Source organism: Cnephaeus nilssonii, assembly GCF_951640355.1.
Source record: "Cnephaeus nilssonii genome assembly, chromosome: 16".
NCBI classification, from domain to species: domain Eukaryota; kingdom Metazoa; phylum Chordata; class Mammalia; order Chiroptera; family Vespertilionidae; genus Cnephaeus; species Cnephaeus nilssonii.
Genome location: NC_137087.1, coordinates 21,586,703 through 21,649,209, shown reverse-complemented (window position 1 = coordinate 21,649,209; position 62,507 = coordinate 21,586,703). Strand labels below are relative to the sequence as shown.

General features: G+C 42.7%; 1 protein-coding gene and 1 pseudogene across 2 annotated transcripts; both read left to right on the top strand.

Annotated features, from left to right (window-relative positions):
• Positions 1-1,814: 1,814 nt before the first annotated feature.
• KIFBP (kinesin family binding protein) lies at positions 1,815-39,476 on the top strand. Its single transcript, XM_079793308.1, has 7 exons — positions 1,815-2,277; positions 6,114-6,212; positions 12,236-12,315; positions 12,621-12,804; positions 15,537-15,621; positions 29,065-29,180; positions 37,602-39,476. Exons 1-7 carry the CDS (start codon positions 1,852-1,854, stop codon positions 38,475-38,477), a joined length of 1,866 nt encoding a protein of 621 aa, XP_079649434.1. The 5' UTR covers positions 1,815-1,851; the 3' UTR covers positions 38,478-39,476.
• Positions 9,947-11,070, top strand: LOC307112386 (prothymosin alpha-like; annotated as a pseudogene). Its single transcript has one exon. The product of its transcript is annotated as a prothymosin alpha-like (transcript).
• Positions 39,477-62,507: the final 23,031 nt, after the last annotated feature.

Genomic DNA, 62,507 nt, shown 5'->3' with positions numbered 1-62,507 from the left:
ATCAGAACAAGTGGTCATCTTAAGGAGCAAGGTCTGGTGAATACAGCGGGTGGGTTAATACTTCTCAGGCAAGATCTTTCAACGTGTCTTTAACTGGTTTTGAAGTGTGTGATGGTGCGTCGTCATGAAGAAGAATTACTTTGCCATGTCTTCTGGCCCATTCTGGTCGTTTCATGATCAAAGCGTGGTTCAAATTTGATTATTTGTTGTCGGTAGTGATCAGTATTAACGGTTTCACCTGGTTTTAGGAGCTCATAGTACACCACACCTTCCTGGTCCCACCAAACACAGAGCATTGTCTTCTTTCCAAAGCGATTTGGCCTTGCAGTCGATTTTGATTGACCTGGATCAACCCTTGATTTTATGCATTTGGGATACTCAAAATAAATCCACTTTTCATCGCCAGTCACAATTTGATGCAAAAAAGACTTTTTTTCGTGCCGTTGAAGCAACATTTTACTGATGACTTTTTGGTTTTCCATTTGTCTTTCGTTCAGTTGATGTGGCACCCATTTTCCTTCTTTTAAAATCTTTCCCATTGCTTGTAAACGATCGGAAATTGTTTGCTGAACAATGTTTAATCTTCAAGTTGTTTTTTAGTTTGACATGCATCTTCATCCAATAATGCTTGTAATTGTTGGTCTTCAAACTTTTTCGGTTGACCTGGATGTTCTTTTCTTTCACATCGAAATCATCACGTTTAAACCAGCGTTCACAAGTATCTTGAGATGGAGCATGCTCATCATAAGCTTCCCGAAGTATTCAGCAGCACTTTTCTTCAAAATAAAGTAATGAATTATAACTTCCCGCAAATGCTCTTTTTCTGGGCACGACATTCGACGTTTTTAAGTATAAAAATATGTTAACACCTTCAGCAAATTTGACATGAAGTTTTGAAGCTTGTTGTCAATACAAAATAGCATACATATCAAATCGCATATATATCAACATATGTGTAACTCCATCCATTGAAAAAAATCCGCATGACTAACCGGTACACCTAGTAACTTTCCTAGTCTGATGTCTGTTTATTAGGTGTGTGTCTGTGTAAGGATTTTTCAGAAATCTCTGTTTTAGTTTTCACCTGGCTGTTCTACCAGCTAGATCTTTAGAGGTCAGCACCGTGTGTCATGGTGGTTTATTTATTGAGCTCCTACTAGGAGACAGTATAGCATAATAATTAAAAGTGCTCTCCCCGCTTCTCCTCAGGGCGCCCTGAATTTGGCTAGTTTACGAAGGTGTGTAGTGGGAAAGGTGCCTGAGGTGCCTTGCCACAGCTCTGGATTTAACTGTTACTTGGGAAGTTGTGCACATCCCTACAGCCTGCATTTCAGGGTTGAAGTGATCACGGAGTGCTTCTTACATTCATAGCTCTCACTCACCAGGCTAGATAGTAATAATAATCGGATCCTTGTTACATTTTTATCGTGATGGACTAAGTTACACACTAATGCCAAAAGAATTATGCCTTTCAGCTTATATCAATAGCAAGAGTAATTAGTAGATATGTTTGTCAACAGTATTTCCATATAAAGTCAGCCGGTAGTTTTATATAGATAGAACTCTACCGGGCCAAGCGAAAGAGGAATTCACCATTACAGAGGGCGGGGCTGGGAGGTGGGGCCATCCTCCTTGGCAGCTTCATTTCCATGACAACGGTTGCTACGGTAATCACTACGCCTTCCCATTGGTCACTGCTGAGCATATTGCGGTTCCCTTGGCGGACCTCATTGGCTATAATGATGTAGTGCCCGGACCTATCGGGGGCCGTAAGTGAAGTGTCGTAAAGCAGAAAGGAAGGCGGGAGTCCGGACTGGAAACATTAGGGAAACCTGAGCAGCGGAGGCCGCTATGGCGAGTGGCTCGTGGGCCGAGATTCGTGAGAAGTTCCAGGCCGCGCTGGCTCTGTCGCGGGTGGAACTGCATAAAAACCCCGAGAAGGAACCGTACAAGTCCAAATACGGCGCCCGAGTTCTGCTGGAAGAGGTCAAAGCGCTGCTGGGCCCCGCGCCCGAGGACGAGGACGAGCGGCCTCAGGCCGAGGACGACGTGGGCGCGGGGGACTCCGCCCTGGGGCTGCTGGCTGAGCCGGTGGAGGTCGAGGGGCCCGTCGCCCAGGGCGCGGTGAGGCTGGCGGTCATTGAGTTCCACCTCGGGCTGAACCACATCGACACGGAGGAGCTGTCGGCGGGGGAGGAGCATCTGATGAAATGCCTGAGGCTGGTGCGCCGGTACCGGTTGTCGCCCGACTGCGTCTCGCTGTACATCCAGGCGCAGGTGAGAGCCGGCCTGCTGCCGGCGGCCGAGGCGGGGGGCGGGGAGGGCCCCAGCTCCCGCCAGGGCCAGAGGCAGATGTTGGAAGGCACAATTTGTCCCACGCGATTGAAGCTTTGGGATAAACGGCTCGGAAACTCCTCCACCCTCATCGCCCACTTCAACCTCCCTTGCTGCTTCGCTTAGTCGTGGTCAGTGCATTGGTTTCGCCCTCTTATAATCGTAAAATACCTTTTCAGCTCTTTCTCCACCAGTTCTAATCCTAAGAAAAAAAATCTAAACTAATTTTAATCTTAATTTAAGATTGACCAATTTGTACCCAATTTGCTAAAATTTTGTTAATATGTTTTGTATCTATGTTCATGAAGGATATCAGTCTGTAGTTTTCTTGTTATGTCTTTGATTTAGTGTGAGATGGGAGGTGTTCTTTCCTTATTTTTCTAGAAGAGTTTGGTATTATTTCTTCCTTATATGTTTGGTGGAATTCACCAGTAGTAGTACTTTTTTAGCTGTTTTTATTTTCAACTTTTCCCCCTACCTGGTCTAATGCTCTGTGAATGATACAATAGTTTCTGTTGTATTGTAGGATTTATGTTATACTTAAAAAACAATTCATGTAGAATGTCAATAGCAGTTATCTCTGTGGAGTTAAAAATAAATCAATTCTAGATCCCTTGCTCAAGTCACCATTAAACTCTAGGGTTTCTAAACATTTTTTGTGCCATATACCCCTTTTGCAGTCTAGTGAAGCCTCTCCTATATAATAAAAGGCTAATAGGCAAATGGTCCCCTCCACCAGGAGTTGACAGGGAACAGTTGACCAGGGGGCGGATCGGCTGGCCAACCGCATGTGGCTCCTCCTCTCCCCCAGCCAGTCCCAATCGGCCCAGATGGGGCAGGCTGGCTGGACCCCACCCGTGCACGAATTCGTGCACCAGGCCTCTAGTATTGCATAAAACAGACTAATGATTTTAATAAAATATAAAAGAATATTAAAGGAACCAGTAATATAAACATTATCAACACATATATTTTAATTCTCACCTAAGGATATGTTTTCATTGATTTTAGAGAAAGGGGAGAGAGAGAGAGAGAGAGAGAGAGAGAGAGAGAGAGAGAGAGAGAGAGAGAAACATTCATATGAGAGAGAAACATCAATTGTTATGCACCAAAACCAGGAATCAAACCCACAACCTAAGTATGTGCCCTGACCAGGAATTGAACTCATAACCTTTTGGTGTATGGAACAACACTCCAACCAACTGAGCAGTCCAGCTAGGACTCAAAATATTTTTTAAAAGATGTTAAACAATAACTAATGATGTGTCTAATGTCCATAATTTTATTTTATTTTTTAATATATTTTTATTTATTTCAGAGAGGAAGGGAAAGGGAGAGAGAGAAACATCAGTGATGAGAGAATAGAAACATCAGTGATGAGAGAGAATCATTGATTGGCTGCCTCCTGCACACCCCATCCTGGGATTTGAACCATGACATCCAGGTTCATAGGTTGACGCCGTGCCAGCTGGGCAATGTTCATAATTTTAAAGTAGTAATGAATATAAATATTTTGAGATCAGCAAATTGTAACATTAAGATTTTTTTTCACTTTTATTGGTCACAAAATCTCAGGTACTATAATATTGCTTTTGTTGTTGTTGTTAATCTTCACCCAAGGACATTTTTCCATTGATTTTTAGAGAAAGCGGAAGGCAGGGAGGAAAGGAAGGGGGAGGGGAGAGAACCAGAGAGAGACAAAGAGAGACAGAGAAAGAGAGATACCAATTGGTTACCTCCTGCACATGCCCTGACCCGGGCAGGGATGAACCTGCAACCCAGGTATGTGCCCTTGAGCAGGAATCGAACCCACTACCCTAAGGTCCTCAGGCTGATGCTCTGACCATAGAGCCACACCAGCCAGGGAATATTGCTGCATTTTGTTTCCTGCTTTCATAATTTAAAAAAATGCTAAATTTTAGTAGAACATAGTAAAAATAAGTTGAAATGATTTTTCCATCCATATTCGTAGACGCTGAATTCTATTAATGGGTACCTTGTGGTTCTGTGGACCACAGGTTAATCTTTATTAAAAACTCTTTGTGCCTGGCAGCAGCTGAGCATCGAACCAGGAACCAAGAGGCCACCAGTTTGATTCCCAGTCAGGGCACATGCCCGGGTTGTGGATTCGCTCCCCTTTGGGGGGCATGCAGAAGGCAGCTGATTGATAATGTTTCTTTTTCATGGATATTTCTATCCCTCTTCCTTCCTCTCTCTCTAAAAAATCAGTAAAATGTATTTTTAGAAAAATACACCGAAAACCTCTTTGTTTCCTTATCCTGTGCCCTTCCCTAGGGAAGTAAGCAAGAGGTGGTAGAAACCCAGCCTCTGAAGTTTCCTTGTGCCTGAAGGACTATCCCAAGGGGTGGGAGGCAGTCTAACCCTGTTTTCTAAAGGTTAGCTAGGCATCCAGTCTTGAGTTTTGACCATCTAGACAGTCCTGATTTGCTCTGTAAAGTGCCTGATAGAGAGTCACATGCCAGGGGACAAACTGGCTTAGTTTTAAAAATGTTATTTAGCATATTACCCCAAATCTAATCAATTTCTTAGCACCTTCATGGTAGCAGAAGGAAGTTTGTGCTATGGAAATCAAAGGGAAGTGATCGATACAAGAAAAGACACTACAAATGAAGAATTTTTAGTTGACTGGATATAATTACAAAGCTATATAATTTAAGAACTCTGGAAATTACAAACATGTTTTATTTTTTGAAATGATAAACATTAGGAATCTGACTTAACTGATGAGTAAAGGCATATAGCATCTCCAGTTTTCATAACATAATTTGAATAATTGGAATTTGAGAGCTCACCTCCCTTTCTTCAGGCTTGAACCAAACAGTAACTGTTAAGAGGCCTCTGGAGATTGTAGATATTTGAAAACATGTTTCTGGCTCATTTTTGTCTTGGTGTGTACTATCTATTGATACAGTGATACAATTTTACCCCCAAAGTTAGGATCTTGAAGAAAGAACTTTTATTTCAGGAATCTAGGTATGGCTTAGCTGGTTGCTCTGGTTCAAGGTCTCTCATCCCATTGTTGGCCTGTTGAGGCTGCACTTGAAGGGTCAACTGAAGGAGGGTCTTCCAAACTCTCATGGGATTGTTGGCAGGATTCAGTTCCTTACAGGCTGTTGGTCTGAGGGCTTCAGTTGACCTCCCTCAGTTCCTTGCCATGTGAGTCTATGCACAGCCACCACATGGCAGTTGACGTCCCTCAGAGAGAGTGGGAGAGGAGCACCTCAAGTGGAACAGTGTTCTGTAACTTAATCTTGGAAGAGACCTTCTATCACTTTTGCCGTGTTCTGTTTGTTAGAAGCAAGCTACTAAATCCAGCCCATACTTAAGGGGAAAAGATTATACAACAAGGCATGAATACCAGGAGGCAGGGATCATTAGGGATCCATCAGTAGCTGTTTACACTACATAAGGACAATATTGGGAATAATTCATTGTTTTTTTAAAAAATATATTTTTATTTATTTCAGAGAGGAAGGGAGAGGGAAAGAGATAGAAACATCAATGATGAGAGAGAATCCTGCATGCCCCCTAATAGGGATCGAGCCCGCCACCCGGGCATGTGCCCCTGACTAGAATCGAACCCAGGACTCCTTAGTCCACAGGCCAGTGCTCTATCCACTGAGCAAAACCAGCCAGGGCGGGAATAATTCATTGTTAATCAGACTCCAGTACTGTTTGGTAGGAAAATATTGACTTTGAAACTAAAAGTTACTTTTACTAGGAGATTTATATTGTCATTATTTCTCTTTATTTTCCAGAATAATCTGGGTATCTTGTGGTCTGAAAGAGAAGAAATTGAAACAGCACAAGCTTACCTAGACTCATCAGAAGCACTGTATCTTCAGTATATGAAAGAGGTATGTTGCATGTCAAGATAAATTTTAAGATTTGATTGAAACTAATCAAGAACTGATGTTAAGAATTCCTTACTCATAATATTTGTGTATGACTCCTCAGTATACTTAGGGACCTCTCTATAGAGCTGTCTAGGTAGTCAGTCACCTAATAGCTGTACTTGCAGACACTGTTATAAGTGATTTACAAATTTTAACTCATTTAATCCTCATGGCATCTTCTGAGGTGGATATTTTTATTATTCTTATTTTAGAGATGAGAAAACAGACCACAAGGGATTAAGTTACTTGTCTCCACACACTAGTAAATTGTGAAGTTGGGATTCTAATCCGCACAATCTGATTCCAGAACCCGTACTTTTAACCTAGACTCTGCTGTCTCACTTAGTAGTTGGACTTAGTGTAGAACACAAGTGCTCAGTGCTCCTTGAAGGACAGTGTAGTGTCAAAATGATGAGAGCAGATAGAAGGAATGCACTGTAAGCAGAATCTACAGATTGAGCATTCCTATTTGCTTTGTCAGTTTATAATTTTATTATTATTATTTTCATGGGGTAGGGAGAGCAAAGACTTTGTATACATATCTGAGTTTGAATCCTGAACCTATTAACCATATAGCCTTCCAATAAGTCATTCTACTTCTCTGGGCCTCAGAGTCCTCATGTGTGAAATGGAAATAATGATACTTGCACCCTTGAAGCATTGGTCAAAGAATGAACTAACATAGGTATAAGATGGTACTTGGCACATAGTAGGTGCTCAACTAAAACTGGTTTTACTCTCCTTCCTGCTCTCTTTTTAAAAAAATGTATCTTTATTGTTGAAAGTATTACAGATGTCCCCCCTTCGCCATTAACTCCCTCTACCCTACTCCTGTTCCTTCCACAGTCCTTCACTGCACTATTGTTTGTATCCATGGGTTATGCATATCTATCTATATATAAAAGCCTAAGCGACTGTTTGACTAGTAGCTATGATGCGCACTGACCACCAGGGGGCAGATGCTCAACGCAGAGGCATGGAAACATGAAACAGACTGATGAATCTCAGAGGGAAGGGAGGAGGGGGGAGGGCGGGAAGAGAGTAACCAAAGATCTTATATGCATACTAGAGGCCTGGTGCACAGATTCGTGCACCAGTGGGGTCTCTCAGCCTGGCCTATGGGGACCTGTGGGGACCAGGTCGAAACTGGCAGCCCAACATCCCCCGAGGGGTCCCAGATTGCAAGAGGGCACAGGCCAGGCCGAGGGACCCCACTGGTGCATGAATCCATGCACCGGGCCTGTAGTCTATATAGAAAAGGCTAAGTGTCCCTCTGACCATCCGACTGGTAGCTATCATGCGCACTGACCACCAGGGGGCAGATGCTCAACGTAGGAGCTGCCATGACACGCACTGGCCTGCACCATGGACCTGGTGCCGACAAACCAACACTCGACTTCCCCCAAGTGGGACACAGGCTCCGCCACCACCCTGGAGTGACACCCCACCAAATCGCAGTCAATGCTGCCAAGACCCCATGGTGCAAAATGTGGACCCCAGCCCAGCCCAGCCCGGAAACTGTTGCTGTGGGCGCCAGGTAATGATGTCACATAGCAATACCCGGCTTCCTCTCCCTAATGACTAGCCTCCTTGGAGTTTCTTCAGCCCAAGAATACGACTTGCTTTATTTATAGCCAGGTGCAAACATTTTACACTTTAACCAAATGTTTGTGAAATGTTTTCCCGTGCCTTATTTCATTTGATCCTCACAGAAGTCCTGGAGTAGGTGTATAGGAGACTCAGTAGAAACCTATTTCTTTTCATTAGCCGAAAAATGGAGATTTAGAAAGTTTAGAAACTTGACTCTATTGAAAAAAAGAAATGGTGGACCTTGAAAATGACTTCAGGTTTTCTCACTGTGTGATCTACAATAATAATATAGTCAAACTCTGCTGCAGTTAAATATTTTACTCTTTTTTCTCCCTGTGTGATCTACAATAATAATCTGCTTCATGTTGATATTTACTGCTGTGTTGCTGACAATTACTTGAAAGAGAAGTTGGGGTGCTTCACTGAGCTGGAAAAAGTTTAGTTAAATCAGAAAGCAGGTCTAACTAAGCAAGTTTATATATATACATAAAAGGCTAAGTTGACTCGTGCATGCATGATACATATAAAGCCCTCGCTGGCGCCAAGCGCATGCATGTGTTTCCATCTGTCATTGTTGATCATGAATTTGGTTGACATTTCTATTATAGAGAAAGGGTGAATAGCAATATTAAAATATTCTAATTAATTTCCTTTCAAAGTGCACGAATCCATGCACCAGGCCTCTAGTATGCTTATAAGTTCTTTGATTAATTTCTTCCACCCCTTCTTTTCCCTCTGAAATACATCAGTCTTTTGCATGCTTCAGTGTCTCTGGGTCTGTTTTGTTCATCAGTTTATTTTGTTCATTAGATTCCATGTAAATGAGATCATATGATACTTGTGTTTCTCTGACTGGCTTATTTCACTTAACATAATACTCTCCAGGTCCCTCCATGCTCTTAAAGGGTAAGAGATCCTTCTTTTTTTACAGCTGCATAGTATTCCTTTGTGTAAATGTACCACAGCATTTTTATCCATTCATCTACTGAGGGGCACTTGGGCTCTTTCCAGATCTTAGCTATTGTAAATTGTGCTGCTATGAACATAGGGGTACATATATTCTTTCTGATTGGTATATCAGGCTTCTTAGGGTATATTCCTAGAAGTGGGGGTCACTAGGTCAAATGGCATTTTTAATTTTTTGCGTAAACTCCACACTTTTCCATAGTGGTTGTACTGCTTTGTCAGTTTAATTTAGAATATATGTTTAAAGGCAATTAAAGCTTTTTTCCCTGATGTATATATTCCCAAATTGGAAAATTTTAAAAGTCATGGGTCTTCTACCTTGGTGTTATAACTTTCCTCCTTAAGTTCTAAGAAGAGCAGAGAACCACAAAGCCAAATTGAGATGTTAGTCTCTGTTTATGATTTTAAGGCTCTCACTCTTAATACATGAATTTGTTAAATTAAAATGTAAAGATACCAAAAACCTGTAATATTTCATTCAAAACTAGTATTAATAAGGAAACATAAAACATGTAGCAAAATACTGTGTACTTTTAAAAAAATGTTTTTATTGATTTAAGAGAGAGAGGAGGGGTAAGGGGGAGAGAGAGAGAAATATCAATCACTTGCCTTCTGTATACCCCCTACTGGGGATCGAGCCTGCAACCCAGGCATGTGCCCTGACTGAGAATGGAACCAGTGACCTTTTTGGTGCATGGGATGACACCCCACCAACTGAGCCACACAGTTCAGGCCACTCTGTATTTTTATACCTCTGTTTTAGTTAAGAGACTGATTTAACTGCCAGTGTTACACGTAAAGTGTGATAGTCAGAACAGTGAAGTACGTACATAAAACAATTGACTAATTCCCCTCATTAAGACAGGGGTAAGCATACTAAGCAGCCCTTAAAATTGTTGAGATAGTTTTTGCAGAATTAAAAATCTATTGTGTTTGCCTTTGGCCTTGCTTCCTATCTTAGTAATTTTCACTTTCTGTGAATTCTAGGACCCCAAGTCATGATGCTTTTATTGTCTGCATACAAAATATAAGATCACTTTTTTTTAAAACGGGAAGTATTGTTTCTATTGGGAGTTTAGTGAATTCAGTTTAAAGTATGGGTGGGCTTGTAGTTGGGACTATTCTCAAACAAGTAGAATTAGGCAGAGGTTAAGTAACTGTTCTTTTGGAAGATTTAAGATGGGGTTGTATTGAATCCTCCTAGCATCCTTATGAGGAAGGTACACTATTTTACAGAGGAGGAAGCAGAAGCTGAAGGCAATAAACAGTGGAATCACTGTTTTGTTGCTTTTTAAAATATATATTTTATTGATTTCAGAGAGGAAGGGAGAGGGAGAGAGAGAGAGACATCAATGATGAGAATCATTGATTGGCTGCCTCCTGCACACCCACACTAGAAATCGAGCCCATAGCCCAGACACCTGCCCTGACCGGGAGTCGAACTGTCACCTCCTTGTTCATAGGTGTAAGCTCAACCACTGAGCCACGCAGGCCTGGCAAGAATAACTGTTTTTAATGTCCCTGTATTGAAAGAGGGTAATCAGCCCTGGCCTGCTAGCTCAGCTGGTCAGAGCGTCGTCCCAATACCTCAAGGTTGGGGATTCCATCCCCAGTCAGGGCACATACAAGAATCAACCAATGAAACTGGCTGCTCTGAAAAGCCATCTTTGCATTCTTCTGTGGCTGCCTCTCCGCTGGCTACAGCCACCTCCACCGCGGGCCTCCTCTGCCACCTGGGACTCCAGTAGCTTCTTCGCCAGAGTCCTCCAACTCTCACTTTAAAAAAAAAATCCGCTGCATCCGATTACTGGCGTGCCCCACTGTTCCAGACATGGCTGTGGACACCAGCTCCAAGATCACCACCAAGGACTTAAAGAAGGAAGTTGAAGAGGAGGCAGAAAATGGAAGAGATGCACCTGCGAATGGGAACGCTGATGAGGAAGATGGAGAGTAGGAGGCTGACAATGAGATAGAAAAAGGAGGGGAGGAGAAAGAGGAAGGTGATGGTGAGGAAGAGGATGGAGATGAAGATAAGGAAGCATCTACGGGCAAATGGGCAGCTGAAGATGATAAGGATGACTAGATAGCAAAAAAGGAAAAGTTAAACTAAAAATAAAAGGCCTCTGTGACCTATTCACCCTCCACTTCCCATAATCTAAACATGGTCACCTTCAAGTAGAGACTCTCACCCCTGCCTGACCAACCACCCACCCACCAATCACCCACCCAACTTGGGCAGCGCCACCTGCAGGTGACATGCACTCTTTACCACCCAACCAAAACCACAACGTGAATTTGCAACGGGAGGAAAAAAAGAACCAAAACTTACAAGGCCCTGCTTTTTTTTTTTTTTTTTAAGAACTTTAAAAAGGAAAATTTGTATTTTTTATTTACATTTTATATTTCTGTACATATTGTTAGGGGTCAGCCATTTTTAATGATGTTGGGATGACCAAACCAGCCTTTGGGTCATTCACTGTCCTACTTCTGACTTTACTCGTGGTGTGAAAAAAACCTTGTAAAAAAAAGCAAAAACAACAACAACCAAAACAGTCTTATTCCGAGTATTCCAGTAACTTTTTGTGTATGTACTTAGCTGTACTATAAGTAGTTGGTTTATATGAGATTGTTAAAAAGGTTTTTTCCCCCCTTTTTTTGTCTATGCAGTTGCTATTTTTTTGGCATGTTTTGATGTATGTGTGAAACAATGTTGTCCATCAATAAACGGGAATTTTATTTTGCTGAGTTGTTCTAACAACAAAAATCAACCAATGAATGCAAAAATAAGTGGAACAACAAATTGATGTTTCTCTTTCTCTCTAAATCAATAAAAAAAATTTAAAAAAAGGGTAATCTATCTAGTTATTTCCTTGAGAAAAAATATTAGAAAAATTATTTAAAACTTTGATTTTTCATTAGTGGTCAGTTTAGAACAATATTATTTTAAGGATGTATACATTTTTTCTAATTGTCATGCTTATGTAGGTTTTAAAAGACTATCAGACAGAATTAAGACAAAATACCTGGAGGGGCACGGTAGAGGGATTCAATGGGGGAAAAAAGGGCACATCTGTAATACTTGCAACAATAAAGTTAAATTAAAAATAAAGACTTAAAATACCTAAAAATTATTTCTCTAAAAAGCAGGGTGTGTTTTTTTTTAGTTTTTTTTTTTTTTTTTTTAGTTTATTTGAAGTTCACTGGAAACAGCCATTAAAATTTTGTCAAGTGTGAGTTTGTAGGAAATCTTTTAATTCTTTGACTCTTTTAGATTTTATGGGTTAAGAAAATTACTTCTTGGGTAAAATGAAAGTGAATTAGTGAAAAATGAAGTATATTGGGCTTTTAAATTTTGATTTCTCCAGTTCTTCCAGAAGAGGGCGCTTGGTGTTTACAGTAAAATTTTAGAGTTTTGTTTTTCTTTGTAGATTGGGAGTCCTCCTCTTGATCCTACTGAGCATTTTCTTCCTGAAGAAGAGAAACTTACTGAACAAGAGAGATCAAAAAGGTGAGTAGGTATAGAAATCAGCCCTCACAGATATTTTCACATAGTGTAGATGATTGTTTAAAAACATGTTTTCTCTTTTAAGGCACTCATAAAAGTTCTAGAATGTGGATTCTGAAACCGATTAAAACCTTCATTCGCCACTTACTTAGATATGTGACTCTTTCATATCTAAGGATCAGTTTCCTTATCTGTCAAATAGCCATACCCAATTTAAAGGGTTGGTGAGAGGATTAAGATACATATATATGAAAGTTCTGTATAAATTGTAAACCATTATGCAAATATTGTGTTTTTTTTCTTCATAGATTTGAGAAGGTTTATACTCATAACCTATATTACCTGGCTCAAGTCTACCAACATAAGGAAGTGTTTGAGAAGGCTGCTCATTATTGCCACAGTACCCTAAAACGCCAGCTTGAGCACAATGCCTACCATCCTATAGAGTGGGCTATTAATGCTGCTACCTTGTCACAATTTTACATCAATAAGGTAAGCTTTTTGAAGTTGTTATCTAACAAAGTTACTGTAGAGTATATGAAATATAGACCAAATAGTACCTTGAAAATATAATCTTTTAAAACTTGGTAGCTTAGGGACATCTGTAATAGAATTCAACAATGACAACAACAAAAGCATACCCACACAGCTGGCATCCAGCTAGTATGGCATGGGCCTTTGTGATCGTTTTAACCAGAAAATGGCATATAAAGTAGCCAACCAGTAGCCCGTATTCTCAACAGCAATAACAAGAACTTATAATTAAACCTTGAAAAAAATAGGTAGCTTATATTTTATGATGTAAACTAGACAGAAAAATAGAGCCCCAGTTTGCCAGTGTGCTAAAATTTTGTAGCTTTTGTTGCATTAATCTATTGAATCTTAAAATACTGAGTTTTATCATTATTATGTTTCTAGCCTCTAAAATTACATGTTACCCAAGACCAATTCTTTTTTGTTAGAATCATGCTATCTCAATTCATTTTAGTGAGATGTTACCTTAAATTGCAGATTTTATTTTGTAGATAACTTTATCTTTAGGCAGTTGTAATCTTCTGGCTATAAGAATTTGTCTGAGGAAGTTGACTGTTAAATGTGGGCTTTGATAAAAGCATGTGATGCATTTCAGTTATTCTTTAGAATTAATTCCTTTATAATAGTTTTTCTATATTGGAAATATCTCTGCTCAGTTCCAGAGTTCCAGGTCTTTATGATATACTTGTCTGTAGTATTACACAGGGACTTTGGATTTTCAGTTGTTTATCGAAATTATTAAGAATCATGTTGGTATACTTTTGACTTATTTGTTCCTCTATTCAAGATCTTGCTAAAATACTTTTAAGCCACCTTTCCCAGCTAGATATTTTGTTAATCCTCAATCAGATACCTCAGTAATAGAAATTACTTTTTTTATTTCTGATTCACAAGCCTCTCTGAAGTTTTGGTAATTTTTGCTTATCAGAGTTCCTTCTTAGATCTCTGGTTGCCTGCTGCGATATCCTTACTGGGCCCTTATCCTAAGATTTTTGTTAGTGCTGATTCTGTAAATGCACCCTGTGTTTAAAGTATTGTCCCACAGAATTTCATTCAGAAAAGCTATTAGCAGGAGAGAAAGGGCTGTGGTGTCTGCAGCACCACTTCTAGGAGTTTGGTCTAAGTCAGTAATGCTGCTGCATATATCAGAGCATTCAGTTAAATCTGACTCACGCATCCATTTTATTGTGGCCATCACCAAAAAGGGTTATCTTGTGCCTCTGCTTGTGGCACCATTTTTATAGCTTCTGGGGGCCTCTTACTTGTTTTAAAGTTACATATTCACTGTGATTTTAATGATCACTTTAAACGATGTTGGTATTGATAATACTTAGATATCTAGATATTAAAGTGTAATTTAAAATATAAAGTTAAACATTGCTTATATGGAGCATGCAATAATTTTCATGAGTACCTCCACTACCTTGTGCTTTTATTTTTTTACAGAGATGGTTTATAAGTTTTTGTGACAGCTGGCTGTTGTATTGCAAAGAGAGAGATTTGAACCATGTTTTTAAAAAAGCAGTTGTCATTTATACCATCCTCATCTTCATCAGGTTCCAGAGATGAGGTTTTGCTACTTGTTGAGTCCCTACTTGGCAGGTGCTAACCCACATTTACCAGCCACCTAGAGGGCACAAAGCAAGGCACTCATTGTTCTAGCAGTGGTTACTCACGGGAACCAATCTGGAGAAAGCTGAAGTGGTAATGAAGGCGAAGGGATTGTGGAGGGACAATTAAAGCTGCTTATGTAAATGAACTTTTGGGGTTTTTTTAGGTTTAACACTAACACTTTGATCTGTAGATGTTGTTGGGCTAATACTACACATGGTCCCCAGATATTCTCAAGATGGCTTCTGAATTTGCTATTTGGGAGGGCTACATTCAATGTTGAGATTTTAAAGTCATAGCTAACTATTAAAAATCTTCTTAGCAAAATCAGGTAGGTATATCTAACATGAAGTAGACATATTTATGAGGATAGCTTCCAACTAAAAGTTGGACTTGAACTTTGTACTTTTGCTGGGTGGCCCTGTGACTTACATGATAAATGCAAAGTGTTCACATTAACAAGGAGATCTTATCCAAGTATTTGAGAAGTTTACTGTGCTCAGATTTGAATTATGAAGTTTTCAAGTGTGTTGGTAAAGCAGTTTCGAAAAGTTTGTCTGTGGAAAGTCGTTGACGTCAAAACTTGGTGGGAATTCTCATACATTCGAGGATTTTTAGAAGACAGGAATCTCTTCCTCTCATTTATTATTTTTGCCTTTGAATGGTAGGATATAAAAGGGATCTCTAAACCTAAAAAAATCAAATCTTTAATTCCTCCGACAGAATGTAAATGATCTAAGAAGTTATCGTGCACATAACTTTGACTATTTGGGCAGAACCTAAAGATGATCTGAGGTACTTGGGAGTCTATGATGTAGCTATTGTATACTTACCGATTACCTGAGGCGAGCCAACTCAGTCAGCAGCTGTCTTCCAATCAGTTTGGATTATTAAGAGTTTGGGGGCATTGCACTTGTTTGAGACAGCCTTTTAACTCGATAATACCATAACATGTCTTATATACCTTCTTAATGTTCGGCGACTTAGTGGTTTTTACCTGATTTTAATAGCTTTTCCCATATCGATTGCAAATAAGGCTGTGGGACAGTTGCATTCACTCTTGTTTATTTCCTTAACAGCAATGCTTTATGGAGGCCAGGCATTGTTTATCAGCTGCTAATGTCATTTTTGGTCAAACTGGAAAGAATCCAACCACAGAAGACAGTAAGTTTATGTGTACATGTTTTATTATATATAGCTTTTTAAAACTTTATTTTAAATAAACTTTAGAAAATTCAAGAACAAAACAAAAAACTACCTACTATATGACCTTCTAAATTCACCTGTTTTTAATATTTGCCTCATTTGCAGTCACATTTTTCTTTCTGAACTATTTGAGAGAAGATTACATACATTAACCTCCTTTACCCCTTAATACTTGAATGTGTATTTAGTAAGAATAAGGATGTTTTATGTAATCATAGAAAAATGATACAATCCTTTTATCTGTAATGCATATTTCTATTTCATTAATTGTCTTCATAATGTCCTTTATAGCAGTTCTTTTCTAGTACCCGAATATCCAGTTCAAGATTGCATATTGCGTTTAGTTTTCACACCTCTTTAATATTTTTTTGATTTTTTTACAGTGAGGTAGGGAGAGGGATAGTGAGAGACATCGATGAGAGAGAAACATCGATCAGCTGCCTCCTGCACACCTCCTACTGGGGATGTGCCTGCAACCAAGGTACATGCTCTTGACCTGAATCGAACCCGGGACCCTTCAGTCCACAGGCTGATGCTCTATCCACTGAGCCAAACCAGTTAGGGCAGTTTTCACACCTCTTTAGTCTTTTTAAATCTGGAACGTTCCTCAACCTCTGTCCTTCATCATGTAGACATTTTTGAAAAATACAGGCCAGTCATTTCATAGAATTTTCATCAGTTGGTATGTTGATGTTTTCTTACACTAAGATTCAGATTACAATAGTACCCCCTTACCTACAGGGGATACGTTCCAAGATCCCCATTGGATGCCTGAAACTGTGTTTAGTATTGAACTCTATATCTACTATGTTTTTTTCTTGTTTATACATACCTACTATAAAGTTTAAACCACTCTTGTGCTTTGGGCCATTATTAAGTAAAATGAGGGTTACTTGCACACAAGCACTGTGATACCAGCAGCAATCTAGGTGACTACTAAGTGACTAACAGCAGGTAGTGTTTACATAGCGTGGATACACTGGACAAAGGGATGGAATAGGACAGTATGAGATGTCATTACACTACTAAGAATGGCATGCAATTTTAAAACTTATGAGTTATTTCTGGAATTTTCCATTTAATATTTCCAGACCATTGTTGAACTCGGGGAACTGAAACCATGGAAAGCAAGACCACAGAAAAGGGGGCACTGCTATATACATTTTTGGTTGGAATACTACATAAGTGATGTGTCCAAATATCTAATTTTTTAATTATAGTGTTTTATTTAGTCTTAAAAACCACAGTTAACATTTATATTTGAGCAAATCAATGAGATATCACTTCACACTGTTAGATCAAAAAGTCATGAAATAGGTGTTGGTGAGAATGTGGAGAAAGGGGACCCTTGTGTACTTTTGTGTAAATTGGTGCAGCCACTATGGAAAAACAGTATGGAGGTTCCTCAAAAAAATAAAAATAGAGCTACCTGATGAACCAGCAATTCCACTTCTGGTTATACACTGAGTGGCCATATATAATAATCTGGCCACTGTGTGTGTGTGTGTGTGTGTGTGTGTGTGTGTGTGTGTGTGTGTGTATTTTAGAGGCCCGGTGTATGAATTCATGCATGGGTGGGGTCCAGCCAGCCTGGCCGGGGGTAGGGGACATGGGCGGTTGGCCGGCCTGCCTGCTGGTCAAACTCCTGGTTGAGGGGACAATTTGCCTATTAGCCTTTTATTATATAGGATATACACTGAGTGGCCAGATTATTATGCGTTCAGAGATCATAATAATCTGGCCACTCAGTGTATATTCGAAGGAAAGGAAAACACTAACCTGAAGAGTATCTGCACTGCAGCAATATTTATAATAGCCAAGATTGGAAGCAACCTAAGTATCTGTCTGTGGGTGAATGGATAATGAAAATGTAGCATACATGTACAATGGAATATTAGTTAGAAGGAAATATATTTTTTAGAGAAAGGTACAAACTTCCAGTTTTAAAATAATTAAATCATGGGGTTGTAATATATAGCATGGTTAACTGTATTGCATATTTGGAAGTTGCTAAGAGTAAATCTTAAAAGTTCTCGTCACAAGAAAAAAAAATTTTGTGGCTGTGTGGTGATGGATGTTAACTAGACTTGTGATTATTTTGCAGTATGCAAATATCAAATCACGTACATCTGAAGCTAATATAATAATATATGTCAGTAATACCTTAATTAAAAAATACTTGCCATTATAAAATCTGTAACATGCTTGCACAGGTCCCTGAACACATTTTAGTAAGGTATCAATCCAGTTAGTAAGGTATCAATCCAGTATTCTAGAACCCATTTCTGTAAAGGAAAGATTAAGGACTTCATATCTAAGTGCAGGTTCCAAAGTATAGTCAATCCTCATTATTTGTGGATTTCATATTTGGGAATTCACCTACTTGCTACAATTTACTTGTAACCTCCAAATCAGTGCTCGAGGCACTTCTGAGGTCATTTGCAGACATGTGCCGAATAGCAAAGAATTTGAATTGTCCAAGGTGCACATTCCCCAGTTGAGGTTTCAGCTCTCATACTGTAAAACAAGTGTCCTTTTTGTGGTCTATTTAGTGTGACATTTTTGAGCTCTTTGTTGGTGATTTCATTATTTATAATGGCCCCCAAATATAGTGCTGAAGTGCTGTCTAGTTTCCTCAGCACATGAAGGCTGTGATGTGCCTTATGGAGAAAATACAGTGTGACATAAGCTTCATTCAGGATTATAGTGCTGTTGGCCATGAATTCAGTGTTAATGTATATTAAATAAGGTGTCTTTAAATAAACACTGGTCTGATAAGGTTATATATTGGTCAGTTGACAAAAATGGGACCAGAAGCTCATAGTAACCTAACCCTGTATTTCCTGTAGGAGCTATGTTTCAGTATTTGCTCATTTATTGTTCACAGTGACTTTATAGAACATAACTACATGAACAGTGAGAATCAACTGTTTCCTTATAAGAGTATTCAGGTAGAAAGTTTTACGGTTTAAAAATCCCTTTTTCTACTGAAACAAATGTTCATCTGAAGGAGGCAATCCAAGCCACTGGTAACTTACATCAGTGTTGTCCTGTGTCGCTTAGAGGTGAGTTGATTCTCTCCCTATAGAACTGGTCAGTGCTACAGTTGTACTGGGCACTGGTGGTGTTGGTGGCACACCCTTATTGAGGAAAGTATGTGGATTAATAACTATACTGTTATTTCATGTTATAAAGGATTTTTTAAAATACTGGTGAAAACCAAAATAATTTAAATCAAATTTATTTATAATTTTAAAATTTTTCTTGCAAAAGGGAACACCTTCCACAAATGTAACAATATTTTGGTAAAGCTGGACATGGGACTCGTTATAAAATTTAATAATTGGCCCTTTACTAAACCACCAGCATCATTCTGAACATTATTTTGGAGGATGCCTTCCACTAAGGACTACTTTTAATTAATTAGAAATCTATTTCAATTTGGATTCCACTAATTTGGAATTTTTGATAAGTTGGTTAGGAGCTATGCTAATCTTCACTTGTTTAGCACTATTTCTTTATTAACAGAGACCACAGCATAGGGAAGGTGGTAAAAACAAATGTTTAAATGATTAGAGGAAACTGCTTTTCAACTACCTCATAAGGATTCATTTATAGACATGAAATATAGAATTCATATTTTTATTAAAGTAGGTATTCTAAAAACCTGTATGAGTGATGCTTTTCTTAGTCCAGTTTGATTAATAATGATGTTGAGCACCTACATGTACCATATCCTGTCCTGAATTCTTCGTGGGTATCATTTCATTAATCCTCATAGCAATACTATTTGACAGTCACTGTTACATTCTGTACTTTACAGATAGGGAACTGGAGCACAGAGAGCTCCAACAGCTGCCCAGTGTCACACATAGTGAGGGGCAGAGGTGGCATTCAGACCCAAGCAGGATGGTTCCAAGCCCAGAACTCCATTGCTTGAGCCAAAAGACCACTAACTTGACCCTTCCCTACCTCATGCCCCTCCAACCTCCTCCACTGGCTGGAGATGAAAAACCTCCTGCTCCTCTCTGGAGGGTGGGGGACTCTGCAACCTTGGGAAGGCTTGGAAATAAGGCTCAGCTGAAATTAAACTTAGGCCCTGGCCAGTGTGGCTCAGTTGGTAGGAGCATCATCCTGTACACCAAAAGGTCTTGGGTTCGATTCCTGGTCAGAGCACATACCTGGGTTGCTGTTTCAATCCCTGGCCCCAGTCCAGGCACTTATGGAAGGCAACCAATCAATGTTTCTCACATCGATGCCGCCCCCCGCCCCCCTCTTCTCCTCTCCTAAAAATCAATGAAAATGTCCTCGGGTGAAGGTTTAAGAAAAACTTATACTCAGTATGAAGTTTGGGAACAAGTCTGTGATCATGATAGTAAACATTCGTTTCTAATAAGATGCAGAAATATCTAAGACATGCATTCTGAATAGGGTAAAAATTGTTTTGTAGAGCTTTAGCCAGTTTGGCTCAGTGGATAGAGCGTCAGCCTGCGGACTGAAGGGTCCCAGGTTTGATTCCAGGTCAAGGGCACCTACCTAGGTTGTAGTCTTGATCCCTGGCCCCAGTCTCTCTCACATAAACGTTTCTCCTTCTGTGTCTCCCCCTCCTTTTACACTCTAAAAATCAATGGAATCATATCCTAGGGTGAGGATTAACAGTAACAACAACAACAAAAAATGTTTCTTGGGAAGTGGAAAAAAAATTGTTTTTAAATCTTTACCTGAGGATATGCCCATTGATTATTTATTTATTTACAAATATATTTTTATTAGATTTCAGAGAGGAAGGGAGAGGGACAAAAACATCAGTGATGAGAGAGAATCATTGATTGGCTGCCTCCTGCACGTCCCCTACTGGGGATTAAGTCTGCAGCTGCAAATTAGACTTTGACCTCCTGGTTCATAGGTCCATGCTCAACCACTGAGCTACAAAGAGTGGAAGGAGGAGGGAAGGATAGAGAGAGTTGGGGAAGAGAGAAAGAGAGGTGAGAGAGAACATCAATTGGTTGCCTTCCGTACATGCCCCGCCCAGGGATTGAACCCACAACATAGGTATGTGCCCTGACTGGGAGTTGAACCTGCAACCTTTCATATATGGGGACAATTCTCCAGCCAACTGAGCCACACTGGCTAGGGCAAAAATATCTTGCCATTATAATGGTGGTAAAAAAAGGGGGGGCGGGGCACCCTGGCTGGTTTGGCTCAGTGGGTATAGCGTCGCCCTGCAGACTAAGGGGTCCTGGGTTCGATTCCAGTCAGGGCACATGCCCCGTTTGCAGGCTCGATCCCCATTACGAGGCATGGAGGAGGCAGCCAATCAATGATTCTCATTATTGATGTTTCTCGCTCTCTCCCTCTCCCTTCCTCTCTGAAATAAATAAAAATATATTAAAAATAAAAAGGGGGTGGTAATTTTTGTGATAATATAGGTGGACATTGAAGGCATTACGCTAAGTGAAATAAGTCAGAAAAGACAAATCCTGTATGATCTCACTTACATGTAGAATCTAAAAAAAAAGTTGAACTCATAGATACAGAGAACAGTTTGATAGTTGCCAGAGGCAGGGGTTAGGTGAGATGTATAGAGGGTGTCTAAAGGTACAGACTTCAGTCATAAAATACATGTTATGGGGATGTAACATATAGCATGGTGACTATCCTATATAATAAAAGGCTAACATGCAAATCGATCAAACGGTGGAACGAACGGTTGCTATGACGTACACTGACCACCAGCAGGCAGATGTTCAATGCAGGAGCTGCCCCCTGGTGGTCAGTGCACTCCCCTGGGGGAGCGCTGCGCAACCAGAAGCCCTGAGCTGGGCTCACGGCTGGTGAGTGCAGCGGCGGTGGCGGTAGCCTCTCCCTCCTCTGCAGCAGAGCTAAAGATGTCTGACTGCTGGCTTAGGCCCAGACTGCAAGAGGGATGTCTGACTGCTGCCCCGGGGATCGGGCCTAAGCCGTCAGTCGGACATCCCACGAGGGCTCCTGGACTGTGAGAGGGTGCTGGCCGGGCTGAGGGGACCTCCCTCCCCCGAGTGCACCAATTTCATGCATCGGGCCTCTAGTCCTATATAAAAGGCTAATATGCAAATCGACCGAAACAGCAGAACAACTGGTTGCTATGACGTGCACTGACCACCAGGGGGCAGACACTCAACGCAGGAGCTGCCCCCTGGTGGTCAGTGCGCTCCCACAGGGGGAGCACAGCTCAGCCAGAAGCCGGGCTCATGGCTGGCAAGCGCAGCGGTGGTGGCGGAGCCTCTCCCGCCTCCGCGGCAGTGCTAAGGATGTCCGACAGTCGGACATCCCCCGACAACTGCTGGCGCAGGCCATGCTGAGGGACTCCTGTGCACCAGGCCTCTAATAGTTAATAATGTATTGCATACTTGAAATTTGCTAAGAGAGTGGATCTTAAAAGTTCTCATCTCAAGAAAAATAATGTAACTGTGTGGTGACATGTTAACTAGAGTTACTGTGATCATTTTACAATATATACAAACTAGAGGCCCTCTCGCAGTCCAGGGCCCCTTGGGGTATGTCTGACAGCTTAGGCCCACTCCCCACAGCATTCAGAAATCCTTAGCGCTGCCATGGAGGTGGAAGAGGCTCCTGCCACCGCCGCTGCGCTCGCCAGCTGTGAGCCCAGCTTCTGGCTGAGCAGCACTCCCCCTGTGGGAGCGCACTGACCACCAGGGGGCAGCTCCTGCGCTGAGCGTCTGCCCCCTGGTGGTCAGTGTGCATCATAGCAACCGTTCGTTCCGCCGTTTGGTAGATTTGCATATTAGCCTTTTATTATAGAGGATAGGATATTTGAATGTCATATACCTGAAGCTAGTATAATGTTATATGTCATATCTTAATTTTAAAATGTGTATTTGATCATGTAACAGGTTTTGTAATAAGGTCACAATTTTCTTTATCATTGTGGATCAGAAGAATACAGAGGCTATGAAGAGTTAGAGGAACGTACATTATCATATTAAATACAGGTGACCTTTGAACAACAGTCAGGGGTTCTGACCTTCCACACAGTAGAAAATTAGCATATAACTTCTGACTCCCCAAAAACTTTACTAATAGCCTACTGTTGACCCAACGTTTTACCAGTAACATAAACAGTTAACACTGTATGTGTATTATATACTATATTCTTACAATAAAGATAGAATAAAAGAAAATATTAAGATCGTAAGGAAGAGAACATGTATTTATAGTATTGTACTATAATACATTAAGTACCATAAAGTTTACAAGATTAATCCTGTCAGTACCTACATCAGTATTGTCTTATCTGATACAAAACACTGTATGTTATACATATTACATTAGACAACAAAAATGAAAAGATAATGTGAAAAAGAAATTTACTTGTATTTACAGGTATGATTCATGCATTTATAATGAAGCAACAATATTGATTGCTTTATGGTAGCCTAGTGTAATCGATATGATTACTTCATGGTAGCCTAACTTATACACTAATGAATGAATCATTATAAAGTTTTCATAGCATATAGTATTACAGTCATAGTTATACTACAGTATTGAAAAAAACATTACCTTCTTGTAAAACCACTTACCTGTGATAAGGTGATACCTAGTTTTTCCAATTGCGAGAGATAGAAGCATACTGTATGTTAATATAATTCTTTGAAAGCAAAGTTATGAAACAGTAAGAAAATGAAAACATTACTAATTTTACACTAAATATCACTCACCTTATGCCTTTGTAAGGATAGGCTATCCACTTCAGGTCTTGCACATGATGTCCTTACACAATGAATACTTAGGTGATAACAAAAATGTCTCATACAGTTATTAGAATTTCACATGAAGACGGGCATACACAGAAAAGTTCATTAGCTTTACAGCATGATAATGGTTTACTTACTGTTCATTACGTGGAAGTGGAGCGTCATGAGAGACTTCATCCTAGTCTTCATGCTGGGCATGCTGAGGAGGGGTGGTCTTGCTGTCTTGGGTGGCAGAAGCAGAAGAGGTGGAAGCGGAGGCAGGCGCACTCTAACTTTACAGAAATACCTGTATTTTCTCTCTGACTTTTCTGCTTTTTCATTTCTCTGAAAATGTTTCTATTCGGTACCAATCCTTCCACATTTGCTTTACTGTGCCTGTATCATAGAAGGGTTCTTGTCATGAAATAAGTAAAAAGCAGTCTTGAATAATCAGACCCTTCTACTAGATTGACGCAGGTCAGTTTGCGTTCTGGCACTGCCTCTTCATCTACCTCTTCTGCATCTTCCTCTTCTCTGGCACTGGTTCGGATGCCCTCGTCTTCATCATGTTGTCTTCTGATGTAATGTCTTTTAGCTCTTGAATTTCTCCAAGATTTTTACCCCCATTCCCTCTTTTTTTGCAATATCCACAATCTCATGATTTCCTTGATTAGCTCTGTCATAAATTCTGTGAAGTCATGCACATCATCTGGACACAGTTAACAACAGCAGGAATTTATTGTTTTGGGCTTGATGGCTTTCATGGCTTTTTCTATAACAACAATGGCATCTCCAATGGTGTAATCCTTCTAGACTTTCTATCGGGGTCCACTTCCATAGGGTGACAATCCTTTCCATAGAGTACCATGCCTGATACAAAGACCTTAAAGGTCTTTGTGATCCCCTGATCTAGAGGCTGAATTAGAGATGTGTTTGGGGGCAGGTAGATCACTTAGATGCCTTTGGTGTTGAACTCATGGGGTCTGGATGGCCAGGGGCACTGTCCAATATTAAAAGAACTTTAAAAGGCAGTCCCTTACTGGCAAGTTAATTATTTTTTTTAACCCTTTGCACTCGCTTGCTTTTTTCTCGATTCCTTTATTCTACTCGGGATTTAATTTTTTAAATACCCCAGATTTTACAAAGCGTGGCAGTAGAATAAAAAACTGGAGTTTCTTTTCATACAAACTTATTTATTTGGATTTTTTTATATTTCAAATTATTGATACATTCAAAGAGTAGTTTTAATCTCGACATCCGAGTGCAAAAGGTTAAACTTAATAAATCTTTATTGTTCAGATTATTACAATTGTTTCTCCTTTTTTTCCCCCATAGCTCCCCTCCACCCGATTCCCACCCCACCCTCTGCCCTTACCCGCCCCGCCACTGTCTTCATCCATAGGTGTACGATTTTTGTCAGTCTCTTCCCGCACCCCTCACACTCACTTCCCCCCAAGAATTGTCAGTCCTCTCCCTTTCTATACCCCTGATTCTATTATATTCACCAGTTTATTCTGTTCATCAGATTTTTTATTCACTTAATTTTTAGATTCACTTGTTGATATGTATTTGTTCATAATCTTTACCTTTTTCTTCTTCCTCTTTTTAAAGAATACCTTTCAGCATTTCACATAATACTGGTTTGGCGGTGATGAACTCCTTTAGTTTTTTCTTATCTGTGAAGCTCTTTATCTGACCTTCAATTCTGAATGATAGCTTTGCTGGGTAGAGTAATCTTGGTTGTAGGTTCTTGCTATTCATCACTTTGAATATTTCTTGCCACTCCCGTCTGGCCTGTATAGTTTCTGTTGAGAAATCAGCTGACACTAGGTAACTTTTTCCTCTTGCTGCTTTTAATATTCTCTGTCTTTTGCTCTTGGCATTTTAATTATGATTTGTCTGGGTGTGGTCCTCTTTGGATTTCTTTTGTTTGGGGTTCTCTGCGCTTCCTGGACTTGTAAGTCTATTTCTTTCACCAGGTGGGGGAAGTTATCTGTCTTTTTTTTTTTTAATTTTTTTTCTTTGCTTTATTTTTTCCCACTCCCCGCCCCGCCTCCAGACTCTGCTGGTCCCAGCCCCCCTCATTATTTCTTCAAATAGGTTTTCAGTATCTTGCTCTCTCTCTTCTTCTGGCACCCCCATAATTCTGATGTTGGTACGCTTGAAGTTGTCCCAGAGGTTCCTTACACTATCTTCATATTTTTGGATTCTTTTTGCTTTTCCGGTTGGGTGTTTTTTGCTTCTTTGTATTTCAAATCTTTGACTTGATTCTTGGGAACCTCTTGTCTGCTGTTGGATCTCTGTATATTATTTTTTATTTCAGTCAGTGTATGTTTAATTTCTAGTTCGTCCTTTTTCATATCGAGGGTCTCGGTAAATTTATTGGCCTTTTCTAGAAAATTCTTGAAAAGCCTTGTAACCGTGGTTTTGAACTCTATATGCAGTAGTTTGCTTTCCTCCATTTCTTTCATTTTTGACCTGTTTCTTTGTCTCCGCATTTTGGCTGCTTCCCTGAGTTGGTAGGGTGGCTTTGTGTGCTAGGTGTCCTATAGGGCCCAGTGGCTCAGCCTCCCCTCCCCAGTTACCTGAGGTGGACACTCTTGGTGCACCCCTTTGTGGGCTGTGTGTAGAGTCTTGTTGTAGTTAAGCCTTGATTGTTGTTGGTATCACTGGGAGGAATTGACCTCCAGGCCAATTGGCTGTGAGGATCAGCTGTGTCTACAATGGGAGAACTTCTGTGCTGGAGACACCCTTATGAGACAAGACTTGCTTCAGTGGGGCTTTGATGCTCACTGAGTCTGCCCCCCGAGTGTGTCCCTTATGGATCTGAGGAGTTGTGATCTGAATGTTCCCACTCTGACCACTGGGTACACTGGCTCTTGGATCTCCAAGGAGGTGCTAATTTAGCCTCTATTGAGGCCACCCAGCAGGAGCTATGGAGAGATCTGCATATTTCTCTTCTTTGTTTGGGTTTTGGAAGTGCCCAGATGAGGCCCAGCTGTGAAGCAATGCAAGCTGCTGCAGGGCCTTGGACCTTCTTTTGGATGTTCTGGGTCTCTCTGACTCAGCTACAGTTTGTTAGGTAAGTTTAGAATTCAAAGGACAAGGCCATTCATATGCAAAAGCCTCTGTGCTCAGCTTGGATGGGGCGGAGTCTCAGGGCAGAGCAAACAGCAATGGCTTCCCATCAGCCCTGCCCTAAGAGGCCCAGGGTCTCAGTGTCCCGCGGTAATCACTGCAAGCACCTCTGAGAGAAAGCTGCCCTCGAGTTTCACCTGCTTCCAGACAGTCCAGTTTCTCCCCGTTATGAGTCTGGGTCCCCAGAGTCTTGCCCAGAACTGGAGTTCAGAGCAGTCAGGAGCTTTTGTCTCCCTCCCGATTGAGAAAGCCAGCCGCGTACTCAGTTGCCAGCCCTCTCCGCGTGCATGCCTCTGTACCTCTGCCTTCCACAGCTCCTCTGAGTCTCAGTGTGCTTTTCTCTTTCCTTCTAGTTGTAGAATTTACACTCAGCCAGCCTTCCTGTGGTTCTGGATAATGTCCGTTTTATCTTTTAGTTGTAGTTTTGAAATTGTTGTGCGAGGCAGCAATTCGGGTGTTTACCTATGCCGCCATCTTGGTTTCTCCCCAGCAAGTTAATTCTTGACTTTAGGGACAAAGCATCAATGGGACCGATTGAGAAAAAGGGTTCATGTTGTCCAGGCTTTCTTGTTGACTGAAAGCTGGCATTTATCCTTTCCCTTCAAGGCTCAGGGTTAGCAGCATTATATATAAGGGCACTCCTGGTCATAAACTCGACTGCATTTGCACAGAACAGTAGAGCTAGGCTATCCTTCCTGTCTTAAATCCTGGCGCTTGCTTGTCTGCCTTATTAATAAATGTCCTTTGTGGCTCCCTCTTCCCCCGCCCCCAGATTAGTGCACTTTCATCTGCATTAAACTGTTCAGGCAGATACCCTTTCTCCACAATGATTTTCTGAATAGCATCTAAGAACTTGTCTGCTGCCTCTTGGTTGACAAGAAGCTGCTTCTTGTTACCTTGAGATTTTAAAGCCAAACCTCTTTCTAAAAGTATCAAATCATTCATTGCTGGCATTAAATTCTCTAGCTTTAGATCCTTCACCTTCCTTTTGCTTTAACCTTTTACACTCGGATGTCAAGTGTGACTCGACACGGTTAGCATCGGTAGCAGGAATCGAGAAAAAGCAAGCGAGTGCAAAGGGTTAAATTGTCATATAGTGACTTTGCTTTTTCTCAAATGATATCAGGTATGCCTCAAATCTATAGATATGCCTTTCTTAAGCAATCCTACACCCACATTTGGTATCAGATAAAAAAATATTTTGCAAAAAGTTCAAGGTTTTTATGCCTGCCTGTGTAGTTACAGTGACAGCTTCATACTTTTTTTTTTTACACCGATCCTTATACTGGATTCATTTATCCTGAAATGGCAGCAGTTGCAGCTGCAGAACTCCATCTACAGTACTTACCAAGCAATTCAACTGTTTCTTGTCATGTCATGTCTTTTTCTCTGCTTCTTGGCAGTACTTCCAGAGGCAGTGCTAGAGGCACTTCGTTTGGCGCCATGGTCTTATTTAAGACTTACAGTGTTGCACTAAATATGCCAAAAAATACATGAGAACCCTGAGAGATCACTTTTTACTGCAATATGCAATTTACCGGGGAGATGAACTGCTCAGAGATGATTAGCATTTACACAGCATTTTAAGCAGATACTTGCAACACTTGAGTTCACTGCAATAGCAACAGGAGGTGGCTTTGAAATTATACAGTAGTACAGTATGTATTAACAGTTATTTTACATTTAAAATCATAATTTAGTTATGATTAAGTACTGCATCTGTATGTTTGTTTACATTTCTCTCAACTGCAAATGGCACTGCGTATGGTCTGTATTAGTGCATAAGTTTTGGTAAATTTTAATTTTTTAAAATATATTTTTATTAAAAAAATATTTTTATTGATTTCAGAGAGGAAAGGAGAGGACAAGAGAGAGAGAAATCATCAATGATGAGAGAGAATCATTGATTGGTTGCCTCCTGCATGCCCCCCACTGGGGATTGAGCCTGCAATCCAGGCATGTGCCCTAAGAATCAAACCATAACCTCCTGGTTTATAGGTTGACGCTCAACCACTGAGCCACGCCGGCCAGGCGAAAAGCTATATTTAAAACTACATATATCTTGACCTTAGTTTTCACCTATAGATAATACATAAGAAAAAACTAGAAAGAAATATGCAAAAATAATATCAGTGAGTATCTCTGGGTGGTAGGGATTTGGAGTGGGTTATTTTTTCCCAGTGCTTCAGTGAGAATCTGTTATTTATATAAACCAGGAAAAAGTGATATAAAAAAGAATGCATGCCCAGCCGGCGTGGTTTAGTGGTTGAATGTCGACCTATGAACCAAGAAGTCATGGTTCGATTCCTGGTCAGGGCATATGCCTGGGTTGCAGGCTCAATTCCTAATGTGGGTGTGCAAGAGGCAGCTGATCAAGATTCTCTCTCATCATTGATGTTTCTATCTCTCTCTCTCCCTCGCCCTTCCTATCTGAAATTAATAAAAATATATTTTTAAAAAAGAATGAGTAACAATGAACATTACAGTTGTGACCATTAACTTAGACAAATCATGTTTATAATTTTAGCTACTGAAACTGAAGGAGATGTGCCAGAGCTTTATCATCAAAGAAAAGGGGAAATAGCAAGATGCTGGATCAAATACTGTTTGACACTCATGCAGAATGCTCAACATTCTATGCAGGTAATGCAGTCAGAAGTTGCCTTTTCTTAAATGAGCAGGACATAAGTAAAAGCTTAAAATGGGGATTATGCTTCTTGGGCTCATTGCATGTTCATTATGCAAAACATGCAGAATGCTCTCATAAGTATTTCTTACTCTATCTTTTAAAATTTTACTTACCGTTCAAGGCCTATCTCAAATACCACTTCTTCCTTGAAGACTTTCCTTTGGATAGAATATAATTCCCTGAGAAGTGGGATCTACATCATATTTATATTATACTAGAGGCCCGGTGCATGAAATTTGTGCACTGGGGGAGGGGGGGTGAATCCCTCAGCCTAGCCTGCGCCCTCTTGCAGTCCAGGACCCCTCATTTCTTACTGCCCACCTGCTCGCTGCTCCTTACCACTCTGCTCACTGCTCCTTAGCACTGCTGTGGAGGCGGGAGAGGCTCCTGCTACCGCTGCTGCGCTTGCCAGCCATCAGCCTGGCTTCTGGCTGAGTGGTGTTCCCCCTGTGGTAGCACACTGACTACCAGGGGGCAGCTCCTGCGTTGAGCGTCTGTCCCCTGGTGGTCAGTTCGCATCATAGAGACCGGTCATTCTGGTCGTTCTGCTATAAAGGTTGCTTAGGCTTTTATTATATAGATCACCATTGTATAAAATTTATTTACACAATAGATCACCATCTCCAGGTACACTAGGTTCTCAATAAATAATGATTCAATGCATAATTCTCCCCCTGCAGATATCATCTCCTTCCTGTAAGCTCTATAGAACTTTTCTTACCCCTTCCTAAGTTATTTAAATTCTGCTTTGTGTTATCCCTATTCATGTTCCTTTATCTCTTTAGACTATAAGCAACTTGAGGGCAGGAAACAATTCTTATAATCTTATATATTTTAAGCAGTATATGTATAGGGTGGGGCAAAAGTAGGTTTATAGTTTACAGTTGGAAAATAACTAATTAACATAACAGTTCACAAATAATCCTATCTAATAAAAGTAATATGCAAATTGACCATCACTCCAACACACAAGATGGCCACCACAAGATGGCCAGCAGGGGAGGGCAGTTGGGAGGGACCAGACCTGCAAGGGAGGGCAGTTGGGGGCAATCAAGCCTGCAGGGGAGGGCAGTTAGGGGTGACCAGGCCGGCAGAGGAGGGAAGTTGGGGGCGACCGGGCCTGCAGGGAAGGGAAGTTTGGGGGGACTCAGGCCTGCAGGGGGGGACAGTTAGGGGTGACCAGGCCTGCAGGGGAGGGCAGTTAGGGGCAATCAGGCTGGCAGGGGAGCAGTTAGGCATCAATCAGGCTGGCAGGGGAGTGGTTAAGGGGTGATCAGGCTGGCAGGCAGAAGCAGTTAGGGGCAATCAGGAAGGCAGGCAGGCGAGCAGTTGGGAGCCAGAAGTCCTGGATTGTGAGAGGGATCCCAGATTGGAGAGGGTGCAGGCTGGGCTGAGGGACACCTCCCCACCATGCACAAATTTCGTGCACTGGGCCTCTAGTATAAGAATAAACTTGCATATAGTCACAACTATAAACTTACTTTTGTCCCACCCTGTCAATATGTATATTTATAAAAATAAATATAAATACCGTATTTTCTGGCGTATAAGACGACTGGGCATATAAGATTTTCCTGGGTTATAAAGTCGTCTTTTACGCCGGAAAATACGGTAGTCCAATATATCTAATCCATTATATCTAATCCCATCAATATAGTCCAATATACCGTATTTTCCAGCATATAAAACGACTTTTTAACCCAGGAAAATCTTATACGCCCAGTCGTCTTATACGCCGGAAAGTACGGTACATTTATAAACAGCCCTGTCAGTTTGTAGCTATGAGACACAAGATGCTGGCTGTCCACATAATAGGAGAAGTAACATTTGAAGTATGCTCAGGGACCGAGTGGGGATGACCTGGGCTGGAGAAAGGGGGAGCACCGTTCGATGCAGCATATTAGAAAGTTCTAGTGCATAGGGAGCATGGTACCAGAAGGGAGGAAACAGAGGCCTGTGAAGCTGCATGAGAGAGAACATGTGATGGAAGACAGTTAAAGGGGCTAGAACATGCAGGGCCTTCAAGGAATGGAAGGCTGGAAGGGTTTTGGAACAATCACTTTGGTAGTAGAATGGAGAGCGAAGTGAGGGAAAGCAAGAGTGGATGAGGGAGATTAGTTAGAAGACCACTGCAGCAGTCAGGTGAGATGTGAAGGGAGCTTGGTCTAGGGTGGTGGCAGAAGATATGGAAGAAGAAGAAAAGAATGGATTCAAGAGGTATTTTAGAACAGCGGTCGCCAACTGGTGGTCTGCGGGCCACTGGTGGTCTACGAGATCCGAAAGGTTGGCGACCGCTGGTTTAGAAACCGAAACATTAAGGACCTGGTGATGGATTTGAAATGTGGGGTAAAGGGACAAGAGAGAGACTTCTCAAGGATGAATCCTAGGTTGCTGGCTGTGCACATCGATGAAGTGTTCTTCCCTAAGATAACACTAGAACAGGAACAGGAACCTACCTGCTGAAGAAGCACAGGAGTTCCATTGTGGACGTGCTGAGATGCCTCTGAATCAAGCATGTCAAACTCAAAGGCTAACGCAGGCCAAATTAGCCAGGCATGCAGCCCACGGGCCGAGTTTCACATGCTTGCTCTGACTATTCTGAGAGGAGATGCCACATTGGGAGCTGTGCTTAAGGGTCTGAGCTTGAGAAGAGGTCTGGGCTGTAGCTGTACACTTGCGAGTCATCCTTACATGAATGGCAGTTGTAGCCATGGTGTGGGGAGTCACCTGTTTAGAGCAGTGCTGTCCCATAGAAATATAATGCTAGCTATATATATAATTTTAAATTCCCTAGTGGCCACATTAGAAAAGGGGGGGGAAAGCCCAGCCAGTGTGGGTCAGTGGTTGAGGGTCAACCTATGAACCAAGAAGTCACGGTTCAATTCCTGGTCAGGGCACATGCCCGGGTTGGGGGTGTGCAGGAGGCAGCCAATCAATGACTCTCATCATTGATGTTTTTGCCTCTCCCCTTCTGCTCTGAAATCAATAAAAAATATATAAAAAAAGAAAAGGAAAAAGCAGGTGAAATGAATTTTAATTCTATTTTTAATCCAGAATATAAAAATACTGTCATTTTATAAATATTAAAAACTAAGAAATATTTTAAGTTTCCAATTGGAAATTTATTTATACAAAAATTTCTTGGAAATTAAGTATTATTTTACATAGCCCATGTCTCAGTTTGGACTCACCACATTTCAAGTGCTCAATAATTATCCATATCATGGCTCTTATTTTGAACAATGTAGGAGAGAGACAAAAAAAATCAAGAGAAAAAAAGGAAAGGTCTTGGTCCGGGTGAGGCCGTGGGCCCCTGGATCCGGGTGAGCCTGGCCCCGGGTCCGGGTGAGGCCGTGGGCCCCTGGATCCGGGTGAGCCTGGCCCCGGGTCCGGGTGAGGCCGTGGGCCCCTGGATCCGGGTGAGCCTGGCCCCGGATCCGGGTGAGCCTGGCCCCGGGTCCGGGTGAGGCCGTGGGCCCCTGGATCCGGGTGAGCCTGGCCCCGGGTCCGGGTGAGGCCGTGGGCCCCTGGATCCGGGTGAGCCTGGCCCCGGGTCCGGGTGAGGCCGTGGGCCCCTGGATCCGGGTGAGCCTGGCCCCGGGTCCGGGTGAGGCCGTGGGCCCCTGGATCCAGGTGAGCCTGGCCCCGGGTCCGGATGAGGTCGTGGGCCCCTGGATCCGGGTGAACCTGGGTCCCGGGTCCGGGTGAGGCCGTGGGCCCCTGGATCCGGGTGAGGCCACGCGACCCTGGGTCTGGGAGAGGCCACGCGCCCTGGGTCCGGGTGAGGCCATGCGCCCCTGGGTCCGGATGAAGCTGAATCCTGGGTCTGGGCGAGGCCGTGTGCCCCTAGATCCGGGTGAGGCTGGATCCCGGGTCCGGGTGAGGCCGTGGGCCCCTGGATCCGGGTGAAGCCGTGCCCCTGGATCCGGCCGAGACCAAACCAGAGGGAGTCGGACCTGCATTACCACCATTTGTCCACCATCCAGAGCTGAGGGGTCAGTGCCGACATGTACTCATAAGGAACTGGTGGACATTGATATTGGGTCTCAAAAGAACTGTTGGACCAGAAAGAAACTCACTACAGACTGATTCATTTGCCTGTCAGCATAACTATTATTGCTCGTCGCACATTCAATTCTTATAAGTATATCTCTAGTGACACATGATTTCGCTCATCTAGGGGAAATGATGAACAACATAGACTGATGAACAAGAACAGAACCAGAAACAAGGAGGCATCGATCGGACTATTGGGCCTCAGAGGGAGGATAGGGGAGGGTGGGGGGAGGGGGGAGAGATCAACCAAAGGTCTTGTGTGCATGCATATGAGCCTAACCAATGCTTAAGTTCAACAGAGGGTTGGGGCATCCATGGGGAGGGGTGTGGGATGGGAATGGGGGGATGAGGACAAATATGTGACACCTTAATCAATAAAGAAATTTAAAAAAAAGAAAAGGAAAGGTCTTGAGGTTGAACATTAAGGGATCTGACTATTTTATTGGTCAGGAAGAGGAGGGTGAGCTTAATTTTTGTTGTTGTTAATCCTCACTGGAGGATATTTTTTCCAATGGTTTTTAGAGAGAGTAGAAGGAGGGAGGGACTGGGAGTGGGAGTGGGTGAAATGCGAGAGACAGACAGAGAGACTTGGATCTGAGAGAGACATATGGGTTGGTTGCCTCCTGCATGTACCCTGACCAGGCCAGGGATTGAATTTGCAACCCAGGTACATGCCTTTGATGGGAAATTGAACCCTCGACCCTTCAGTGCACAGGCTGATGCTCCCACACTGGCCAGGGCTTACTCTATTTTTAAACCATTTTAGTTATATATGGTTTTTTGCCCCAGGAGGTAGAAGAGAGAGCTTTTACCTATAAAGTTAGATTTAACTCTATCTTCACTTTAATGTCGTTAAAATACCTAGAGTATTTCTCTGTACTATATTTCACTAAATAACTTATCTGTAGCATAAACATCATATCATTAATCTTAATGACATGTCTGTGAAATATTTTTAGGATTTATATTACAGTTTTACTCTGTTAAAATCTAATAATGTATTACATGTAATAATGTTTCACAGTGTTTAAAGTTCTTTCATATGTATTTATCTTATCTGAAGGAGTAACTTATAAATAAGTCCCAAGAGAGAAATTAATATGTCCTGGCCATTGAACTCAGTTGGCTGCAGTGTCGTCCCATGCACCAAAAGGTGGTGGATTCGATACCCAGTCAGAGTGCATACAGGAGGCAACCAATCGAAGTTTTATCCTTCATATCAATGTTTCTCTCTCTTTCCACTCAATAAAATAAAAAAATAAATAGGAATAAACATTTATAAATGGTTAATCTATTTAAATACTTCTTCCAAATTTCTTGTGTTTTTAATATAATTGAAATACAATTTCTCAGAGGAAAGGTGGGGGAGGGTGGGTGGGTGGGAGGTAATCAACCAAAAACCTTGTATGCATATATGCATAACCCAAGGACACAGACAATAGGATGCTGAAGGCCTGAGGCAGGGCGGGGTGGAGCCTGGGTGCCATCTAGAGTGGGTCAATGGTGTGGGGGGAAGGGGGACATATGTAAAAAAGAAGTACAATTAGAAGAAATCTTTTAAAAGATGCTTAAGGGGAGAACAACCAAGATGGTGGCATAGGTAAACACCTGAACTTGCTGCCGCACACAACCACATCAAAACTACAACTAAAAGACAAAACAAATATCATCCAGAACCCCGGGAAGGCTGGCCAAGTAGAAATTCTACAACTAGAAGGAAAGAGAAAAGCGCATTGAGTCCGGTAGGAGGTGTGGAAGTGTGGAGGTACGGAGGCGCACACGAAAGGGGCTGGCAACTGGGTATGCTGTTGTCTTTTTTGATCAGGAGGGAGATACAAGCTCTTGACTGTTCTGAACTCCAGTTCCGGGCGAGACTCTGGGGACCCAGACTCATACAGAGAGAAACTGGACTGTCTGGCACTGGGCTGGAACGTGAGGGCATCTTTCTCTCTGAGGTGCTTGCAGCGATCTTTGTTCCTACATGGTGGCGTGGGACACAGAGACCCGGGGGCTTCTTCAGGGCAGGGCTGATGGGCAACTATTGCTGTTTGCCCCCCCCCCCCGGTGATTCCCTGAGACCCTGCCCCACCCAATTTACAACCCCACCCAAGCTATGCGCAGAGGCTTTTGCATACGAATGGACTGGCCTTTTGCAATCTAAAACCTAACAAACTTGCAGCTGGGTCAGAGAACTCCAAAGCGTCCAAAAGAAGGCCCAAGGCTGGACAGCAGCTTGCATTGCTTCACAGCTGAGCCTCATCTGGACACCTCCAAACCCCAAACAAAGAGGAAGAATCACCCTGACCGGTTTGACTCAGTGGATAGAGCGTCGGCCTGCGGACTGAAGGGTCCCAGGTTCGATTCCAGTCAAGGGCATGTACCTTGGTTACGGGCACATCCCCAGTAGCGGGTGTGCAGGAGGCAGCTGATCGATGTTTTTCTCCCATCTATGTTTCTAACTCTCTATCCCTCTCCCTTCCTCTCTGTAAAAAATTAATAAAAATACATTTAAAAAAAAAAAAGAGGAGGAATCTGCAGATTTCCCTGTAGCTCCTGTTGGGTGGCCTCGGGCAGTGGCTGACTTTGCACCTCCTTGGAGATCCAAGAGCCAGTGTACCCAGGGGTCAGAGTGAGACTATCCAGATTACAACTCTTCACATCCATAAGAGACACACTCAGGGGGCAGACTCAGTGAGCACCAAAGCCCCACTGAGGCAAGTCTTGTCTCATAAGGGTGTCTCCAGCACAGAAGTTCGCCCATCGTAGACACAGCTGATTCTCACAGCCAGTTGGCCTGGAGGTCAATTCCTCCCAGTGATACCAACAACAATCAAGGCTTAACTACAACAAGACTCTACACACAGCCCACAAAGGGGTGCACCAAGAGTGTCCACCTCAGGTAACTGGGGAGGGGAGGCTGAGCCACTGGGCCCTATAGGACACCTAGCACACAAAGCCACTCTATCAACTCAGGGAAACAGCCAAAATGCGGAGACAAAGAAACAGGTCAAAAATGAAAGAAATGGAGGAAAGCAAACTACTGGATATAAAGTTCAAAACCACAGTTACAAGGTTTTTTAAGAATTTTCTAGAAAAGGCCAATAAATTTACCGAGACCCTCGAGGATATGAAAAAGGACCAACTAGAAATTAAACACACTGACTGAAATAAAAAATATTATACAGATACCCAACAGCAGACTAGAGGATTGCAAGAATCAAGTAAAAGATTTGAAATACAAAGAAGCAAAAAACACCCAACCGGAAAAGCAAAAAGCAAAAAGAATCCAAAAATATGAAGATAGTGTAAGGAGCCTCTGGGACAACTTCAAGCATACCAACATCCGAATTATGGGGGTGCCAGAAGAAGAGAGAGAGCAAGATACTGAAAACCTATTTGAAGAAATAATGACAGAAAACTTCCCCCACCTGATGAAAGAAGTAGACCTACAAGTCCAGGAAGCGCAGAGAACTCCAAACAAAAGGAACCCAAAGAGGACCACACCAAGACACATCATAATTAAAATGCCAAGGGCAAAAGACAAAGAGAATATTAAAAGCAGCAAGAGAAAAACAGCTACCTACAAGGGTGTACCCATATGACTGTCAGCTGATTTCTCAACAGAAACTATGCAGGCCAGACTGGAGTGGCAAGAAATATTCAAAGTGATGAATAGCAAGAACCTACAACCAAAGTTACTCTACCCAGCAAAGCTATCATTCAGAATTGAAGGTCAGATAAAGAGCTTCACAGATAAGAAAAAGCTAAAGGAGTTCATCAACACCAAACCAGTATTATATGAAATGCTGAAAGGTATTCTTTAAGAAGAGGAAGAAAAAGGTATAAAGATAAAAATTATGAACAACAAATACATATCTATCAACAAGTGAATCTAAAAAGCAAGTGAATAAAAAATCTGAGGAACAGAATAATCTGGTGCATATAATAGAATCAGGGGCATAGAAAGGGAGAGGACTGACAATTCTTGGGGGGAAGCGAGTGTGGGGGGTGCCAGAAGAGACTGGACAAAAATCATACACCTATGGACAAGGACCGGGGGGGGGGGGGGGGCGGAGTAAGGACAGGGGGTGGGGTGGGAACCGGGTGGAGGGGAGCTATGGGGAGAAAAAAGAACAACTGTAATAATCTGAACAATAATGATTTAAAAAAAAAAAAAAAGATGCTTACGATTATAATACGTTCCTAAACCAAGCTAGGAAGTAAGAGGGTTTTCTCTTTTTTACTCTTCAGTTTGCTTTAATATTATTTGGCAGCAGGAAATCAGTACCCTACTTACCCATAATTATTTTTTCTTTCAGGACAACATAGGAGAACTTGATCTTGATAAACAATCTGAACTGAGAGCTTTAAGGAAAAAAGAACTCGATGAGGAAGAAAGCATTAGGAAGAAAGCTGTGCAGTTTGGAACCGGTGAGCTCTGTGATGCCATCTCTGCAGTGGAAGAGAAAGTGGGCTACTTGAGACCTTTAGATTTTGAAGAAGCCAGAGAACTTTTCTTATTGGGTCAGCACTATGTCTTTGAAGCAAAAGAGTTCTTTCAGATTGATGGTTATGTCACTGACCATATTGAAGTTGTCCAAGACCACAGTGCTCTGTTTAAGGTGCTTGCGTTCTTTGAAACTGACATGGAGAGACGGTGCAAGATGCATAAACGTAGAATAGCCATGCTAGAGCCCCTAATTGTGGATCTGAATCCACAGTATTATCTGTTGGTCAACAGACAGATTCAGTTTGAAATTGCACATGCTTACTATGACATGATGGATTTGAAGGTTGCCATTGCTGACAAGCTGAGGGATCCTGATTCACACATCGTAAAAAAAATAAATAATCTTAATAAGTCAGCAATGAAGTACTACCAGCTCTTCTTAGACTCCCTGAGAGACCCAAATAAAGTGTTTCCTGAGCATATAGGGGAAGATGTGCTTCGCCCTGCCATGTTGGCCAAGTTTCGAGTTGCTCGTCTCTATGGCAAAATCATCACTTCAGATCCCCAAAAAGAGCTAGAAAATTTGGCAACATCCTTGGAACATTACAAATTTATTGTTGATTACTGTGAAAAGCACCCTGAAGCTGCCCAGGAAATAGAAGTGGAGCTAGAACTTAGTAAAGAGATGGTGAGTCTTCTTCCAACAAAAATGGAGAGATTCAGAACCAAGATGGCCCTGACTTAATAAAACTTCATTTTTAACGAAAGAAAACGTGCAATATTGAAGATGTTTTTCCCCTTAGTCAAACGGGCCCAATTCCATTGTTATATTTACTTTTATAGCCAGATGAGTACAATTCAAACTTGAGATACAGTCAGACCAATTGAGTCTTTACTAGGACCTTAACATAAATGTAATTAATAATTTATATCTAATTATGTAAATTGACTTGCTAAAGTGACATGTGATTGGTATTTTAGAGTGCATGTTCCCTATTTAAATATAAACTTTTCCTGCCTCATTTTCTAAAGGTAGGTTCTTCATTGTCTAGTACTTGATGGATCCTTTGAGAGGAAAAATGCTGGTTAATAAACCTTGTAGACCAACCTATCATTAAAATTAAAGAAGTCACTTCCTGTAATATTTTCAACAATAAAGAATTATTAAAAGAAAAAAAAAGTAACTTCCTCTAGTTATTTTTTCCCAAGTGTTTACTTTCCTAAATTCCCAAAGAAATCTTTCCGTGTTGAAAATATTAAAAAACTGCCCTGACTGGTTTGGCTCAGTGGATAGAGCGTTGGCCTGTGGACTGAAGGGTCCCAGGTTCGATTCTGGTCTAGGGCATGTACCTTGGTTGCGGGCACATCCCCAGTAGGAGGTGTGCGGGAGGCAGCTGATTGATGTTTCTCTCTCATCAATGTTTCTGACTCTCTATCCCTCTCCCTTCCTCTCTGTAAAAAATCAATAAAAAATATATTTAAAAAATATTAAAAAACTAAGTTATATTGTTGTAAAGTATTGTAGTTTGTCTCATTTATAGGGGATAAAAGCCTTGTTGGAAATATAAATTTACTTGTTTCACTAATAAAAACTTCTGTTTACTCTCTTATTTTCTTGTAAGAATTGAGTTTTGTGACTTCAAAGGTATTGCCTTATTTGAAGCCAAAGAATATTTCTTCAGTAACACTGCACAGATAGAAACACTAAAATCTCAGTCATTGAATAAATATTTATTGTAGTACAACTTAGTGCCAAAAAATTCTTAATTGGCTGCAGTTTCTCATCAGAGGATCCTGGTATATTTTATAAACCTTTGAGCACTGTTAGAGAAGAATATGTACTTCATAATATTATTAATACATGTTAGTTATTTTAAGAAATGAAGTGAAGACCCTTTACAGTGCAAAAGTCAAGATCAGTGGTAAGATTTGATACAGAGAATAGTTCTGTATGTTGGCTTGCCTATTAAATTTCTTTGGAAAGCTTAGGACTAGGTCACCTCTAAGGTTCTGTAACATTTATATATGTGTAACAATGTCTGCCGTGGGACAGGCATTGTCCTCCCTCTTCTAAGTATAGAAGATACAGTGATGAACAGATAAACACGGTCCTGCTCTCATGGAGAAGAGAACAAGTAAGCAAGATGATTTCAGGTTATGAGTGCTCTTCAGAAAGGAACCAGAGTGATGTGGTCAACGTTGATGGCAAGGGGTGCTTAGCTAGTGATCTGGGGAGGCCTCTGAGAAGATGGGAGCGGACACTGCACCGAGAACTAGATGGGAAAAGAGGCAGCCAAGAAGGAAGTGGTACCTAAGCCTTCTCTGAGCTGAAAGCCGAAAAAAGCAGAAGCATCAGGAAGAGTTTATGAGGGACGTGGAGTTAAAATTAAGTGTTCTGTTAGGTCAGTGGTCGGCAAACTCATAAGTCAACAGAGCCAAATCTCAACAGTACAACGATTGAAATTTCTTTTGAGAGCCAAATTTTTTAAACTTCTTCTAATGCTACTTCTTCAAAATAGACTCACCCAGGCCGTGGTATTTTGTGGAAGAGCCACACTCAAGGGGCCAAAGAGCCGCATGTGGCTCGCGAGCCGCGGTTTGCCGACCACTGTGTTAGGTCATACTGAGTTTAGATGCTGGAGACAGATGCTTGCTAATAACTTCTCTTAATCAGACTTAAGAAGGAAAGTGAAGAGGATCCTGAGGCAAAGGAGAGGCGGCTTCTAGTGGGACTCGTGTGCACCTCAGCCACATCATAAGCCTTTCCTGATAGATAAACCTTTTGTTGCCAACCTTATTGAACTTCACAACTTACATAGTTATTCATTCGTTTAACAAATAATGAGCTCTTCCTGTGTGCAAGTCCTCGTGCTGAGATCTGAGAATATGATCAGTAATTGCCAGCCTCTCAAATCTTGATAGCTTTTCTTCTTCCCAGCAGGGTTATTCAAAAGATAACATTCAAGTATAACAGGCACTCGTCTTAAAACCAGTTTTTATCCTCACACCCATCAGCATACTCTGCTATTTGTCATTTGCTGTCTGTAGGGACTTTGCACGTTTTCAGACTTTGTCGTTGGTTATCAGCAGAAAATCTCACTGGCTGCTTTGCAGGCTGCACTCTCACCGAGCCTGTCCCACAGCTGCCTGCCCGAGCATGGCTTCCCCAGACACCTGCCTCGGAGGCTTCGCTGCTTCTCTAGGTTTTAGTAGTTGTCAAGCTTTTGGTCTCAAACCTCCTTTGCACTTAAAATTGAGATGCCAGAGAGCTTTTGTGTATGCAGGTTATATTTTTTTGTATTTATCCTATTTGAAATTCAAATTAAGAAAATTTTCAACTATTTACATTAAAATGACAATAATAAACCCATTGGATTTAAACAATCATTTATAAAAAATAATTATTTCCCCCCAAAAAAGAGTGGCATAATTTACATTTTTGTAAATATCTTTTTTGTTGTTGTTAATCCTTACCCGAGGATATTTTTTTCTATTGAATTTTATTTTCTTATTTAAATATATTTTTATTGATTTCAGAGAGGAAGGGAGGGAGAGAGAGATAGAAACATCAATGATGAGAGAGAATCATTGATCGGCTGCCTCCTGCATGCCCCCCACTGGGGATTGAACCCACAACCTGGGCATGTGCCCTCAAAGCTCTATCCACTGAGCCAAACCAACTAGGGCTTTTCTGTTGATTTTTAGGGAGTGGAAGGCAGGGAAGGAGGGAGGGGGAGAGAGAGAGAGAGAAACATTGATGTGAGAGAGACACATCAATTGGTTGCCTCCTACCCTCTTCCTGATGATGGGGGCCAGGCATCAAGCCTGCAACCCAAGAACATACCCTTGACCATATGTGCCCTTGACCAAAGATGAAACCCTCGACCCTTCTAACCACTTAGAAACACTGGCCAGAGCACATTTTTGTCAATATCTTTATGGCTAAATAGGAAGCAGGTTGATTTTGATAACTAGAATGCTAGCATGTCATGTAGACTTGGGGAAACTCCACTGTACTACATTTGTGAGAGAATGAGGGTGAAAAAGGTAATGTCATCTGATTATGAAATAGGCTCATTGGGATCACCTGCCCCACTCGCGGTTTCCTGGAAGGCTTTGAGAACTGGTGCCCTATCCTAGGGTATTCTGTTGGGCATGATGTAGAGCAGATGCTGTTGAAGGTTGGCTTAGGAAACTTAAATCAGCGGTGGCTGGTCTAGGTCTCACATCCAAAGGAGAAATTGAAACCGTCTATTATTTACCACGCATTGGTTTTGCTTGAGTCTGGAGTCACGGCAATGTCATCTTTGTTATTTTATCACAGGATGTGTTGGGTTTCTTGGCAACACTGGATTCTTTTATCGTTGTTTTATCTGCTTGAACTCTGACAAAGCTGTGTCTTGTGTTTTTCATCCCTAATATAGTGAACCCTCGATTTTGTGGACCTTGGCTTAATGGAATTCAGATTTAATGGACAAAATTTCCATTTCGTATGTCATATGTGAAAATTAACACCCTGTTTTTAAAAAAATGCATTTAACCAAGATTTGCTTGTAATTAAAAAAAAAAAGATTTGCTTGTAATTAAATGAACAGGTTATTTTTAACAAATTTTAGTGAAATGGCCATATGTTGGGAAAAAACTAGTAATTTTGCCAATATAAATGTTACATATCTACAACTATAGTCTACATATTTAAATCCAAGAGTCACCACTCCCAAACAATGTTCGTCAAACGATCAGCTTGTGATCACCCTGCATTGCGCCCAGTAATTGGTCCTGTTGTCACGTGGCATGACTTTCTGCAGCAGTTTGAACAAGTGCTAGCGATGTTCCTATGTGCACTGAGCCACGCCCAGCCATGTGCATTTATTTACTCACAGTGACTGGTGTATGGCACGCATTTACTAGACCAAGCATGTCAAACTCAAAGACTAACATGGGCCAAATGAACAAGGCATGCGGCCCGCGGGCCGCGAGTTTGACATGCTTATACCAGACCCATTCAGTGTAAATTTTAAATTACAGTGATACATATAGAAAACTTTTCTGTGAAATTAAAACTTTGCATGCATACTTAATTACACAAACATGTCTACATAAGTGAAAACAGGTAAACTAACCATTTGTCAATTTTTTAACACATATGCGGAAAACCTATTTTATTACATAATGGACTTTGGGCTTTAATGGACACCCCCCTCACCCAAATTATATTGAGGTTTTACTGTACTGTAGAGTTGCTAAAGGGTAATAGAAGCTCTCCCTTACTTTCACACTTGGCATTATTCTGGGCTAATTTTGCATAATCTTACATGAAATACATATGCCAGAACTTAAATAACCTATAACAGCCATAGATTTCAGATAACCTTTTGTTTTTCTTTTCTTTACCCCTAAAACAAATTATTAGGAAAAGGCTACATATTGAGCTAATTAAAAAAGTAATTTTTTGACACAAAAATCCTCTGCAATTTTCTTTTTCATCTTGCTAGATTTAGACAACTGATAGTCTAAAGGCATCATTTATTTATTCAATTATTCAGTAAGTATATCTTGAGTACTACTTATCAGAAGACTGATACCTGTCAATCCTAAGTAGTTGTCTGAGAAAAACATTGAAATTTTTATATGAATTTCAGGGTCTTACGGTGTAGGCTATCTTTTGGAGAAATCCTAGTTATTTGTAGCAGGTTTGTTGAAATGCCAATCTCATTCCTTTACTGTTATGCTCAGGGAACCACACTGGGTGAACTATGTAGTCTTTTCCCTAAAGTTTTATTAGAACACAGCCTTGTTCACTCATTTACACATCGCCTATGCTGCTTTCACAGCAGCATTGAATAGCTGCAATACTGTATGGCCTGAAAAGTCCGAAATATTTATCATCTGGCCCTTTACAGAAAGTTTGCCAACTTCAAGTATAAGAAGAAATTTAATTGGCCCAAACTGATTGCACTTGACATGTGGACATGTGTATTTTCTAATCACAAACAAAAGTGAAAAAAGGAAAATACATATCTATCAAGCCCTTCCTCTCACATGATTCAGGGAGAAGCCGATGGCTCTGCTTCAAACTGTGATCCGAGGAGCAGAGATGAACAAGATGTCGATAACCTAGAGCTCCACGGAGTTACAGGCAATTGCAACAACTTTTTCTGAGGAAATTGCAAGGAAAGGTGTACTCTTTTAGGGGAAAAAATAGTCAAATGGGGACTGTAATAGCCACTCAAATTGTTTTTTACCATTTGTTATTATTGGACTTTGAAAAAAACCTAGAATGGTGATGGGGCGGGGGGTGGGGGGGGGGGGGGAAAGACTTCAAGAAAGCAACCAGGAACTACTAGGCATCAAGGAGAAACCCCAGAGAAAGTACAGCTCACCTAAAACCTCACCCATGTAACCCATTCAACCCATATAATCCAACCAGACTTTTTAAGCTAATAACTTTTTTCTTAGGAAGGTCATGACCCAATTTTTCTTCTACAGGAAATTATAAGAAGGCTTATACATACTCTATATGAAAATACAGTTCAAAAATAGTTAAGAAAGTCAAACCAGAGAACCTGATAAATGATAACGAGCTTCTGAATCTGTCATAACCTGTGGCAGCCACATACCAACTCTATCAGTACAGAGCTCCCTCCACCCCACTTCCTTCTGAATTATCTCCCTCACTTTTTCTCCACTGGTTATCTTAATCACTTGGCCTTTCCTGTTACCACCCTAAGTGAGGTTTTGTTATTGGGAGATTCATCACCCCTAAAGTCATCTTAAACACTAAGAAAATAGTACAATTACATAAGAAATTGTAAAAATGAAACAATAATCTTCAATCTGCTATAATCATTATGCAAAACTATAAAATGGCTTTGTGTTACAACAACATGTCCTTTTAGGCTCCATAGTTTTGAACTCTGCTTCTGAATACTGAATCCTTCATTTGTTTATTATAGAGCCCATAAAACCTAATTACATTCCACTTAAATATAAAGAGAGCTGCCCTAACTGGTTTGGCTCAGTGGATAGAGCGTCAGCCTGCAGACTCAAGGGTCCCAGGTTCAATTCCGGTCAAGGGCATGTACCTTGGTTGCAGGCACATCCCCAGTGGGGAGTGTGTAGGATGCAGCTGATCGATGTTTCTCTCTCATCGAAATCTCCAACTATCCCTCTCCCTTCCTCTCTGTAAAAAAATCAATAAAATATATTTTTTAAAAAATAAATAAAGAGCCGTAACCGGTTTGGCTCAGTGGATAGAGCGTTGGCCTGTGGACTCAAGGGTCCCGGGTTTGATTCTGGTCAGGGGCATACACCTTGGTTGCGGGCACATACCCAGTAGGAAGTGTGCAGGAGGCAGCTGATAGATGTTTCTCTCTCATCAATGTTTCTGGCTCTCTGACCCTCTCCCTTCCCCTCTGTGAAGAGTTAATAAAATATATTACAAATAAATAAATAAATAAGTAAGTAAGTAAATAAATAAATAAATAAATAAATAGAAATTATTCCCAACCTCCTCTGGAAGAGCAGCTTAAGTTTCACTTTCTGAGAATGTTCCAACGTGTAACTTAATTTTATGGGCCTGCTTTTACCTTCTAAATTTTCTAAATTGGAAAATAATATATCTTACCTGACTTGACACATGCTTAAGTATCCTATATAATAAAGAGGTAATATGCAAATTAACCCTCATGCCCTCACAAGATGGCTGCCTATGACCAGGCCAGCAGGGGGGTTAGTGAGGGATGACCAAACGACTGAACAGCAGGCTGCGTGGGGTGACCAGGCTGGCAGGGGGGTCATGGGGGGCGACCAGGCCGGCGGGGTGGGGGGAAGTTGGGGGCAACCAGGCCAGCAGCGGGGGGGGGGGCAGTTGGGGGCGACCAGGCAGGCAGGCAAGTGAGCGATTAGGAGCCAGCAGTCCAGGACTGTGAGATCCCAGGGATTGGGCCTAAAATGGCAGTCGGACATCCCCTGAGGGGTCCCGGATTGGAGAGGGTGCAGGCTGGGCTGAGGGGACCCCCTCTGTGCACAAATTTTGTGCACCAGGCCTCTAGTTATAAAAGAAAGTCACTGAGATTCCTTGGGGGTGCTTAGAGAACTAGGCAAAGACTTTTTTAATTTTTAAAAAATTATTTACTGATTTTAGAGAGAGGAAGGGGGAGAGAGAGAAAGAAATACTGATTTGTTGGCTCCACTTATTTATGCATTCATTAGTTGATTTTTGTATGTGCCCTGACCAGAGATCAAACCCACAACCTTGGTGTATTGGGACAATGCTCTAACCAACTGAGCTACTGGGCCAGGGCAGCAGATACCTCCTAAGAGCAACTAATAAGGTATAAAGCTTGGGTGACCACTGTTCAGCAGAAATGGTACTAAGCTGCCAGAGACAGAGAAGACAAATAAGTTTCAAATATGAGCTCCAAATTCAAGTCTTGATTGCTAATTAAGCTGCTTCTCACAGGGGCACCTCTGTATTGTTCCAAGGTTGGCAGCAGGAATTCTTTTATATAATTACTATTGGCCCAGTGCATGAAATTCGTGCACGGGTAGGGTCCCTAGCAGCTGCAGGATGCCAGCCAGGGCACCTCCCTTCCTCCGGCCACCTGCTGCTGCCACCGCCGGCCCCGCCCCCTGGTCCAACTCCCGGTCGAAGGGACAATTTGCATATTAGGCTTTTATTATATAGGATTTAATGATCATTAATGACTATTGAAGAATTGGGATAATTATACTTAAGGTCATATTTTCAATAATAGGTTTAGGGCAGAGGAAACGAAGATGGCGGCATAAGGTAAACACCTAATTGCTGCCTACCACAACAATTTTAAAACTACAACTGGAAAACAAAGCGCACACCGTCCAGTACCACTGGAAAGCTGGCAGAGCGGAAAACCTACAACTAGAAAGAAAGAGAGGGTGACGCTGAGTCTCAGGAGCTGTGGAGGTGCAGAGATCCGTGAGCGCAGAAAGAGCGGGCGGCTGAATACGCGACTGGCTTGCTTGTGGCACGCGGAGAGGGAGGAAAGCAGACGCGTGGCTAGCTTTCTCGTTTGGGAGAAAAACAAAACCTCCCAACTGCACTGAAATCCAGCTCCGGTCGGGGAGAAACTGGTCTGTTAGGCAGCGGGCAAAGCTCGAGAGCTGCCTTCTCTTAGAGGTGCGCAGCCATTCTTTGGGGGCACAGAGAAACCGGCCTTCTTAGGGCAGCGCGGACAGGAAACCAAAGCTTGTCTGCACCACCCTGAGACTCCGCCCCATCCAAGCTGAGTACAGCCCTCCTAATGGCTGGATTTCTCGTTCGGGAGAAAAACAAAACCTCCGGGCTACACTGAAATCCAGCTCCGGTCGGGGAGGAACTAATCTGTTTGGAAGCAGGCGAGGCTCAAGAGTAGCCTTCTCTCAGAGGTGCGCAGCCATGGACGGGAAACCAAAGCTTGTCTGCGCCACCCTGAGACTCCGCCCCATCCAAGCTGAGCACAGAAGTTCTCCCAGCGGAGACACTGCTGATCCTCACAGCCAACTGGCTTGGAGATCAACTCCCCCCAGTGATACCAACAACAAGCATGACTTAACTACAACAAGACTGCACATACAGCTCACAAAGGGGTGCAGCAAGAGGATCCACCACAGAGAACTGGGGAGGCTGAGCTACTGGGCCCTGCTAGGACACCTAACACACAAAGCAACCCCATCAACTCAGGGAAGCATCTAAAATGTGGAGACAAAGAGGCAGGCCACAATTGAAAGAAATGGAGGAAACCAAAAGACTGGACATAGAGTTCAAAACCACGGTTATAAGGTTTTTCAAGAATTTCCTAGAAAAGGCTGATAAATTAAACGAGAACCTCGTGGATATGAAAAGGTATCAACTAGAAATTAAGCATACACTGACTGAAATAAAAAATATTATACAGAGACCTAAAAGCAGACTAGAGGATCCCAAGAATCAAGTCAAAGATTTGGAATACCAAGAAGCAAAAATCACTCCTGTGGAAAAGCAAAAAGAATCCAAAAAGTTGAAGATAGTGTAAGAAGCCTCTGGGACAACTTCAAGCGTACCAACATCAGAATTATGGGGGTCCCAGAAGAAGAAAGAGAGCAAGATACTGAAAACCTATTTGAAGAAATAGTGACAGAAAACTTCCCTCACCTGGTGAAAGAAATAGACCTACAAGTCCAGGAAGCACAGGGAACCCCAAACAAAAGGAACCCAAAAAGGACCACACCAAGACACATCATAATTAAAATTCCAAGAGCAAAAGACAAAGAGAGAATCTTACAAGCAGCAAGAGAAAAACAGTTAGTTACCTATAAGGGAGCACCCATACGATTGTCAGCTGATTTCTCAACAGAAACTATGCAGGCCAGACAGGAATGGCAAGACATATTCAAAATGATGAATAGCAAGAACCTACAACCAAGATTACTCTACCCAGCAAAGCTATCATTCAGAATTGAAGGTCAGATAAAGAGCTTCACAGATAAGAAAAAGCTAAAGGAGTTCATTACCGCCAAACCAGAATTATATGAAATGCTGAAAGGTATTCTTTAAGAAGAGGAAGAAGAAGAAAAAGATAAAAATTAGGAACAACTAATACGTAACTATCAACAAATGAATCTAAAAACCAAGGGAATAAAAAATCTGATGAACAGTATTAACTGGTGAATATAATAGAATCGGGGCATAGAAAGGGAGTGGACTGACAATTCTTGGGGGAAAAGGGGATTGGGGGGGTGCAGGAAAAGATTGAACAAAAAGCGTACACCTATGGAGGAGGACAGCGGGGGAGAGGGGGAGTAAGGGTAGAGGGTGGGGTAGGAACCTGGTGGAGGGAAGCTATGGGGGGAAAAAAGAGGAACAATTATAATAATCTGAACAATAAAGATTTATTAATAAAATTTAAAAAAAAGATTACCACACATAATGTGGGTGGGCCTCCTCTAATCACTGAAGGCCACAAGGGAAGAGACTGAGGTCTCCAGAGGAAGAAGGCACTCTGCCTCAGGTGGCCTCTGGACCCAAGACTGCAACATCCTATCTTCTCTGGCTCTCCAGTGTGCTGACCAACCCCGCAGATTTTGGACTTCTCAGCCCTCACCATGGTGTGGGCCATATCCTTAAAATAAATCTCTTTCTGTGCATAAAAAAAAAATAGGTTTTGCCGAAACTGGTTTGGCTCAGTGGATAGAGCGTCGGCCTGCGGACTGAAGGGTCCCGGGTTCGATTCCGGTCAAGGGCATGTACCTTGGTTGCGGGCACATCCCCAGTAGGGGGTGTGCAGGAGGCAGCTGATCGATGTTTCTCTCTCATCGATGTTTCTAACTCTCTATCCTTCTCCCTTCCTCTCTGTAAAAAATCAATAAAATATATTAAAAAAAATAGGTTTAGGGCATTGTTTTCTAGAGCCAAGGATACCTGCATCAGGATCATGTAGAAGTATTTGTTAAAATGCAAACTCCCAGGCCCTGATCGGGTAGCTCAGTTAGTTATAGCATCATCCTGATACGCTGAGGTTGCAGGTTTGATCCCCAGTCAGGGCGCATAGAAGAATCAGCCAATGGATGTATAAATAAGTGGAACTAACAAATTAATGTCTCTCTCTCCCCCTCCCTTCCCCCCCTTTCCTCTCTCAAATCAATTTTTAAAAAATTAAAATGCAGACTCCCAGGCTCTAGCCCAGAACTAATCGGAAACTCTGGAGTTGGGTTCCAGAAATCTACATTTTAATAGAACCACATGTGATCTTATGTACATTAAGTGCAAGAACCTCTGCTCTTAGAATCAAGAGAAGGAAGCTAGAGCTAGAGTGTATTAGAGCAGCTATTACAGGGAGAAACATCCTGAACCAGAAAGTTCCTCTGTGCCTTTGGTTCCCAAGGAGAACCCAGCCTAACGACAGAGGGACAAAAAACAAACATTCCCAGGAGCTTTAGGTAGCTAAGGAGCTGCAAGTCTCTCCTGGTTTTCTCAGCACCTCCTCCTGTACTAGGAGAATTCTGCTGGGTGCATGCCAGTGGGGGGCTGAGCCTAGTAACCACAGTACTAGGGCTCTCAGCGCCCATGGGAAACTCTTAGAGACAAGCTGGGGACTTCCTAATGACCCCCGCAGAATATTCTAGAATGCCTCAAGGGAGGCGAGGAAAAGGAAAAAGGTTGTTTACAAGCAATCCTTTCTTCTATAATAGACAACATCCTAGGGAAATCCCCAAACTGCAAAACAGAGACATGTTGGTAACTTGACCTGCATTTAATGCCATCTACTGGAGGGGACAAGAGTCACATACCAGGTGGATGAGAGCTTGGACCTCTGAATGAGAAAATGTAACCCTTCCCTCATATCTCTGTAGCCAGGTAGTCCAAGACACCAATATATACACATACAATGCATAGTCCAATACACAATATATGTGCATACAGCATATGGCAGACTTCGTCATTGGCTAGAAGGACAGGGACCTCCACATTGCTAAACCCAATGGAAACCTTTCACTCAACATTCCTGAGGCATTTGACAGACTGATGCTCCCTCCTTGAAACATTTCTTTCCTCATCCTTCCACAACATTGCACTTTCCCACACTTCTACTTTGCCAGCCATTTCTTTCTTTTTTTTTTTTTTAATATATTTTATTGATTTTTTTACAGAGAGGAAGGGAGAGGGATAGAGAATTAGAAACATCGATGAGGGAGAAACATCGATCAGCTGCCTCCTGCACACCCCCTACTGGGGATGTGCTCGCAACCAAGGTACATGCCCTTGACCGGAATCGAACCTGGGACCTTTCAGTCCGCAGGCCGACGCTCTATCCACTGAGCCAAACCGGTTTTGCCTGCCAGCCATTTCTTGTATTTCCTTTAAGAGCTTTTCAAACCTATCACTTAGCCTAGACTGTGTTGCTCAGTGGTTCAGTGTTGGCCTGTGAACCAGGAGGTCATGGTTCGATTCTCGGAGGCACATGCCCGGGTTGCTGGCTTGATCCCCACTAGGGGACATGCTTGAGGCAGCCGATCAATGATTCTCTCTCATCATTGATGTTTCACTCTCTCTCCCTCTCCCTTTATCTGTGAAATAAATAAAAATATATTTTAAGCTGCAGCAATCTTGAGAAAGAAAAACAAAGTTGGAGGAATCACAATACCAGATTTCAAGTTATACTACAAAGCCACCGTATTCAAAACAGCCTGACACAAGAACAGGCATATGGAACAAAGCAGAGAATCCAGAAATCGACCCAAACCATTATACTCAATATTTGACAAAGGAGGCAAGCACATACAAAGGAGTCAAGACAGTCTATTCAACAAATGGTGTTGGGAAAATTGGACAGATACATGCAAAAAAAAAAAAATGAAACTAGACCATCAACTTACACCATACACAAGAACAAACTCAAAATGGATAAAAGACTTAAATGTAAGTCGTGAAACCATAAAATTCCTAGAGAAAACATAGGCAGCAAAATCTCACATCTCTCATAGCAATATGTTTACATTGCATTCCTAAGGCAAAGGAAACTAAGGAGAAGATAAACAAATGGGACTACACCAAAATAAAAAGCTTCTGCACAGCAAAAGGTATCATCAACAAAATGAAAAGAGAGCCCACTGTATGGGAGAACATATTTGGCAATGAAACATCTGATAATGGGTTAATATCCAAAATATATAAGGAAATTCTACAACTTAACAGAAGGAAGACAAACAACCAATTAAAAAATGGGTAAAGGACCTAAATAGACACTTCTCTAAAGAGGACACACAGAAGGCCAAGAGACATATGAAAAAAATGCTCAAAGTCACTAATCATCTGAGAGATGAAATCAAAATGACAATGAGGTACAATTTCACACCTGTCAGAATGGCTACCACCAACAAATCAACAAATGACAAGTGCTGAATGTGGAGAAAAAGGGAACCCTAATACACTGCTGGTGAGAATGCAGACTGGTGCAGCCATTATAGAAAGCAGTATGGAGTTTCCTCTAAAACTTAAATATGGAACTGCCATTTGACACAGTGATCCCACTTCTAGGAATATATCCTAAGAAACCCGAAGCACCAATCAGAAAAAAATGTATGCACAATTTACAATAGTTAAGATCTGCAAACAGCCCAAGTGCCCATCAGTAGATGAGCGGATAAAAAAGCTGTGGGACATTTATACCATGGAATACTATGCAGCAGTAAAAAAGAAGAATCTCTTACACTTTGAGACAGCATGGAAGGACCCGGATAGGATCATGCTAAGTGAAGTCAGTCAGAGAAAGACAAGTATCAAATGATCGGACTCAAATGTGGAATCTAAGTAACAAAATAAGCTGATGAATAGAGTGGATCCAGAGACATGGAGCATGGAATAGAGTTCGGAATCTCAGAGGGAAGGCTGGGAGGTCAGATGGGTGGAAAGTAATCAACCAAAGACCTTGAATGATATATACGTAACCCATGGACACAGACAATAGGGTGGTGCAAGGCCTAGGACAGGGAGAGGGGAGACAGGGGTGGGCTGGAGGGAGTCAATGGAGAAAAAAGGGGGACATATGTAATACTTTCAACAATAAAGAGTTATTTAAAAAATAAGTATATAAAAAAACCCTATCACTTAGGTATGATGATCCTTAGGATTCTGATCAACAACTTACACCACACACAAGAATAAACTCAAAATGGATAAAAGACTTAAATGTAAGTCATGTGAAGTCATAAAAATCCTAGAAAAAAACGTAGGCATCAAAATATCAGACATCTCACATAGCAGGAATTTCATCGTTGCATTGCCTAGGGCAGTGGTCAGCAAAGTCATTAGTCTACAGAGCGGCAAACGGCAAACCACGGCTCGGCTCAAGAGCTGCATGTGGCTCTCGCGCCGCGGTTTGCCAACCACTGGCCTAGGGCAAGAGAAACAAAGGAAAAATGAAACTAAAGTAAAAAGCTTCTGCACAGCAAAATAAACCAGCATTGGTAAATATATATGCACCCAATATAGGAGCACCTAAGTACATATTTAAAAAACCTGCTAGAGGACTTTAAGAAAGAGATAGACAAAAATACAGCCAAAGTAGGGAACTTTAATACCCCGCTGACTTCATTGGGTAGATCCTCCAGACAAAAAAAACCCCAAAAACAAAAAACCAAAAACTTAACAAGGGAACAGTGACTCTTAAGGACACACGGGATCAAATGGATTTAATTGACATTTATAGAACATTTCACCCAAAGCTGCAGAATATACATTCTTCTCAAATGCACATGGATCATTCAAAAAGATAGACCACATGTTAGGACACAAAACAAGTCTCTACAACAGTGGTTCTCAACCTTTCTAATGCCGCGACCCTTTAATACAGTTCCTCATGTTGTGGTGACCCCCAACCATAAAATTATTTTCGTTGCTACTTCATAACTCTAATTTTGCTACTGTTATGAATCGTAATGTAAATATCTGTGTTTTCTGATGGTCTTAGGCTCTACAGCAGCGGTTCTCAACCTGTGAGTCACGACCCACAGGTTGAGAACCACTAGCAGGGTCGCCTAAGACCATCGGAAAACACAGATATTAAAGTAGCAACGAAAATAATTTTATGGTTGGGGGTCACCACAACATGAGGAACTGTATTAAAGGGTCGCGGCATTAGAAAGGTTGAGAACCACTGGCCTAGAGACTTCGGGGCATCGCTTGCCTTCTCAGAGCCTGATTTTTCCCAAGAAGAGGGCTTGGAGGTGCTGCGATACCCAGTCTGGGAAGAGGCAGGCCCTCAAGGATCTGCAGGCCCTGCCAGGCAAGACAATGTCCTCACACATCTGAACAGCAAGAGCACAGGCGGGAGCGGTCCACACCCAGACGAGTGTTTGTGTGTGGGGAATGGGGCTGCTGGTCGACTAGGGGAGGTGGGACTAGAGCTGAGAAATGAAGGGTCGGTGGGGTTACAATGGGCAGAAGGAAGAGCGTGGCACAACCTGTGGGGGAAGAGCTGGAAGGGGGTTGGGTCAGTTTTAACACCAAAGGCCCAGAGAGGAAAACAAGAAGAACCACGACTGAGGAAGATACTGAAAGAAGCCCCGATGGAGACAGGAGGCTGGAAAGGTCGGCTTAGGCCAGACCTGGTGGCCCAGGACGGACCTGTGTGCGGGTGGAGCCAGTGGCTGGGATGTAACAGGGCGTTGTTCGGAGGCAACTAGTAAAATACAGGCGTTTTCATTTTCTAAACTGAACTGTAACAAACCACCACACCCTTAGTGGCTGCTTTAACAAATGACCAAAAAGTGGGTGGCTTACAAAGGACACAAATTGATTATCTCACGGTTGTACGGGTTAGAAGTCGGACGTTGGTCTCACTGGGCTAAAACTAAGGTGGTGGCAGGGCTGCATTCCTAAGAATCTGTTTCCTTACCTTTTCCGCCTTCTAGAAGCTTTCTGCAGTCCTTGGCTTGTGGCCCGTTCACCTTGAAAGCCAGCAAAGGTGAGTCGCGTCCTTCTCACATCACGTCACTCTGGCCTCTGCCTCCCGCTTCCATTTTGAAGGACGCCTGTGATTACATTGGTCCCACCTGGGTGACCCAGGCCAGTCCTATTTTAAGATCATCTGATTATCTGCATGCATCCCACCTGCAACCTTAAGTTCCCTTTGCCATGTCACATAGTCCCAGGCCCCAGGGATTAGGATGATCAGAACATGGACATCTTGGGGGGTGGGTACAGGGGATCCGTATTCTGCCTACTATACTGTGTTCATTGGTACTCTTTGTAAGGAAGAAAAAGAAGAAGGACATATGCAGGCGTAAATAACGGAGGCCCCAGTATCTTTCTCTCCTCCCCTGTGTCTGGATCTGATTTTCTCTCTTTTGGTTTTCAGGCAATCTCCTTCTATGAGCGGCTCCTGGGAGCACCAGGCTGACATCTCGTCGGCGTGGCAACATTAAGGAAGAGTCCCCTCTCCCAGTAGTTTCAACATAACCCAGGGTGATGGGTATCCGCCCATTGGCCCAGCTTCTGTCTCGGGCTGTCCCTGGACCAAACACTGTGGCCTGAGAGACAACTCATTGGCCAGGCGTGAGTTTCATATGCACGCCCGGAGCCGACATCGGGAAGCCCCACCAAACCGCATGGAGTTGGGGGGGGGGGGTTTCTTAGAGGAAAGCCAGCAGACTGTGACCCCAAAAGAACCATGGTGGTAACAATTGCACATGTGAATGCACTTAAGGCCACAGAACTGTACACTTGAAAATTATTAAAACGGTAAATTTTATGGCCTGTGTATTTTACCACACAAAATCAATCGAGGCTACAGTCAACCCTTGGACTTTTGCTAGAATAGAGGATCCTTGTCTTTCCACGGAGATTCCCAGGCTGGTCTGAGCCTGGCTTGCAGCTGCTGGGGCCACCCTGTCATCATATTGGGAGAGAGCCTGCCTAAGAGCAGAGATGATATGAGGAAAGAGCCCCAAAAGCAGACAGACTCCTGATAGTGACTGTAACGCCCGAACCCAAGGCCAGCCTGAAGCCCTGCCCCACTCTGTAGGTTTCCTCTTATGCTTAGATCAATTCCAGTTGAGTTTCTGTCATTGCGATTAAAAGAGTACAGAAAGAAAGAAAGAAAGAAAGAAAGAAAGAAAGAAAGAAAGAAAGAAAGAAAGAAAGAAAGAAAGAAAGAAAGAAAAGACTTCTTACACCATGCCTGAGGAGAAAGATATCAAACTCAAAAAAATATATATATATATATCACCAACCAATTCAAGTTACCAGTGAGTTCTCACTAAGCCCCATTTTGAATGAAAATATGTAATATTGCTATTATATGAAGCTCATGTGAAGCAAACATGTGTATGGCAATTCAATTGAGTAAAAAATAGAAACTGGTAGCCCGACCAGCATGGTTCAGTGGTTGAGCATCCACCCATGAACCAGGAAGTCACGGTTCGATTCCCCGTCGGGGCACATGCCCAGGTTGTGGGCTCGATTGGCGTGCAAGAGGCAGCCAACCCATGATTTTCTCTCATCATTGATGTTTCTAACTCTCCCCCTCTCCCTTCTTCTCTGAAATCAATAAAACATATAAATTGAAAAAATAGAAACTGGGAGTTATTTCCTTTGAACAGTGATTCTCAAAGTGTGGTCCCTGGATCAGCAGCAGGAACTAGAAACTTGTTGCAGATGCAAACTCTTAGGGCCCAGCCCAGACCTCTGAACTCTGGGGGGAACTAGCAATCTAGGTTTCAGCTAGCCCTCCTGGTGACTGATGAAAGCAAGTCTGAGAACCACTGTCTTAAAACAGTCCTGTTTTTGTAGTTCTCCTGAATATTCTAAACATGAGTCTCTTGTCACTGTAAGAAACATTCAAACCTGTGAAGAATTTTTGTGAGTTTATTGGAGCCAAACTGTCGACAAATGCCAGGAAGCAAAATCTCAACCAATTGAGGTAATGCTCCAGAGAATGGCAGTTTTGCACTTTGTTTTATACATTACAACTCAAAGGGGAGAGTAAGTGGGTTACATGAAATCCATTGGCGATAGATTAGGGAGGCGGGAGAAAGCAAAGCAGGGGAAACCTCTGGGATTGGATAAAAAGTAAAATGATAGGCACACACTTCTTGTACTTAGGTGGGTGCAGGGTAGTTAACAGTCAACAATTAATAACAATGAGGGGATTTGTGGTCTCCTCGGAGCTGTGCCTGTGCTTTGAGGGGGCCAGAAAAAGGAAAATTACTTTGACATTCCAACGGCAAGTTATCGTAGATGCGAAAAGACAATAGACAGGCTCAGTTAGGGTCAAGATTGACCTTTGTCAGGGAAGATAATGACCTCGGACATGATTACCCACCATAATCTGCTTTCAGTTTAAAAAGTTTTAATTTCAGACCCTCCTTCGTGGCGACTTGAGGTCTCTGAGTTTGCAAGGCCGCCACACAGGCCCTCCCTGAGCTCCCAGGTTAGCATGTGGCCCCTTTTTGCCCACACTTTGAATAAATAGATTGAACCATGGATTTTCAAGGGATGCGAATTACTGCTAAAGTGATATACAATGCACATGGGAGCACGTGTCATATTAAATTGTTTGCCCTAAAATGTTAAAAATAAATATAGTATATAGCCATAATTTAAGATAGTAAAAAAGACAAGGAATGTTGGGCAGAAAACAGCAAGAGAAACCCACAAATAGCAGCTGCTGTCTGTGGGGGTCAAGAAAACATCTGAAGGTTCGAAAACAAATTTAGATGTGAGATGCTGAGGAAATGCAAAGAAAGGCAGTAAAAGAAGCTTCAGGTCTGTGGTTCTTAAACTCTGTGGTCTTAAGACCACTTTATACTTTTTAAAAGTATGGAATCTTGTTGCTGTGGGTTATATCCATTGATGTTTACCATATTAGACATTAAAACTAAGAAAAGATCTAAGTAATAAATCCATTACATGTTAACATATTTTGTAAAAATTATATATTCCAAAATGAAAAAATAAAAACTAGTGAGAAGTTTTTTTTACATTATTTTTAACTGAACCTCAGTGAATGAGCATGCAACTTGTTTATTGATGTTTAGAGAGAGGGGGAGAGAGATAGAAACTTCAATGACGAGAGAGAATCATTGATTGGCTGCCTCCAGGGATGGAGCCTGAAACCCGAGCATGTGCCCTGACCAGGAAAGGAACTGGCAACCCTTCTGTGCACGGACAACGCCCAACCAACTGAGCCACACTGGCCACGGCTTTTTACGTTTTTTCAAGTCTCTTTGATGTCCAGCTTACGTGAAAGACAGCTTGCCGGATTCTTACGTCTGTCTCTGCAGTCAGTCTATTGTGATAGCACATATTACGTAGCTTCTGAAAACCCATGGTACCCTTGTAAGAAAATGACACTTAAAAAGGCAAATAATATCTTACTATTGTTGTGAACATAATTTCAACCTCAGAGACCCCTGAAAAGGTCTCAGGATTCCGAGGGGTGTTTGGACACACCGGAGAGAAACCTGCTGCTCATTGGAAGTAGATCTGGATTTGAGTTCTGGTGATGCTACTTTCTAGCTGTGTGACTTTGGGCAAATTAATGAACCTTTCTGAGCTTCCCCTTTCTCACCTGAGGAGCTCACCGCATCGCTTTGTGATGAGCGTTAAATTAGATAACGATGTGCCTGGAACGCAGTCAGCACTCGGGAGATGCCATCCATTTGTATTGCCACTGAAGTTTTGACTGGGGTGACTGATGAGGAGTGATGATGACATTGGCAGGAATGGGCATGTAAAGCGCAGGAGGCCATCGAGAACAAATCAACGGGTCAGGTTGTGTCTGAGTTGATGATGGGCCGCCCTTGGAGTCAGGTCCCAGCTGCAGGCCATGATTTGTGAGGGGCAGATTCACGGAGGAAGCGGACGGTGGAAAGGCCCAGAATGCCAGCTGAGGGAGGGCAGGAACAGAGGCGTGGAGCCCCCGCCCTGAGAACAGTGCCAGGCACGGAGCAATGGGTGTGGTGGTGGGAAAATGCGCTGCTCAGGACGGGACGTGTCAACGAGCCGGGGGAGGGAAGGACCGCCTGGCTGTGGGGAGGAAGGAATGGCGCTGATGCCAGCTGCTCTAGATGAACAAGGACGCCAGTCTCCTCCGGAAACATGAGCTGTAATCAACAAGGGGGATCCTTCCTGAAGCTTTGGTTGAGACACCCACCTTCCATTTATTTATGTATGTATGCATGTATGTATGTGTGTGTGTATGTATTTATTTATTATTTTGCCGCAAAAAGCTTTATTCTTTCCATGTGGTCCAATGCCTGGGAGAGGACTCCAGGGTGGTTAAAAGGATGGCTAGTGGTTTCAGGGAGAGACAGGCAAAAGCCAGACATGGAGAAGGGCTCCTCAAAGGCCCCTAGTCGTGTTTGAAGGTGAGGCTTTGGAAGAGACTCTCGCCCAGCCCAGCCTGGGGGGCGGCAGCCTGCGGAGGGGAGTCAGGTGTCACCCATCTTCTTGATGAGCTTCACCTCCTCACCCAGGAAGTGGTTCTCCAGGAAGTCACAGAGGTCTGTGCGGGTAGGACCCAGGGCCTGCAGCTCCCAAAGGGCCTGGCCAGGTTCCTCTCCAAGGCCAGGGCGGCTCCCAGGGCGTCCTGAGTTTTGCCCGCTCACTTTGGGAGGCTTCAGCACGTCATCCTGGAGGAGAATGGGGCTGTTAACGCTTGTTTTGCATCTTTAAGAGATGCTGGGCCTGGCCGGGGTGGCTCAGTGGTTGAGCATCGACCTATGAACCAGGAGGTCACGGTTTGATTCCCAGTCAGGGCACATGCCTGGTTTACGGACTCGATCCCCAGCAGGAGATGTACAAGAGGCAGCCGATCAATGACTCTCTCTCTTCATTGATGTTTCTATCTCTCTCTCCTTTTCCTTTCATCTCTGAAATCAATAAAAAAATATATTTTTTAAAAAGATGCTGGGCGCCCTTATCCTTTGCCAACGTGTTGAGGAAGTGCCCACGCTCTCCGGAGCCACATCATCAGGTGGAAATAGAAGCCCCGGGGCCGGTGGATGCGGGGGGGGGGGGGGGGGCCCGCAGGTGCCGGTTGGCCAGGGGGTGGCTGCAGCCTCCTCCTCGGTGGAATAATTCTGACGCATTTGGGAGCTCCTGGTTGTTCTGCAATAAGGAGTTAAGGTAAGAAAGCGATGCTGGCTGGTCTCGGAGGCTGAGGATGGCTGAGGTGGTTCCAAAGGTGGTGACTAGAAAAGAGGTTGGAGGGTGGTCGGAGGCTGGAAAAAGGGGCGTCCCCGGGTCTGTTCTGTCCAAACACTGTTGAAGCAAGAGACAGACCCGAGGGACCGCCGAGGGCACTGGGAGAGACTTCGGCTTAAGATCTGGACGCACAGGGTCAGAGAGGGGTCTTGGCTGTACGCAGGTCCTTTTGATGTTGCTTCACTCGCTCAGTAGGCCACTTTGCCCGAGTCGACTCATTCCACGCTGTGGAAGGGAGGGAAGGTGTGTTTTCATGTGATTCCTGAAGTTGGGATTTATAGTAGAAGGTCATGGACACTCTAGCTCTTAACTGCCTCACAGAAGAATCTAGAGGAGTTGCAGGGCTGACTCCAACCTCTGCTCCGTCTTCGTCAGTCCCGCCCGGATGTGCAGGGAGTGCACAGGATGGGGACCCTCCCTCCCCGCCCTCCCCTGGCGCAGGGCTCTCCTCAGGATGTCATGCAGGCCATTGTCTTGGAGGCAGCAGCTACGTGTCCCCATAATTCTTCCACCAAGCCTGGAGTGGACATTTTTAAAGTCCATTCAGTTCCAGGTCCAGAAAGGCAACAAAACCAGACCAGCGGCCCCATGGCTGACCTCAGGGCCAGTTGCATTGGATAATGCCCCCCATTCCCACCCCAGCACTGACCAATCAATCAGTGGAGACCTAGACCCTGAAGGGACACACCTGGAAAGCTGCTGAATATGCTATTGAGATCGTCCTCTGGGACCGCCCCTAAAATCTCCTCCCTCAAAACCCTGAGGAGGGAGGACCCAGAGCGCTCCCCCTCCCGGAGCAAACCCTTGCCTTTCCCTCCCCTCCCCCATCCTCTCAGTCCTGCTACCATTGCCCTCCTCAGTCTCAAGCTCCAAGGTCCTTCCTTTGCCTCTGTAACTTGTTTCCTCAGCCCATTTCTTCTACGAATTACTTCTCCCACCTCTGTGGTTTTCTAAATAAATGTTCTCTTAGAGTTTGAGTCTTGGCTCTGAATTCTTTTCTAGCCAGAACTCAAGTACTGAGGTTGCTGAACCAGGTCTGACCCCAGGGGTCTAACACCTGGGAGGCCTACAACAAAAGTAAGGTGGGGCCGAGACCGGTTTGGCTCAGTGGACAGAGCATCGGCCTGCGGACTGAAGGGTCCCAGGTTCGATTCCGGTCAAGGGCATGTACCTTGGTTGCAGGCACATCCCCGGTGAGGGGTGTGCAGGAGGCAGCTGATCGATGTTTCGCTCTCATCGATGTTTCTGACTCTCTATCCCTCTTTCTTCCTCTCTGTAAAAAATCAATAAAAAAATATAAAAGTAAGGTGGGGATGGGATTACAGGAGGGTGGCCATGCCTTTGAGGGGTGTTACTTCTGATATTTCAAAGGTGTGCTAACCTAGATGCACCAGAACAGTACACAGGCTGGGCTTACAAACCTTTCATTAAAGAAGTTATAGGCCTGGGACTGACTACCCACCATGACCTGCCCAGTTAGGAATTGATGATCTATTACAGCACCCCTTTTTATCTACACACCCCAGGGGCTGACCCCACTTCTTACTAATTCCACATCAGCACTGGTGGAAATCAGTGTCCCAGCCATCTAAGTGTGATCTGCCTACTAAGCCCCTGAATCTTCTACTTTACTCTGGATGCAGACATGTTTTTTTTTTTTTTAAATGCATATTTTTTTATTGATTTTTGGAGAGGAAGGGAGAGGGAGAGAATGGTAAAAAGATTAATCAGCTGCCTCCTGCACATCCCCTACTGGGGATAGAGCCTGAAACCCAGGCATGTGCCCTGACCAGGGATCAAACTGGTGACCTCTTGGTGCATGGGACGAAGCTCAGCCAACTGAGCCACATGGGCCGGGCCAGACCTGCTTTTTTTTTTTTTAAATATATTTTATTGATTTTTCACAGAGAGGAAGAGAGAGGGATAGAGAGCTAGAAACATCTATGAGAGAGAGACATCGACCAGCTGCCTCCTGCACACCCCCCACCGGGGGATGTGCCCACAACCAATGTACATGCCCTTGACCGGAATCGAACCTGGGACCTTCCAGTCCGCAGACCGACGCTCTATCCACTGAGCCAAACTGGCTTTGGCACAGACCTGCTTTTAATGTGTTGTTTCTGTATATAAAGTAGCCAGCTTACTACCTTTTTCCTTTTCATTGAAATTTGAAAAGCTGTGCACCACTTCTGTGAGCCATGTTTTCATGGTACAGGCAGGTGCCTCTATAGGATTCTGTGGCGTCTCGATGTGTGGTTATGGATGTGATCAGAATACAGTTCTGTGGGTTTGGGTTTAGCTGTCTTCATCTGCGGGGTCAACAATGAGACACAGTCCTTGCCCTCAGGGGGCGTGCTGCCCACTGAACTCCCTGAAGCCTGGGTTTGAGGGGAAGTTAGCAGCAGCAGCATTGGGACCCTCAGGCTCTCTACTTTCTTAGCTGTTTGTTATTACAACCAAGGTACTGTGTACCTAGTAATAATATTCTCTGTTTGAGTCAAAGGCATTGGCATATTTTAGGGCAGGCTGGCCCGAAGTTACTGTTAATTCCACAGACTCTCTACAAATCCCACTATGGCACCTTCACTTTTTGCCCCTAACATTTGATTTTGTAGATATTGTGCCTATGAGTCCAAGCTTTGGCATCACTCACACTTGGACTTGGGACCCAGCTCTACTATTGTGGATGAAAAGGGAACACCTACTAAAGTTCACAAGCTCAGGGGAGGCCTGTGGGAGGGCCTACACATTCAGAGACCTAAAGTAACCCCATAGGGTGGCCTGAAATGAAAACTTCTTCACTAAAAGCAGTTTATGGTGGGTGGTCATGTACCAGGCTGGTACTGTATCTTCATTGACCAAGGTCCACTTTCACCTTAATTAAGCCTACTGTCTTTGCATTTACAAAAAGATACCTTTGGAATGTCAGGGTAACTTCTCTTTCTCTGGACACCTCAGAGCCCAACCAATGTACACACCTATGTAAAAGAGGTATGTATCTATCATTTTGCTTTTTAAAAAAATTGATTTTAGAGAGAGAGGAAGGGAGAGAGAGAGAAATATCAATGT

Coding starts and splice junctions, on each gene's coding strand:
- KIFBP (XM_079793308.1), top strand. CDS start 1,852: ATGGCGAGTGGCTCGTGGGCCGAGATTCGTGAGAAGTTCCAGGCCGCG. Junction 12,316..12,620: donor GAACAAGAGAGATCAAAAAG/GTGAGTAGGTAT, acceptor TTTTCTTCATAG/ATTTGAGAAGGTTTATACTC. Junction 15,622..29,064: donor GAATCCAACCACAGAAGACA/GTAAGTTTATGT, acceptor TTATAATTTTAG/CTACTGAAACTGAAGGAGAT.